At 35.6% G+C, this 58,165-nt stretch overlaps 4 protein-coding genes across 5 annotated transcripts; 2 read left to right on the top strand and 2 right to left on the bottom strand.

The window, feature by feature from the left end:
• The first annotated feature begins 4,367 nt into the window (after positions 1 to 4,367).
• Positions 4,368 to 5,511, top strand: LOC148547438 (uncharacterized). The gene is made up of 2 exons (XM_088495439.1): positions 4,368 to 4,457; positions 4,540 to 5,511. The coding sequence occupies exons 1-2, from the start codon at positions 4,368 to 4,370 to the stop codon at positions 5,509 to 5,511; spliced, it is 1,062 nt and encodes a 353-aa protein (XP_088351565.1).
• A 422-nt stretch (positions 5,512 to 5,933) lies between these two features.
• On the bottom strand, positions 5,934 to 7,097 carry LOC148547437 (uncharacterized). The gene has a single exon (XM_088495438.1). The coding sequence runs from the start codon at positions 7,095 to 7,097 to the stop codon at positions 5,934 to 5,936; it is 1,164 nt and encodes a 387-aa protein (XP_088351564.1).
• A 10,997-nt stretch (positions 7,098 to 18,094) lies between these two features.
• On the top strand, positions 18,095 to 26,715 carry LOC107613854 (myosin-2-like). 2 transcript variants are annotated; one of them, XM_088496641.1, is made up of 24 exons: positions 18,112 to 19,300; positions 19,434 to 19,535; positions 19,623 to 19,766; positions 19,846 to 19,996; positions 20,093 to 20,120; positions 20,238 to 20,406; positions 20,523 to 20,600; positions 20,820 to 20,904; positions 21,494 to 21,597; positions 21,709 to 21,847; positions 22,013 to 22,131; positions 22,394 to 22,546; positions 22,634 to 22,723; positions 23,144 to 23,221; positions 23,413 to 23,571; positions 23,697 to 23,891; positions 24,007 to 24,212; positions 24,288 to 24,423; positions 24,591 to 24,720; positions 24,844 to 24,954; positions 25,028 to 25,140; positions 25,473 to 25,688; positions 25,947 to 26,081; positions 26,168 to 26,715. In XM_088496641.1, the coding sequence occupies exons 1-24, from the start codon at positions 18,728 to 18,730 to the stop codon at positions 26,204 to 26,206; spliced, it is 3,453 nt and encodes a 1,150-aa protein (XP_088352767.1). In that variant the 5' UTR covers positions 18,112 to 18,727; the 3' UTR covers positions 26,207 to 26,715. The 2 variants fall into 2 exon arrangements, with proteins under 2 accessions (XP_088352766.1, XP_088352767.1); XM_088496640.1 differs by having other exon boundaries at positions 18,095 to 19,300; positions 25,947 to 26,715.
• A 181-nt stretch (positions 26,716 to 26,896) lies between these two features.
• LOC107613430 (chlorophyll a-b binding protein 13, chloroplastic) lies at positions 26,897 to 28,443 on the bottom strand. The gene is made up of 3 exons (XM_016315415.3): positions 28,182 to 28,443; positions 27,939 to 28,100; positions 26,897 to 27,601 (listed from the first exon to the last, which is right to left on the bottom strand). The coding sequence occupies exons 1-3, from the start codon at positions 28,299 to 28,301 to the stop codon at positions 27,092 to 27,094; spliced, it is 792 nt and encodes a 263-aa protein (XP_016170901.1). The 5' UTR covers positions 28,302 to 28,443; the 3' UTR covers positions 26,897 to 27,091.
• Positions 28,444 to 58,165: the final 29,722 nt, after the last annotated feature.

The raw sequence follows: 58,165 nt of genomic DNA, 5'->3' as shown, positions 1-58,165 counted from the left end.
GTCACTAGTACAAACCCCTAAAATTTATAAACCGAAGTATTGGACCTCGGGTCGTTCTCCCTAAGAATTACAATGAAGTGTCTTGTTATTGGTTATGAGTTATTTTGGGGTTTTGGATAAGGAGCATGAAAAGTAAATGGCAATGAAAATAAACTAAAAACTAAAAAAAGGCTCTTGGAAAGGTGTGAGAACTAGAAGTCCTATCCTAGTTATCCTTCTCAATTGTGATGAGAATTGTTCATTGCTACCACTTAATTAACCCTTAATAATTAAAGGAAAGTCAAGTGGATGAATTGACTTGAGCCACAAGTCCTAGCCAACTCCCAAGGAAAGACTAGCTTTAGTGCACTCCAAACCAATTAGCAATCTCTCCAATTATCAATCAACAAAGGAATTAGACAACTCAAGCGTCACTAATTACTCTACATAGCCAAGAGAAACAAAATCTATACTAAAATCCAACCAAGCATTTCATCAAACACTTAGAAGGCATAAAAGAAAAGCAAAGTAATTTGATAACAAAAATAGAATCTAACAACAATTATGGCAATGAATTAACAACAACAATCAAAAAGGAACACAATTATTATGAATTACCTCTAATTGAATTGAAAGAAAATAGAAGGAACAATACTAGATCTACAACAAAATATAAGAACAACATAAAGGAAATTACAACAAAGGAATAGAAGGAGATTGAATGTAGCAACTAAGAATTGAGAGATAGAAGTGGAAGAAAGCAAAGATTAAAACCTAGATCTAAGAACTAAACCTAATCCTAATCCTAATTCTAGAGAGAAGTGAGAGCTTCTCTCTCTAAAACTCTAAGCTAAAGTGATTAGTTAGTTAAAAGGTGATTCTTATCACAATGCTGATGCCTTCCCCTTAATCCTTCATCCTTTTATTCCTTTCCCTTAGCAATTTGGCGCCAAAAATGGGTTCAGAAACCCTCTCAAATCGCCAGGCACGTGTTGCATTAATGAGGTCATGTGCCATCATCGGCGCGTGCGCGCATGGTACGCGTGCGCGTCCCTGGTCGATTCTGCAATGTGCGCGTGAGCGCCTTGTGCGCGTGCGCGTGCATGGCTGACTTTGCTTCTTTGACTTTTTATGCTTCTCTCCACTTGTATGCTTCCTTCCTTACTTCCTTTGATCCATGCCTAACCTACTTCAATCCTGGAATCACTAGCAAACACCTCAAGGCATCTTATGGAATCAAAGAAGAACTAGAATTCATCAAAATAAGGCTTAGAAAGCATGTTTTTACACTTAAGCACGAATATGGGAGAGATAACAAAATCATGCTAATTCCTAGGCTAAATGTGACAAAAGGTTATCAAAATACTCTGAATTCAATGCAAAACAAACCGTCAAATTGGGGTTTGTCAATGACTTTCCTTAATGTTGGAATTATCGCTAATATAATCAAGCAAGTCGTTGTACCTTTAATGCTTTTAGCTGTTGGCATTGAATAAGAATCTATTCTAGGGGTTTACATGGGCCGGGCCACATCGGGTTTGTTGTAACCTAAATCTGAATCGAAATATATACTGGGCCTATTTTTTAGACCCTAACCTGGCCCTAAATCCTATGAAACCTACACACCTTCGGACAGAGTAAAAACTGAGTAAAAATCGAGTGAAAACCAGGCTTTAGCATGTGAAAATCTCAAAATCTCCAACCATTATTTCACAATTCACATAGTAAAATTCACTTAAAAAATTATAACAAGAATCAACCATTCTCTAAAATTAAAGCATAACCACAATCAATACTAATATTGTCTAATAACACTAAATAGTTAAGTCACATACAAATAACAAAATATTATGCAAGAGCAGCAAAATTTTCAGCTTCAATTTCTATTGTTACATTCTATTCGGTGATTGGTGGAGAAACACAATTATCTCTTCCTCCCATTGTTCGTATCCTAAACAAACAACATCAAGAACAAATTCAGCATTCAGCAATAATCAGCAACACATCAAAAGTTCAACAATAATTAGAATAAAACACTTAAACAGGAAGAACAAAGTTGCACCTAATCAGAAGTTTCAATAATCAAGAGTCGGAACAATAATCAAAATTCAGATCAGAACAATAAACATCTAATCAAAACAATAGTCAAATACTGAAAAAGGAAGAACAAAACAATAATCAAAATTCATAATTAGAAATTCCAATAATCAAATCCCTAATCGGACATTTTAATAATCAAAATTCCTAATAAGAAATTTCAATAATCAAATCCTTAATCATAAATTCCAATAATCAAAATCTCTAATAAGAAATTTCAATAATCAAAACCCTAATCATAAATTCCAACAATCAAAATCTCCAATCAGAAATTTTAATAATCAAATTCCTAATCAGAAATTCCAATAATTAAATCTTTAATCAGAAATTCAAAACATTAATTATTTACCTGAGCTTGAACAGGAGCCAGAGAAGAGAAGAAGAAGAAGACCAGCGGTAGAAGCAGTCATCGCTCGTCATCGTTCAGGTCTTGATGGTCAAAGAAGCTCCATCGCCGTTTGCAGTCATCGTCGAGAGACGTCGTCACCGGGAGGCGAGAAGCAGTGCACCACCATCGTGACTTCGAGGTTGGGGAGCGGTGATGGGCGTTGTCATGGTGGCTGGTGAGAGATAGAGAAAGGGCTGCGAGGGAAAGAGTGCAATGATTGGTGAAAGGCACAGAGAGGGCTGCGACGGGAAGGCTGGCGGCGGCGTTATGAGGGGAAGGGCTGAGGGGAAGGGCTGAGAGGGGACTGTGGCAGGGTACGTGGAAGAGGGATTGTGAGGCGTCACTGCGTGAGGCTAATGGCTCATGGTCGTGGTTGTATGAAACTATGAATGTGTGCCCTAGTTCATTGTTAATTATGATTCTCACATGGCCGTGTCCGGGTGACCCGAATTATGACCCGGTCCCAATTTCATCCCTCTCTCTGGTTTCATTCTTTTTTTCTGGGTCAGTCCCGGGCCCCTTTGGATCTGGGCTATCATGCCCTAAAATCTTTTGGACCTGGGTCGGGCATTCAGACTGGACCAGACTATGTACACCCTTAATCTATTCCGTGTTTAACTTGATAAAAATGCAGCAGCTATTCAATCTATATATGAACTGATTCTTGCTTATGAAGAATGAATCATGTGTTGTTTTTGGCTTTTTACTTAAATCATAGATTATTTATCGTGATCTTTGATTGCTAATTTATTAATATCTACAATGCTCATAAAAAAATAAATATATTAAAATATTATAAAGGGTAAAGTATATTTTTTGTCCCTAAAGTTTGACAAAAATTTTAAAAATACCCTTAAGTTTTATTTTGTTTCAATTTTGTCCCAAAAATTTTCAATTTGCATCAAATATACCCTTAAACGGCTAAATTTTCAAAAAAAATAAGACCAATCTAACAATAATGCATGAAAATTATGCTTGATTTGCTTGTGTTGAGGGTTGTTCTTATAAAATTGTTGTTGAATTGGTCTTAAATTTTTTGAAAACTTAGCCGTCTGGGGTATATTTGATGCAAATCGAAAACTTTTAGGACAACATTGAAATAAAATAAAACTTAGGGATATTTTTGAAACTTTTGTCAAACTTTAAGAACAAAAATATACTTTACCCTATTATTAATTATGTTTGTTATCCCAAGAAATCAAGTCAATTCTTGATTCAACAAAATGTACTCCAAACTAACACATTCTTCGAAAAACGAAGCACTCAAACAATTTAAAAATTTGGCTTTTGTATACCCTTCTCTTTTAGTCTTTTATATTTTTCAAAATATAAACTTATTTCTAGAGCCAAGAGAAGTAAGAGCATATACACAAGAAAAGGAAATGATGACTGAGTGTTTTAGATCAGATTCAATTTGAATTTTTGCCCTTTTCTTGTATGAATCTTTTATAAAATTTGATATCTTTTCATCAAATTGGAGAAGTGTGTTTTTCGTTGACTAGCCGTCGCACTCTTCAAAGCTCTCAATCTGATTTCCAATGAAAGCTTTCAATTTGAATTCCCAATCTTTTATTCTTGGAATGCATTAATAGCTGCCTTGATTTGCAACATCCTTCCTAATTTGATTTGGTCATCTTTGATTGATTTCTACGATGCTAATCATAAAGGTTAGTTATAATGAAAAATAATCAAATATGTTTATCATCATAAGGTACATCTTAAATCTTGACTCAACAATAATTAAATTACCCAACCAATAAAATATATCGGTAACAAAATTTACGTATTTTGGATAAAAAATTCTTGTTATAAGTAAAAATTTCTATGCTATATTAATAAAATTTTTGCTATGTACAAAAAATTTTATATTAATAAATTTTAGGGTAAAAAACAAAAATAAGCCATGGAGAGAAAGGAATTACGTGAATCAGCCAAAACGAAATCTGATTCACCAACCAACCAATGCACAAATATATGTAGTTCGAATCAAATCGTTTCAAACTTGGATTGAATGTAATTCGAATTGTGCTACTTCGAATTACATGCAAAGCTGAAACATACATAACGGCATCAAGGCCGCGCTGGAGGCTCCCGACGGAGGCTGGCTACCTCCATCTGCATTCCGGGCATTCTGCATTCGACATGTAGCAGCAAATTTTGCCCTAACCTTCAAGGGCAAAGACGCAAGGAGGCTTCTTGTCAATGCGGCGTACGCTAAGACCGAAGTAGAGTTCGATTACTGGTTTGATATTTTGCGGTCTGAAGACCCGGCAATGTGTGACTGGGCGAACCGAATTGAGTATTCCTTGTGGACACAGCATTGTGATGAGGGGTGGAGATTCGGGCACATGACAATGAATATCTCTGAGTGTGTGAACTCAATCCTCAAGGGTGTCAGAAACCTCCCTGCGTGCTCGCTGGTGAAGGCAACATACAGAAGGTTGGCCGAACTATTTGTTCGCAAGGGGAGGGAGGCTGAGGCCCAGCTGGGTACCGGACAACAATTCAGTCAGCACTTGGTGAAGTGTATCGAGGCCAACTTGAAGATAGCAAGGTGCTTCATGGTGACTTTGTACGACAGGGATAACTCGGAGTTTACCGTCGCAGAGACAACTCCGACTGGTTCGTTCTCACTGGGTAGCTACAGAGTCTCGCTTGCATCTCAGACTTGTGACTACGGATACTTCCAGGCACTTTATTTCCCGTGTCCGCACGCACTGGCATGCTGTGCCTACTCACGGATTACATGGCAGCCTTACATCCACCAGGTGTATCGTCTTAGCTCGGTGTTCAGTGTGTGTCGGATGGGATTCACACCTCCCATTCCGGAGGGCTTTTGGCCACCATATGACGGGGCGACAGTGATCCCAGACCCTAACAAGAGGCATGCGAGAGAGGGTCGTCCGAGGTCCACTAGGATACGGACCAATATAGACGAGGCAGATCCGAACCGGCCAAAGAGATGTGGCCTCTGTCGGCAGCCTGGATACACACGTCGGAGTTGCCCACAGGTCGGAGGACAAGAGCTTACAGGGGGACATGAGTAGCTGTATTGTTAGCTTTGGTACTTTGTTTGTTTCACTTTGGCATTTAGATTCCACTATTATAGGTTTCCTTACTTGTAGTTGATAAGTGATAGAATTTGTTAATGTTAATGCGATGAACTCTACATGGGATCTTAATTAATGAATATGTTCCGTTTCCGTAGTTTTGTACGAAATTTCTGTTTAATGCACAAGGCAATAAATAAATCTACAAATTAAATTAATACATGATGCGGAAAAGATGCTAGTAACTGAAAGAAACACTGAACAACCATTTTCAAAGTACAATATCATGATTTGGAACATCATACTGAAACATAAATAACCAAAATACATGTTGGAACGTCAAAGTACATCAAAGACATTAATAAACTTTGCTAGGATACAACAATGAACATAAACAAACAACATACAGGATATATGAATCATCTAAACAGATGCGAGCCGGTGAAGCAACGATGGGGTACCCGTGTCCTGTGGCCTCTCCGGATAAGCAGATCCTCGTCCTCGATCTCATCCTCCTCCTCATCCGGGGCAGGCTGTGCAGGTGGCCTAGGCTGGACGGGTGCCCCAGACAGCCCGGCAACTGAATGCGACGCAGTAGTATAGGCGGAAGTAGGAGTACCACCCAATGCAAAATGGTCAGCAGCAGGCGTCATAGGAGGCTCGTTCAGGTCGACATCTAAAGGTGCCTGCGTGCCGGAGCTCTGACCACGCCTACCTGCCGCATCATCCTTCTGCATGATGGCAGTAATCTCGTCTAGAAAGTGTGACCCGCCGAAGTCCGCATCAAGCCCATCACATTTCAGGAAGTCTGAAAACATCGTCCCCGGACTAACACATGGTGTACTCTCCTGAAGTGTCTGGTCATCGGCTGGGACACCAACGAAGTAATCTCCTAGCGGCCCAGACCCAAGTCCACCGTCACCATGGTCAGCACCGTCACCCATACCGGACCCGTACCACTCGCCTCCATGCCCGCCAACATGGGGACTAACACCACCAATTGCAGCATGCCCTGCAGCGACCCCCACGGGCCCGTGCTGATCGTCGTCGTCGTCGTCACCATGATCACCATGATCGTCCGCCGCAGCACGCCCTCTCCGTCTGCCTCCGTGCCCTCGTCGTCTTCCTCTACGTCGACCGTCCCCGTCAGCCTCGTCCATAGCCTGGTCCAGCCACCTCCACTCACGCTGGCTCCGTTGTGTCCCCACACGAGCTCTCCTCTCGACCCGACGCCTATCCGGCACATCGTCAACACGATCCATGTCAGGAACTCGCCCAGCACCCCTCTGTGACGCCTCCACAGGAATAGGAACGGCTCTCGGATCCCCCAAAAACATCTCTGGTGACAAGAACCTCTTTCCATGCTGACTCCACCACTCCAGGAAGTCATGTGAGGGTCCAGGGTCTGCAACAACATCGAACCGGAGAACGTAGTCCGCACGGATCTCCCAATGTAGATGCCAGAACTGAAGAGCTGACGGGAACCAACGATCACCGCCTCTCCTGTCCTTCGACATCAGAAAGTCGATGTTCAGGGCGGGCTGCGGACGGGGCTGGACTCCGCCTAACTGCGGTAAAACCATATCTATCTGATGCCACTCTATCACGGCAAACTATATCAGTGACGTCACAGACCGCCACATCGCCGTATGCCGAGGCTCCAACACCTCCGGATGCACAACCTGTAGTACCTCGGGGGAGCTATAGGGCAACCAGATAAACTGCAGAAAGATTCCAACATTGTCAGGCCAATTCATGATCCAAAGTCATAAAGTTTAATTAATTAAATAAACATAGCCGGTTAGTATACTCACATCCCTGGCCTGTAACATGTCTATTCTCAGTCTCCAGTTCTGCACTCTAAGTCCCTTCTCGCCACTGGAAGGGTTGTAACCTGACCACTTGCATCTCACATCGGTGTTATAGCTAATTAAAAGTGTGACAGATTTGTATAACATAAGAAGCGAACATGGAATCAACTATTTTAAATTGAAATAGAAAGGTCTGAGTAGGGTACCTCGAGGCCAACGGCCAGCTGTACGTATCATACCCAGCAGGCCTAAACCTAGGAAAGCGCCAGAAGATCCAGGACTGAAGTAACTGAAGTGGGCCCGCTAACTTTACCACATGTCTGTTTGCCACTCGGCACATGCACCGGTACAACCATGCTAGTGCTGCAGACCCCCAGCTGTATGTACCCATCTCCTCAAGCCTAGCTACGTAGGGAAGCCATCTGATGTGAATGCGGTTGCCGGACTTGTCGGCAAACAGCTGAGTACCCAACAACATCATGATATATGCACGAGCAAAGCGCCGCACAGTCTCCTCATCGGCTCCCGCGGGGCACTCCCCAAAAGTCTCCTGGAACCAAGTGCAGTTTACAGCAAACTTCTGAACTTGGCTCGGAGGAGGAATCACTCCAAGCAACTCCTGGAACCACACCCAGGCAGGACGGCCACCCTCGATGTATATCTGGAAATCTGTAAGGCAACCACTGACATAGCGCCCGTCCACTGGAAACCCCAACTGGTACGCCACATCCTGAAGTGTGATCGTGCACTCTCCAAACGGCATGTGGAAGGTGTGCGTCTCCGGACACCACCGCTCAACGAATGCACTAACAAGGGGCTCATCTAATCGGAACCATCTATCGTTCAGCCTCGCAAGATAGTATAATCCGGCCATCTGCAGGTACGAAACGTATCTCTCATCGAGGGGCATGCCCTGCTGCCGCCGCATGCTCGAGATGCAACGCTGGGGCTGCCAAAACAAGGACCGCATACAAAATCAATATAATAAACCACATACAAAAGCAATATAATAAACCACTACCAAAACCGCATGCGAATCCACTTACATAAACCGCATACAATACCGCTAACATAAACCGCATATAAAACCACTAAATAAACCACATGCAAGATCAGCAACATAAACCGCTAACATAAACCATCAACAAAACTTGTCTACAAAATCACTAAAATCAACCGCACACAATACCACTAACAAAAACCACTCACACAAACCGCCAACGTAAACCGCTAACATAAACCACATCGAAAGCCACTAACAATACAACATGCAAAACCACTAAACAAAAACCACTACCAATAACACATGCAAAGCCAGTAACGGAAACCGCTAAATTAAACCGCCTACCAAACCGCAAACAAAATCACTTCAATAAACCACATGCAATACCACCAACAAAAACCACTTTAATTTCCAAAATACGATTTTTTTTGGCATTTGGGCAAGTTCGCTTTACCCCGGACGAACTCTGTAAATTTTTTAAAACATGCATTTTTAATCTATATCATCGTCTAGAAAATAGTATATAGATCTACAAATAGTATATAGGAGTACACAAAATTAGACAGACAATAAGCATGACTTCTTCAAGGATTTTTTTTAATTATAAATTAAAAAAATAAGCCATATTTAATAATGGCAACCATACTTAACAATGATTTTTTAATTATAAATTAAAAAAATAACTATTTTCCAAAAATAATCCACTTCAAATATATCATATTGGAAAGTTAACAATGATAACCATTATCATCATCTCGAGTACATAAGAGTATACAAGAGTACACAGGAATAAGTCGTATTTTATTTTTGGGAAATAGTTATTTTTTTAATTTATAATAAAAAAATCCTTGTTAAATATGGCTTATTCCGGTGTACTTGTATATTTTTAAAGACGATAAAAATGGTTGACATTGTTAAATATGACTTATTTTTTTAATTTATAATTAAAAAATCCTTGAAGAAGCCATGCTTGTTGTTCGTGTATTTTTGTGTACTCCTATATACTGTTTGTAGATCTATATACTATTTTCTAGACGATGATATGGATTAAAAACGTGCATTTAAAAAAATTTGAGTGGAGTTCGCCCGGAGTAAGGCGAATTTGCCAATTTTTATAGAGTTCGCCGGACAAATGCCAAAAATAAAAAAAATCGTATTTAGAGAATTAAAGTCCAAAAATCATGTTTGGAAAAATAATAATTTTTTTATTTTATTATAGAAAAAAGTCCGTTTTCTATGCTCTTTAACAAAAAATTCTATGCTAAAAAAGTACGAAAAAGAAGAAGCAGTAACACATGTGCACATATTTTTTGTTAGACTTGTATCAACTTGATTATATTTGGTTATAAAAACTTTTGTACGTATAACATCACTCGTTAAAAAAAAAAATCATGTGGACTTTCACTATAAGAAAAATGCTGAATATCGTCAATTTAAGCATCGGACATTAGCGACATATTTATCGACGAATTTGGCAATAAATTTGTTGGATAAAAAAATTACCGTCGAATTTGGTTTTCTGACGGTAATTTTGTCGGTAATAATTGGAGGAAAAAATTGGTGCGATCATTACCGTCGGATTTATTGGCATATTTTAATCTGAATTAGTACAACGCTGCGTTTTGGTCATTCGCAAAGCGTTACCGTCGGATTTATCTGCTGATAAATACGACGATAATCTTGTCCTAAATTCGAATCGCGAACCCTCTCTCTCTATGTCTCTCCACAAACCACCTTTGACACCCCTCCACCAGCATTGACCACCACCAACAGCGTTCAAAGATTGTGTGGACTCTTTGCGTGGCGTTGGTCGCTCTATCGCTACCGTTTTCATCGCTCCTGCCTCTGCTGCCATTGCTGCCCCCTATATCGCCGGTCCTGCCTCCTTCCTCCCTCTAGGTATGTTGTCCTCCTCCTTTTTTCTGTTATTTTTTTCAATTTATTTAAAAAAATTCTAATACAACCCTGCTGGTTGGTCACCTTTGCCGCCATTTCGTTGTTTGTGCTACCACTACGGCAGAAAAGTTCTTTGTGTCGTCACTGTCTCCAAGTAACTCACTAATTAGTTTTGGGTAATTAAATCCTAAACCCTAATTTATCTAATTTTAATTTGTTATGTATTAAAAATTTTGCAATTAGGTGTTTGTATTAGAGATTTAACTATTTTTCAGATTTAGTTCGTATGTTAGTTTAGATTTAGGATTTTTTAATTCTATTTTAATGATTCTGTGTTTGAAATATGCATTATTCTTATTAGTTGATTGTTATTTGAATTTATAAGTGTAAGATCTCCAACTGCATTATTTTGATTTCTGTTCTCTAGTGTTGTTTGAGTTCATTATTTTCTGAATTAATTATTGATTTATTGTTATTGTTGTTAATTTTTTAGGTTTATTATTATATGAGTTATTTATTTTTTGAGTTAATTAGTTGATTGTTATTATTTGTCAGAATTAATTTTAACTTATTTAATTTTTGAGTTAATTATTAACTTATTAGTTATTGTTGTTAATTTTTTAAGTTTATTATTATCTAAGTTAATTGTTTAATTTTCTGAGTTAATTACTTGATTGTTGTTAATCGTCCTAGTTAATATTAACTTGTTTATTTTTTGAGTTAATTATTGACTTATTATTTATTGTTGTTAATTTTCTAAATTTATTATTATCTGAGTTTATTATTTTTTGAATTAATTAGTGTTGTATTTTTTATTTATTAGTTTAGAAATTATTGAATTTAAATATTTAAAATTATATATTACTTTTTAAACAAATTTTTTTAAAAAAAAATTTGAAATATAAATTTAACATTAAATGTACTATCGGTAAAATTCGTCAATAGTTATTAATTTAATTATTAATTAATAATATATTACCGTCAACTTTACTAAAATAAATTTGACGATAAAAATTATTAATAAAATTTTTTTATAATAATTAATGATAGACAAAAAAATTCATGAATAAATAATTACCGACAAAATTTATATGGTTAATTTATTTCAATAATAAATATATTACCGATGAATTTTTTTAATAAATCCATCGTTCGACGAAATTTTTGTAGTATTTACTCAATTTCACTTCAATAATTGATCCTAACTTAGAAGTTATAATCTAGTCTAATATAATGATGGAAACTTATCTTTTGTAATTCCATCATCATCAAGACTAAGATTATTTATAATTGGAATATAAAATGCTCATAAATAGATACAAATTTACGCAGACATGTTCAGTGCTATAGTGTCAGGGCTCTTTGGCCTGGAATGAGTACTTGAGAGTCTTCTGACTGTTGTATTCATGACACAACATATATGCAAGGACAAACACAACAGAAAGTTAAAGAAAACGAATTATCTCACTGACAACACAGACAATTCACAAAATTCACTCTCCAAGAATAATAGATATGCAATCATGAAGCCAACTCACCACATCATGATTTTTTTTTCTTTGGTTCTTTTGGTAGAAGGAAAAAATATGTTAAGTAGCTTATACAGAATTATATGGGTATTTATTGAGTTTTTATTTAAAATTTAAATCGTATAATTATTATATGGCAACTTATATGTTCATTATCAAACCAAAAAAAGTAGTCATTCTCATATATTGATAAAAAAGAAAAAAAAGTGTATCTTACCAATTATTGATATAACATTATGATTGATGAATCATATATACATGGATTATGAAACCTCTAACTCTAATTTAGATGAATGGTAAGAGACTAAGAGGAAAAGAACAAGCATTAAATCCAGAGCTGAGTCATTATGCATAAGCATGCAAGGTTGCTTATTGTTAAATCAAATCAAAGAAAAAGAGTAGAGGGATCCATTGCTTAGCTTGCTTACTTTGCATCGTCGTGTTCTTACTTGTTTCAATTGAGCTGAATTGATTAATGATGGGGTGTGGTTCCCTCCATTATTGCTTTATTATTTATTCACTTCATTCACATGTAAAAAAATATTGCTTCAATACTTTATAATTATATACTTATACTTACTTTATCGTTCTATATAATTAAGTTGACATAAATTTGTTGATCATGTAACATGATTCTTTTGATAAAACCCTAATATAATTGATTGTGTACTAAAAATATAAACCTTTTTTTTGTATATAATTATTTTTATAATAGCCTACAAACATGGTCAGAAAAGAGTTAAGTTCCTCCTAAAGGTATTGGGCTAAAAGGATGGAACCCAAAAGAACACCTTGAGGAGTTGAATTTCTCTTCAGTGGGAACTATATTGGTGGAAGTAGATTGGTTGGATTTGGAGTGTAAAGGTGTCATCTAATTGAAAGAAAACCAAACTAGATGTCCCTTCACTAATGTCACATGTCAGGAGTTTTAGTTTAACGTGTGGGAATCAACTTCCTACCCTTTTCAGTTGACAAGACTTGAGGTGATCCCAAATACCTAAAGATATTTTGGAAAGAGCAGTAAACCAAATGTCAGACTAAAACCATTGGCCAAGGGGTGTCCTCTTCATCATGGTTTTACACTATAAAAAGGACCTCAAGCCACCTCTGTAAATCATCTTTTACTTCACTTTTCATCCTTCATCCTTCATCTTCATCTTTTACTTCACTTTTCACCTTCACCTTCAACCAGACTCTCACTTTTCACTTTCACCTTCATCTTCTTCTTCACAGACCTTGAAACCCTTTTTCATCCTTTACTTTCACCTTCACCTTCATCCTCTTCTGAGAGCTTCTCTTCTCTGTAAACCATTCATGTCCACTTTAAACAAAGCTCATTCATCCTCTTGTGACATTAGTGGAGGTCTCAACACTTGTTCTCCACCTCTCTTCCTCACTATTAGTTCTTGTATTGCTTATTTGCTATTAATAGAAGTGTCTTCCTCACAAGTTTACTTACCCCTAATCTCTCATCTTAACTATTATTTTTCACTTAATCTATTTTTCACGAAACCACCCGAATCAACAATACTAATACTTTTTTTTTGAAAAAAAAAAGACTTTAAATCATATTAGATGTCAAAAAAAAGACTTTAAATCATATTATTATTATTATTATTATTATTATTATTATTATTATTATTATTATTTATTTATTTTAGGATATTGTTTTACAGATGATCACTATATTGTGGGACAAATTAAATAATATCATTATTAAAGCTTTGATTTGAATCATCACCTACATCACATGCGATATTGTAAATAATTTAATGAGATGGACAATTTTTCTCAAAATATATATATATGTATTCTTATTTTCTTTAATATAAACAAAGGAAGATATACTCTCGTATAGAATAAAAGAATACAAAGATTAAAAAAATTCATATATTTTCCGGGTTTGTTTCTTTTCTAATAAATATTACAATAAGATTCTATGTAGGATGTGAATATATATTGAATATAACTCTTAAACAATATGCACAACATGGAAATTTCTTATGGTGGCCACTAAAGATTAGTTTTTAAACTGCACTATCTAAAATAGCATAGATCGTTATTTGTATATTAAAAATGTTTTTGCCGTTAAGAAATTCGTCTAAGATATAATTCGTTGTAGAAGGTGAGGCATTGTCAATTTGTCATGTCTTTTTTATAAATAAAATATACACTGAGTTCTAAAAAATATTAAATGGAGTAAATATCTGTAAAAGATATTTCAATTTTCAAGTTAGTAATAATTTAAGGAAGAGAATAAAAATAATTTAAGTGAGTATTAAATTTTTATATGTATTCTACTTTTTATCTTGTTAGATTTATTTATAGAGAAATGAACATTTTAAAATATTTTTTTTTGGTTGTCCAAATATTAGTGGACAGGTACATGAGCTATAATACAATTATGTTTGAAGTACTAATGTCTGTTTGACTATTTTTTTTAAACTATTAAAGATTATGACGTGTGAAAGGTTATTTTTTTATTTTATTTGAATATATATATCTATTTGTTAAGCTGTTCTCCGAACTCTAATTAGTAATTACTGCATATAATACGAGACAGATTAAATTGTATTATAGATATGATGATCAAATTATTGGTATAAGGACGAATTATGCATAACAATGTAAATAGTGATTATTTACAAATCATCAAAATACTAACATTTTTTTATTTAATTTTTAAATTATAACTTATAACCGTTGAGTAATAGTAACCGCATCAAAAAAATAAGAGTAGTTAAAATTAAATTTACATTCAAATATATAAATGTAAACAAAAAATTATTTTTTTATGAAAATTACATTTGTGTATTGGCTCAATATTAAAAAGGGAGGTGTTTTACCGCGTTGTGTGTGTCAGTTTCAACACGTCACGGGAGTGGTGACAAGGCGTCAGAGGCGTGGCAGGTGTTGGAAACACGCATGGGGCGTGGTGAGGTGGCTTGCAGTGATGAGTGGTACAACCCTAACAACACGCAATAATCGGATTGCGGTACAATATTAATATACTGCTCACTCTCCTCAATATATTGTTCTCTATCAATGCTTTGACAGAGACCATTTCAAAACTCGATGAACGTCATGGTGCATGGAACCACAAACGAAAACGAATTTTGGCACACAAACTTTACTCTCTCATGAGTATTCTGTATAATCTCACCGTTGCAATACACTACCAAGTTTGCGGTACCCTCCATTACACTAGCAACACACTCAAAGAACAATCTTCCTCACAATGAAAATGGTACCGAGTTTTGCTTTATATAGACGAAGTACTCAGCACATCTTCCGTGTTGCATCACCAACCAATCAGCATTCGACACATGAAACACGCCTCTCCTCTGTGCTGATTCAACACGCTCCCCACATGTTGCAGTTTCATGCAATCAAACTTCGCCATGTGTTATTCATGCCCACCAACGTGCTACATACAATACGTCTCTTCACGTGTTGAAAATACCTTTTGACACCTCACTAATTTGTAAATACCATTGTTTTGAAAACCGAACCGGACTGGCCGGTTCAACCGGATTAACCGGGAATCGGTCATCTGGTCGGTTCGGTTTCACTGTAAAACCGTTCAGCAAAAAACCGGGCTAAGAATCGGCCAAACCGACGGTTAACCGGTGAACCGTCAGAACAGGTTGGATTTTTTCAGGGTTACCGGTTTTTTTTATAATATATATATAAAAAAAAAACCAACCCAACAATACCTAGCCCACCCCATCCCCACCCTTCCCCCTTCTCTCCCTTTCTGTCTCTGAGAAATCCTAAACCTAGCCACCATCACTCTTCCACCGTCGCACTCTTCTCACCCCACCCCACCCTCCCCTCCCCTTTCTCTCCGTCTATGAGAAACCCTAAACCCAGCCACCATCACTATCCCACCGTCGCACTCTTCTCATCGTTCTTCTCCTCGTCGCCGTCAGTTGGTTGTCGTCTCTTCGGATCGTTACTCTTCTTGTCGCCGTCGGCCGGTCATCGTCTCTTCGGCGATCTCTCTCTGTCGCTCTCTTCAAGGTCAACAACACCTATTATCGTCACCTCCCCTCGACGTCGAGTCTGAGCTGTTGGCATCACCGCTGCGAAGGGCTGCTCTGTCGTCGTCGCTGCTCGATTTGTTAGTGTCCGTCTCTCTCTTCGAGTTTTCTCTTTGTCTGAGGGTCAGAGCTCAATGTCCTTTCTCTCTGTCTCTCTCACGGCGATTTGTTATTTGTTTGCTGGATTCAAGATTTTGATTTATTTGTTATCTGTTCATGATTTATTTGTTTGCTGGATTCATGATTTTGATTTTTGATTTTCTAAGGTTATATGTTCATAATTTATTTGTTTGCTGCTTCATGATTTTGGTTGCTGAATTATTTATTTGTTCATGGTTTTCTGAGGTTACTTTTTGTTTTTGATTTTTCTATTTTTGAATTATAAGAAATTATTTTTGAAAATTTTCTTGTTTTATATTTTTGTTGCTGATTGATGAAGATGGCTGATTACTCTTGAGAATTCAGGGGAAAATAATGTTGTTGCTGCCTCTGTGTTAATTGGAGAACTTGACTTATTTGAACTTGTCACATGCTGGATTTGTGGGAAAATAATGTTGTTGCTGCCTCTGTGTTACATGCTTGGTTACTCTTGATCTTTCACTATCTTTCGACATGAATGGTTCAATGCTTTGTTGTTACTGCCTCACCTCCAAGAATTGACATTTTCTCCAGAGATCTTCCATATTGACATCCCAGTAACTCAAGACCTCCATGGTTTCTTTTTGGACTTTCCACTCAATGGATCTCTTCATACCATAATAGTAGGTCACACAAACTTCAGTGTGTTAAGTTTTTGGTTTCTATAATTGTTATGTAGTTGGAATAATTGTTGATGGTTGATTTCAGTGAATCTGGGATAATAGTGAATCTGGGATAATTTTATCATGCTGTTTTACTTCTCTTAAATTTTGATGGATGATAGTTGATGGTGTTTTGTTAAATTATCTGAAATAATTTTATTGATGATTGATGATTTTTTTTAATTTGAAATTATATATTTAATTTTTAATAATTTTATTTAATATTTAATTAAACCGGTTGAACTCCGATTGAACTTCGGTCGAACCATTAAACCAATGAACCAGTCATTCTACCGGTTTTTTGACCGGTCCCGTTCTCGCAACCTTGGTAAATACACACATTGCACCAATTTTCAACTAAACACCAAATTTAAACCTATAACCAAATTATTTAGCCAACGTAAACATAGTGGCTGAACTTTGACTCTTGTCAAAAGAAAATTATAGAAAATGAAGGAAACCAATGAATTAGGGAGAAAGAAAAAAGAGAGAGAGAGGAGAAAATGATAGGCATGTCTAGATTAAATAGAGGGAGTATATGTAAAGTGTTGTGGCCCTCAAAAATCTAAATAGAATAATTCAAAAGTGATGGTAGACAAGAGCTATATCCAATATCGGTCACATGTCCTTTACTATGACGCCAAGCGCATATAGTCATCCTTTGAAAAATTGTTAATCCACTTTAAGTTCTTCATATGACATAAAGTATAGATTATATTACCTAATTATTAACTATTTGGGATAAGGTCATGCAAATGTGATTATTTAATCTCATTTCAATGGTTGGAGGATCACATCCACATACATATATACCCAACAGCAATACAGCATGTCAAAATGTCTGTCAGTTTCTTTCTGCTTTGTCGTTGGCTATGGAACGCTATGAAAAGGAGACCAACATAACTGTTTTTGGTTTGGCATGCATGTTTCGTTATGATTGGTTATTTCTTTAAACTTTGTAGGCGATCTTAGTTATTTAGTATTTACAATATATTTAATATGCAATTTAGCTAAAGAGTGTTTAAAATATTAGTTAAATACGAGAATTTAAATAAAATATTTTGCTTCTATCATCTCAAGTTATTTATGTTTCTTTTTAGATTTTTTATATTATCTAACATATTAGACACGACTAATTAATGATATCTTTTAATATTACACGTAAAATAAAAATAATTAATATATATTCCTCAAGTTTATACTATACATTAATTTTCCATTATACATATATTAATAATAATACTTAATTAGTATGGAATAAAGGAATATTCTATAGATATTAAAAATTAATCATTATATATATATATTATTTTATAATTTTAATAAATAATCAATAGCTAGAATAATCAACTTTTTCAAAAACAACAAGAAAAATCAAACTTATCATAACAAAATATTTTTAATAATAATATAATCAATATTTTTCACTTTTTTCGAAATTTTTTAATTAAATTAATACATTTAATTTATAAAAAGATAAATTAATAAAAAAAAGGGAGAAGAAGAATGCAGTTACAGGAAGACATGAATCAAACTATCAAAGTGTCGCTGTTAGGATGCCATGCCAACTCCTTCAATCTTCAAAGTTTCTGGGCTCTTCTTCTATACGCCATTAACATTACATTCATTAAACTCTTGTGCGTTTCTTTAACACTAGCAACCCAAATATTCCCTTCTATCTTCCCGTTTCTATTTTCTTTTTTCCTCTGAGAGGAGGTTCGTTAGTTATTCGCAACAACTTTAACAACCTTAACCTCCTCTCTCCACTTCTTCAATCTCTTATCTTTCGCATTCAGTAAAATAGGAACCCGCCACCTTCCTCGATTTGGTAAATCCATATCTGGACTTCGGTTTTTGATATTCTGTTGCTAAAAATTTTTTATGGGTGATGCGAGTGGCACGTAAAACATATCATCATATATATAAAAGAGAAATAAAAACGTAACCCGTATTGCCCCATAACCATAATCCGTTCAGAATAAAAACTTTTCACCATTTTGCGTGTTCATTCTCAGAGGGAAAGGGGTGATGAGATTTCTGCATTGGGTATGAGAAATTGAATGTAAAGTTTTTAACTTTACTTGAATTCCTTTGTGCTGTGATTGTGTTGTTCTTTGGGGTGCAAGAAAAGATGATGACCCCAAGATCTCAGGCGAGGAGCTCGCTGGAGGAGATGCTTGAGTCTCTCCGGCGGAGGGATGAGGAGGAGAAGCCGAAGGACAAGCCGCCGGCATTGCCATCGCGGCCTCCCTCGAGGGCGAGGCTGCCATCGGTGAGAGTGCCTAATAGGTTCCTTTGCCATGGAGATGATGAGAAAGAGGATAGTGGTGTTCGTGGACGCCACAGGAGGAATGGTAGTTTTGGGGTCAAGAAGGTGAAGGTGGTTGTGGAATCACCTTACATTGTGAAATCAGAAGATAGCAACTTGAACTTGAGTGCTGAAGAATCACCACCACCAACAACAACATCGTCCCCTGTATCATCACAGGTTCAGGTTCCAAACTCTGCTGTTGCTGTTGAAACTGATACTCCTGCTGCTGCTGCTCCTGCTCCTTCTGATGCATCTGCTCCTGTTTCTTCTGAAGTTTCTACTTATGTTTCTGCTGTTGCTTCTACTGCTGCTTCTGCTGTACCTTCTATGGTTTCTTCTCCAACAGGAGAAGTGGATTTGGAGGATGATAATATTGCTTATTTCATCAGAAAGGTGTGTATTTTGATGAACTCTTTTTCAGTTATCTGTTAGCACTGACCTTTGGCATAGATTGAGAGTTGGTAATTTGTTAGTAGCACGTGTTTGTACATTAAACTTCCGTTTCTGATTTTGGTTGTTGCTACAGAAACTTCAAGTTTGGTGTAGGCAACAAAAGGGGAACTGGGAACTAGGAAAGATACAGTCAACTTCAGAAGAGGAAGCATGCGTTTCGCTTTCAAATGGAAATGTAAAATTCTAAGCATTTTTGTCATTTCGAAATAAAGTTTTCAGTTTTTGAGTTTTCAAGGTAACATGTTTGTGGTTGTTACTGCAGGTTATGAAAGTGTCCAGATTAGCACTCCTACCGGCTAATCCCGACATTTTAGAGGGTGTGGATGATCTTATACAGCTTAGTTACTTAAATGAACCCTCAGTTCTTTACAATCTTAAGAGTCGTTACACTCAAGATTTGATTTACGTACGTGTGCTCTTCTGGGTTGTACTTCTGCTTGGTTGTTCATCTATGTTCCCTCATATGGTATTTGTTCTGTATGCAGAGCAAGGCAGGGCCAGTTTTAATTGCACTCAATCCCTTCAAAGATGTCCAGATTTATGGAAGTGAATACGTAGAAGCTTATAAACAGAGATGTAATGATAATCCTCATGTTTATGCTGTGGCAGATGCAGCTTATAACGAGATGATAAGAGGTGAGCGAGATTCTCTCTTTCTTTGGAATCTCTGTTAAGCTGTAGTTTTACTATATATTCACAGAAAGATTTCTGTTCAAATTTTACACATTGCAGATGAAGTAAATCAATCCATTATCATAAGGTCAGCACTCAATACATTCCTCTTCATATATGTTGCTGAACTCTACGGCATTGAATTGCTGAAGAAGTCATAGATATGTACTTGTTAATAATCACCTTTTTACAAATCTGTTGATAGTGGTGAGAGTGGAGCAGGGAAGACAGAGACAGCGAAAATTGCTATGCAGTATTTAGCTGATCTAGGTGGTGGCAGTTGTGGGATAGAAAATGATGTTCTTCAGACAAATTTTGTACTAGAATCTTTTGGAAACGCAAAAACTTCTAGGAATGATAACTCTAGCAGATTTGTGAGTTTTGTTTTTCCTTTCATTATACTGGAACTCATTCCTTTCAATGTAGCACTTTGTGGATTGCATTTAATGGTTGAGAAGTTGAACTGGTATACACCTTTATTTGGGCTCAGGGGAAGTTGATTGAAATTCATTTCAGCGCACTGGGGAAAATTTGTGGGGCTAAAATTCAAACATGTAAGAATTTTCAAGTAAATATATTGCATAAAATTTACTCTTTCGTGCAATTGATTTTTCTTGACTTACTGACTTAAGTTCTCATGCCTTTGTGTTTCTCATGCCAATTCCATTTCACTGACTTGAGCAGTTTTGTTAGAAAAGGTAACTTGTGATACCCTGCCTAAACTTAAGTGTGTAACTGAAATGTATATCTATGTTCACTTCTGAAATAATCGCATCTCCTTTGGCAGTCAAGAGTTGTTCAACTAGCCAATGGTGAGAGGTCATACCACATATTTTATCAGCTTTGTGCTGGTGCTTCACCTGATCTTAGAGGTGCATTTTCTAATTATTTATCAAATTTGCTTGCATACTTACGTAATTTATGTCACAAGTTTTCAGCTTGTAGTATATGGCTTGTTTTATAGCCTGCCTTTATTTGGAATTACTACAGTTGCTTCGGCATCCTATGTGATACATTTTTAGATGCCTTAAATTTACTTGGTTAAGGCATCACAAAGTACCAAGTAAAAGAAACAAGCTTTATTATTATGTGGTATTGGTTATATGGACCAACTGATGTCACTAGGTCCTATCAAAATCCAAATCTCATTGAAATTATTCATACTTTGTTTCTCCTATCTAAGTTCAGGTTTCCACTACACCATTTAACTGAACTAACTTCCATTTCATAAAATATTTCTTGCCTGATTCTTTTGTTGATCTTTTCATATGACCAAAGCACTTTAGCCGAGCTTCTGTTATCTTATCCTCACTAACCATTGCTGCCACTTAGTACTATATGTAAATTCATTTGTAAACATATCCTCTTCCCTTTTAGTTGCCTCTGCAATGTGATTTCTTTATCAGCTCAATTGAAGTTGTAAGTATTTACTCACACAGCATTACTTTTTCTCCGTTGCAGATAGGCTGAAGCTTAGAATGGCCAGTGAATATAGATATCTTAATCAGAGTGACTGCATGATAATTGATGGTGTTAATGATGATAAAAAGTTTCAAGGGCTAGTGGTATATCATCTGCCGGTTCATTTGTTAGCACTATATTCTTTTAGCTAATTTATGGCCTTTTATGTTCTCATGGAATGTTTCCCTGTCGTTGTTATCTGCGTTTTACCCCAGAAAGCGTTGGATGTTATTCGAATGTCCAAACAGGATCAAGAAAGGGTTTTCAAGTTGCTAGCTGCAATATTATGGCTGGGAAATATTACATTCCATGAAACTGACAATGAAAATCACATTGAGGTGGTTGATGATGACGGTAAGAATAAGATTCTTAAAAGCAAATATAATGTTTTAAATTGTGCGGGAAAGGATTGTATAATGGTTTATCTTAAAGGTGACCAAAATAGTAACATATGAATGAATACATTAAATTTTTTGTTACACCTTGAAAGTGACATTGTGCATATAATTCTCTTGGCAGCTGCAACCATTGCTGCCACACTGATGCAATGCAGTTTGAAGGAGCTAATGGTAACATTGTCTACCCATAAAATTAAAGCTGGCAAGGATACTATTACCAAAAAATTGACGTTGCGACAGGTTTGTCTATTATTACCTAAACAATTCTTGCAATCTATTATTGTACAAATCCTAAATGTCTTTGCTAGAAGGAAATGACGTTTGAAAATTTGAATTGTGTTATTGAATTGGGAATTCTTTGAAATAAGCCAAGAACCCTGAATGAATTACACTAATTTGAGGAAGAGTTAGGGATCGTCTACTCTCTAATCAGTTACAAATGATCAATCACACCTAACTAATCCGTTCTGTTTATTTACATAATTTTTCATTTTTTCTTTAGGCCATTGATACAAGAGATGCATTAGCAAAATTTATGTATGCAAACTTGTTTGACTGGCTTGTAGAACAAGTCAACAAGGCGCTTGAAGTGGGTAAACGACGTACTGGGAGATCCATAAGTATCCTTGACATTTACGGTTTTGAGTCATTCCAGGTATGCAAATTATGTTGATGAGTTTGCTATTGTTTCATGCACTATTTTATGTGTTCTAATGGGTTGATATTCTTTTTCCCTCTCTAGAAAAACAGCTTTGAACAGTTTTGTATAAATTATGCCAATGAAAGGCTTCAGCAACATTTCAATCGGCATCTGTTTAAACTTGAGCAGGAGGTCAGAAATTATGTTAAATCTTTAATTTGAATGCAATAGTATGTTGCTACAGTTACATAAATTTTATTTGTGAATTCAACTTTATGGTTGCTGGACAATTTGAAGCCAAGTATATTTCTGATAGTGTGAATGCGAAACAAGCCAAGAATCTAATTTATATGCATCATTTGAAAAGCTTTGGTACTTCTACTATCTTTTGGGAAGAGCATAATCAATCAAGAGTTCCAAATTTTTGGCCAATATATACAAGTTAATGTATTTGGAACAAGAGTAATTAAATAACTAAAAGCTATGAAGTATAATTTCATAAAACAGTTTAGTTCCAAATGATCTTAATTAGTGTATTGTTTGTTCCTGTAAGTTGTCTGACACTATGTTCTTATTCTATAAATTTATTGCAATTTGCTTCTCTTTTTTCAGGACTATGAATTAGATGGTGTAGATTGGACAAAAGTGGAATTTGAGGATAATCAAGTTTGTTTGGATCTCTTTGAGAAGGTATTTACTATTTATGAGGTTTAACCTATTTAATATTTTTGAGTTTCCCCTCTTGGCGGCATTGATTATTGCATTCTATTCTTGAATTATGCTCTTATAAAAAAAATTGTGTATAGGTCCTAATATTAGGTGTTTTTCACAAAGTTTTCTGATTGATGTTGTCATTATATACATTGTTGTAAATTTTGCAGAAGCCTCTGGGGCTGCTCTCTCTGTTGGATGAGGAATCAAATTTCCCAAGGGCCACTGATCTGACACTTGCTACTAAACTCAAGCAGCACCTGAGTTCCAATCCTTGTTTTAAAGGAGAAAGTGGCAAGGCTTTCAGCGTTCGGCATTATGCAGGGGAGGTTAGTAGCTACTAAGTTCAAATTGATTATTCGGGTATAAGTATCTCTTGAAATTTCCTGAGCCTTAAGGTGTGTTTTCAATTTTGATTGTGTTTGTGATTATACTAACAAGTTCTCTCAATTAGGTCACATATGATACAAATGGGTTTCTGGAGAAGAACAGAGATCCACTGCCATCTGATTCCATTAAATTGTTGTCATCGTGCAGTTGCGAACTGCTGCAGTCATTCTCCCAAGTTCTTGACCCGTCTCAACAAACAAATTCCTCACACTTAGGTGCTATGGAGTCAAAAAGGCAGAGTGTTGGCACAAAGTTCAAGGTAACCTTGTATCATCGCATGAATGCTCATGGAAACTATGCTATGTAATAGCATAGTAGAAATCTGAGGTGTATACTGATAGTAGTAAGTTACTGAATTTCTTTCTTTCTTTCAGGGTCAGCTGTTTAAGTTGATGCATCAGATGGAGAGCACCACACCCCACTTTATTCGCTGTATAAAGCCCAATGCTAAGCAAGTTCCTGGCATATATGATGAAGACCTTGTCCTGCAACAGCTCAAATGTTGCGGAGTTTTGGAGGTTGTAAGGATTTCGAGGGCTGGATATCCTACTCGAATGACGCATCAAGAGTTTGCCAAACGGTAGTTCAGAAATCTCTTATAGTTTTTCAATTATCATGAATAGTGGATTAATTTGTGTTTCTGCATATATTTTAGGTATGGATTATTGCTTTCTGAGGCGCACACATCTTTAGATCCACTGAGTATCTCTATTGCTATTTTGCAACAATTTAATATCCCTCCAGAAATGTACCAAGTTGGCTACACCAAACTGTATCTTCGATCAGGACAGGTACGTAGGTAATTTCTAATGCCGTCGAGCCATGATAGTGAGCTGTTGTGGTTTACTTGACATGCGAGTTGCCATGTCGCAAGTTATCACGGTTCGGCTTGATTTTATATTAATGCATCTAGTGGTTTCTTTCACTTCATTATTCCAGTGCTTTGTTTCTTGTTTAGGTTGGTGTACTGGAGGATAGGAGAAAACATATTTTATGGGGAATACTTAGTGTTCAGAGAAGTTTTCGTGGTTATCAAGTCCGCAGTACTTTCCGTGAACTTAAGAATCGTGCAACAACTTTACAATCATGTAAGGATGCCTATCAAATTAGTTTCGCTTGGATCAAAAGTTCTCTGCTGATTATTGCCTCCATGTGCATCTTGCTTGGGATGTTTGTATCTAAATCTTAGTTTCTATTTGGTTATATTACAGTTATTCGTGGAGAAATTGCGAGAAAGAAATATGGTGTTATGATGGAGTCCTCTATAATCATTTCTTCTGAACATGATCAGCAGATTGAGGCAGCCATAGTAATACAATCTGGTTAGTGTGTGGGGTTACATTTGAGAGGGACATTAAATATGATTTGGTTCTTAAAAATTTCCTTTTTATGTAGTAATTCGTGGGTGGTTGGTTCGGAGGCATGCTAGTAGCCTTTATAGGCCGAAGAAACATCATGAAAATCCGAGACATAGACGAAGATCACGTCCAAAGTTTCCAGAAATACAGGTAATTTTTGCATTTTCTAGTTAGAAAAACCCACTATATTACCAGCCCTACGTGTAATGATGGGGATGTTTGTTATGCCAAAACATATTTCTAGGTTCTTGAATGGCTTAGAATACCAGAAGTTAAGGCCCTTTATTCGGACCTTCGAAAATTCTTCAAAAATCTTAGGATATGCTCTGGTTGGAAGTTGGAGGCAGATTTAAGTCTGCATACCAATTGAATGATTCTTTATATAAGATTTTGTACAAATTCCCAACCATTCTAGATCTTAATCGCCTCTTTTCTTTTCTCCTTTTTATTACTAATTTTCATTCCTGGTTTATGTTTATCAGGATGTGTTGTCCAGAGAGCTGGCTCAGAACCTGCCTTCAGCTTTAGCAGAACTCCAAAAGCGGGTCGTCAAGGCTGAAGTAACTATAGAGCAAAGAGAAGTCGAAAATTCTCAATTGAGGGATCAACTAAAACAGTTTGAGAGAAGGTGGATCGAATACGAGAATAAGATGAAATCAATGGAGGAGATGTGGCAAAGACAAATGGTGTCTCTGCAAGTAAGTTTTCAGCTTAGTAATCTAAACTAACTTTCCCGCTTATACATTCAACTTTTGACATCCTCAAGATTTGATGATGTTATTGCAATGAATGTGATGTTGTTCAAATGTTCAAAACCACACCTTTGATTAGCTCATTTTTACACACCATAAGGAATGTTTTGTTTTAACATTAGTTTCTTGCAACCTTAATGCATAAGGGTTTGAAGTTTAACCTGAAATTCAACTGAAGACTCGACTTGCAATTTCAATTTACAGATGAGTCTTGCTGCTGCTAGAAAGAGCCTTGCCTCTGCCAGTGGTCAACATGCAAAACATGATGTCGTGGCGCAATTTGGCTCCGATTCTGAAGATACCGCTTCCATGGAATCTAGAACACCTCGAACACCTGGAGTGAGTACACCCTTGAAGTATTCTTGTAGTCTTTCTGAACTCGGAGCAGTAAGAGAAGTTAATGGTTGCGCAAATTCTGTGAGCAGTCTGACAAGGGAATTCGAGCAGCAGAGACACGTCTTTGATGAAGAGGCCAAAGCTATGCTCGAGGGTCAAAACGGTAACATGAAATGTTATGCTGAATATAAGAAACTTAAACGTAGGTTTGAGGGGTGGAAGAAAGAATACAAGATTAGATTGAAGGAGATAAAAGCAAAACTTCATAGGAATCCAGAAATGGATAGAGGGCGGCGAAAATGGTGGGGGAAATTGAGTTCAAAAGCACATAGTCTTGGTAGGGAATGAGCAAAAATGGCAATAGTGGTTGGTGTTGGTGAAGGGTTGAGTAACTGTATATCTACCAATTTTGTTACAGAGTGAAAGTTGTGCATAGTTGTAGACTTGTAGGTTGCATAGTAGTAATGGATAGTCTAGTTTGTTCATGTATATGTGAAACTTAGCTCGCAAAAGTATTAGTAGTCAGTGTTGATATCTGTACATCATATTGCTGTGCTGGATTGATGCAAGTTCATTTCACCAATGATAAATAATGTTTTAACTTTTAAGCATCAAGTTTTTATGCTGCTTGGAAAAAGGCCATGTATATACAGGAAATCAATTATTAAATCAATCATTATGTATGTGTATAGATATATGTATTGTTTAATTTATTTTTAATATATATTTTATATGAGTGACTAAGTTGGTAATTGGTAGTTGATTTTTTTGTGTATATATAATATTTTTTATATGATTATATTTAGAAATAATATAGATTCACCATGAAAATCCCCTTGATTGACAAAAACCTTAGTAGTCCTTAATAAGTAAAAACAATAAGTGCACTAACACTACTAATCCACAACTTTAATGATAACAACCTACACATAAATCATCGTCTCTTTATTCACAATAAAAGCAAAGTGCGAGGGTAAAAGAAAAGAAGGAAAAAGAAAAGGTGTTATCTTGTTCTAAGAACCAGGCACAAACTTGGTGGCATAAACCCAAGCATTGTTAGCCACAGGGTTGTCAAGGTGGTCCAAAAGGTTCTCCAATGGGCCTTTACCAGTTACAATGGCCTGAACAAAGAACCCAAACATGGAAAACATGGCAAGCCTTCCATTCTTGATCTCCTTGACCTTGAGCTCAGCAAAAGTAACTGGGTCATCGGCAAGGCCCAATGGGTCAAAGTACTGCCCACCAGGATAGAGGTTGTTCCCTTCTCCAACACCAGGAAGCCCATTAATGCGGAACCCTTCAACAAGGCCCATTAGGACTACTTGGAAGCCCAGGACTGCAAGGATGCTTTGTGCATGAACAAGGTTTGGGTTTCCAAGGTAGTCAAGCCCACCTTCTGAGAAGATTTGGGCCCCAGCTTTGAACCAAACAGGCTCCTTGAAGTCAACTCTGACCCACTTCTCAAGAATTTCTGGGGTGATGCAACCTAATGCTCCAAGCATAGCCCAACGCCCATGGATCACCTAATTATTATTCCACAAAAACGTTTAATTTCATTCACAAAACGTTCAATGACTCACCACTAAGGCTTAAAGATCTTATTTATCTTAAAATATTTTTATAATATTTTTTCAAAAAACATAAAAAATATAAATTCTAAAAGAAATAAAAATTTTAATAATTTGTCATATATACTTTTGACAAAATTAAACTCTATTTAAAACCTTAAAAGAGATTTTTCTATTAAAACTTTTGACAACCTAAAGATGCCCAAAAAAACACTTTACTGAGAGTTACTGATTTATGATTTGTAAAAATCTGGCCTTAACAGAGAAATTAGATATGAATTGAAGAAGATACCTCAAGAGCCCTATTCCTGGCAAAAGCTTCAGGGTCAGCAGATAAACCAGCAGTGTCCCAACCATAATCTCCAGGGAACTCTCCAGTCAAATATGAAGGTGTTTGAGCAGAAAAGGGTCCCAAGTATTTCACTCTATCTGGCCCATACCACAATTCATTCCCCTAAAACACAACCATACACAACACTTCAAAACTGTTGCTAAAACAAGGGGTGTCTCAAAAGTGCAACAACAATATACATACCATGGTGTATTTCCCAGTTCCCATGGAGACAACATCTCTCAGAGTGTTGTTGTTGGTTCCCCTTCCTTGTCCAAGGAAAGGTGTTGGCTTCACAACAGTGCTAGACAATGTTGATGCCATGATTTCTTGCAAGATTTCTTAATTGCTTTAATGTGTAGTGTGTAACATGATATGTAGCGAGAGAGAGAATCATATAGGTGTGTGTTTGTGGTTGGCAACACACACGAGTGTTGCTGTTGTTACTTGTTAGTGGTGGGGAAGATGTGTGGTTTTGGATCAACCAATGAGAAGGCTTTAAAGGATTTTATGTATCTCCAACTCATATCTTTTTATCCACATTTTATCTTTGATCCAATAACATAGTATTACACACTTCTTTTTTATTTCATTTTGTCTCTATACCTATCCATCAATATCCATCGTTTTCTTTTTCCCTTTGTTTTCAACAATATATATTCGCATCGCTTTTTTTATTAATTCTTAAAGTTTTTCTTAATAACATAAAAAAAATTTCGTTTTCAATACGCTAAACATTTCAATTTCAATCAAGTTCTATAAAAAAAAAATTGAAACAAGTGCTAAAATAAATATATAAAATTTTAAAAGTACTATTTGTACACCAAAATCAGTCACTAAAATTAGCTACCAATATATTTTAATAAAAATATATGTGTAATTTAATTTAGGAATAAGGAACAAAATTACACCTGAAAGGTCATACGCTGGACACAAATACACATAAATCGTTTAATGAGTCACGCGTGCACAATAATTATACATTCCGCCAGACACAATCACCATTCCGGTCATCAGCGTGTGGTGTGGTTAGTTTGAGTGAACACGTGTCTCTATTCACTCCTTGCTGACACGTTCAGATTGAGTGAGCTGGCCATTTAGTGCCAAATCAGAAATTACAATTTATTTTAATGATTAATTAAAATAAACCCTTCCTTTTCTTTTATCTTCAGAAAGAAGATGCTATGTGTTGAAACCCTAACACCTTAACCAATAACTAAGAATATGGGTTCATTCCAGAAAAAATCGAGCTCTTTATCCCTAAATTGTAGCAGCGCTGTTGGTAGCGGATCTTCGTTGTTGAAGAACAAGAAGAAGAAGAAGTTTGAGTACAACAATGGCAAGTATTTGCACGGAATTGAAGTTGTGGTACTCAAGTCTGGAACAGAGTGAAATCCAGACAGATCGTTGTGAGTATTTTATTTGGCTGGACGAAATAGAAGGAAAAACAAGAAATGTGGGGACAGAGGTTATATCTGAAGAAAGACCATTGAAATAATCATATCAGAAGATGAATAAGCTTACAGAGTGTGCCACCAAATTGAAAGAATATGTGCAACAGTTACAAAAGACAATTAATATGATTAAGGGTAAAATAAAGTGTATTAAGAATATGGTTGTGGACATTTGTTTGGGGTTGAATTTTTGGACATTATTGATCACCTAACCTTGCATTGAAGTTTATATCAATCAGAACATTTGCTGATTTAATATCTCTGTGGATCACAGGTGGTGTTGATGAATGAAGAGTATCAATTTCCTTTGAAGTTTGCAATGCCAAACGAACCCTTCTTTCCTAATTTGGAAGCTTGCTGTTATTGCTCTGGATTTTGGACAAGATATCAATCTCGTTATCAACCTCGTTGTTGCTGATGATAAACTCTGGTGCAGATGCAAAGGAAGAAGAAGAAGAAACCATTGTAGCTTTATAGACATAACCATGGCTTCCTTTGCCGAGGAGCTTGCGCTCTGAGAAGCCATTGGTGGCAGCTTCAAGGTCACTGTAATGGAAGTGTTGGATCTTGATGGGTTTTTCTTTTTCTTTGTTGTTCTGTTTCTTTGAAGTGGTGGTGGTGGAAGAAGAAGAAAAAGAAGGTGATGGTGTGAGAGAATTGGAGGTTGAAACTGCGGATTCAGCTCTGCAAGAGATACTAAGGTACCCCATCAATCAAAGTTTCAAGCTTTTGGTGTGAATCAATAAAGGGGTGGAAGAGAAAGAAGATGATACAACACAGCACAACACAACAATGGATTCGCTTTGGGCTGCGTGTTAAGGATGTCTTTTTATTCTTTTTTCTTTTTAAAATAAATTGTAATTTCTGAGTTGGCACTAAATGGCCAGCTCACTCAATCTGAACATGCCAGCAAGGAGTGAATAGAGGCACGTGTCCACTCAAACTAACCACGCCACACGTTGATGGCCGGAATGGTGATTGTGTCTGCTGGAGTGTATAATTACTGTGCACGCGTGATTCATTAAATAATTTATGTGTATTTGTGTCCAGCGTATGAATTTTCAGGTGTAATTTTGTCCCTTCTTCCTTTAATTTATTTTTAATGTGTATTTATATTTCAGTATATATTTTATATTAGTAGTTAATTTTGGTGTACACATAGCATAATTTTTAATATTTATGTATTATTATTTCAATTTAAAATTGCATTCCGAATATACCTTTCAAAAATTTGATTAAGATTATCGTTAATGTATATTTTTGAATTTTACCTCAATAAATACATTGCAAATAGATTGAAAATTTTAACTATTCCATCTTTTCGATAAAAGCTTAGAATCTTTTTATCAAGCAGCTTAACTTAGTGCTATAAAGTATATACTAAAATGAATGTTCACTCTGAATTCGAATTTTAATTTAGTTTTTTAAATTTTAATTTTTTTTTCAATCTGCAAATTTTACAAACGCGATCAAATTAGTTTTTGAGATAAATTTTAGAATAAAGATATTAATAAAGTGATAAGATAGACAATCAGATTTCAAAACATGTAAAACGACCAAATTAAATAGAAAAAGTATGAGAAACCAATATATATAATGTACAATGTATACAATAAATTAAAATTAAAATCAAATTTTGGTCAATTAATTAATTTTGAATATTTGCTAATTTAAAATTTGAAACAAATTAGAATTGTCGTCACTTATACAAACACAAAAACCCATCATATGAAAAAAATCTATTCTCCTATTTAGTACCCAATTCCTCTCCCTCGAATCCTAATCCCTCTTCGTCAAACCCTCAACGTTGTGCCAGCCTACTCCTAACAACCCGACCACCACAGCCACCGCCATTAACGTAGGAGGGGGCGCGAAGGGTAGCAACATGCCGTCACGCTGCCGCGCCATTGCTTCTTCTCTACCCAACCCTCCCATCGGCGACGCCCACTCCCTCACCAGCAGCACACGTTGCCGTCGAGCATCTCCAGCCCGTCTCCTTTATCCCGCACCCGTTTCTGTCCGTGTTGTGCCACCGCCCACCACGGTTGCCACGGACCCAGCGGCAGCAACACCACCAAGCAAGCCACACGTCATAGGCACCTAAACACCGTTGTTCACCACTAACTGCAGCAAACGGCGCTGACATAGTATCACGCATCTTCCTCAACAACCTCATTTGACTACAATAGGTTAGTGATAGCTAGGGTTTTAATTTTTAAATGGATGCTCATGCAATGTAATATGTTTCAATAAATAGTTACGTTGATTAAAAGATATTCTGTGATTTGGTTAAGATTATTGAATTTTTCTTCCTTGCGGAATATTTTTTATTTTTGAATTGTTGGACTAAATTGGAAAAAACATGTGACTGTTGATGTTAATGTAATGTATTAGACTTCAAAAAATAGTTATTTTAGTTAAACGATGTACTGTGATTTGGTTGGATTATTGGATTTTTTTTTATCTTGCAGAGTATATTTTATTTTTGAAATATTGCACTCAATTGAAAAAAATCATGTGTTGTTGCTAATTTGTATAGTTTCTTTTTTTTTCACTACTACATGCTTCTCTATTTCGATTAGTTAACCTAGAATTCTGGTAATATGTATGGATGCAAAATTACTTTACTTGTTGGGAATAAGACGGTTGTTTAGTTTGCAATGTTTAGAGATAGTTTGTTCTCATCTATGAATTGATGTTTGTTTTTGTTTCCGTAATTGGTTATTTGCTTGATTTTGTATCTGGTATGTGAGTTAATTAAATAATTGGTTAAAAATTATTTTGGTTGTGCTTGAACGAAGCTAATTAAATTTGGCCCAATAGTGATCTAAATGAGATGTGTTTTGATTGGTTGAATTAGTTGATTCCCTCTTTTCTTGTAAACCATTTTTTCAAAAAAGGGTTCAATGTTGATAAGTTGTTGGGGTTCTTTTTTTTTTCTCAATTCTACATGTTTCTCGAGTTAGTTTGGGAGTGTTTTTAAAAATAAAAGGAAAAGTACAACTCAGTTCGGTATTTGTTGAAGTGATATTGCTTGTGAATCTAGAACTCAGGGAGTATGCACGCATGCCGATTGTGATGATATTTTGATTTGTTGAACCACTGGATCTTTGTTCTTCTTTTAGAATACTTTATATGGCGGATGCAATATTACGTTACTTGCTTGGAAGAACACGGATGTTTAGTTCACTATGTATAGGAATGGTTGGTTTTTTTAATAAATGGATGTTTGAAAAGGGACAGCTCCGCATGGCATTTGTTTATTTGAATTGGATTGCTGGCTTTGGCGTTCAAATACTCTGCATGCTTATTTTGTTACGTTCTGTGGATTTGATTTAGTTGAGTCATACTCGAATAAAAATTGGAATTGATTTGTGTCATTTAAACCAGGTGCACGGGAGATATTTTGGTCAATGAGCTAGTTGTTACAGAAGCAACAAGGATGATGTTCAATTTACCTTGTACATGGACTTTGATTAAACAGTTAGCATAGAATTAGTGTAATTGTTGCTGACTTGACATAATTGGCTTAGCTTCAGTAGTATGCATCCATTATAGTTTAATTGTTGCTGACTTGACATGTCTTTTGCTTGATTTGCTGGATTCTGCATGTACATGCTCTACATGTTTCTTTTGTTATGTAGTTTGGATTAGATTAAGTTTAATTTTGCTTGAATTGAAGTTGAATTTTTGTTAAGCCGTTTAATCATGGTGCCCGAGTGGTATTTTGGTAAATTTGTTAGTTGTTTATTATCAATTAAAGTGGATATTCATTTTACGATGTATGTGATGGTACTTTCATATGAAAACTGGATGTTTATTTGGGTTATATTATTAGTCTTTTGCTTGATTTGCTAGATTCTACATGCACATGTTCTGCAGGTTTCTTTTGCTTTCACATTTTCTGCAGGAAGATTTGGAATATTTAAACCCAAAGAGGATGTATAACGCCAACTCTTCAGCTTATAATCAGAAGCAAAAGTTTTTTGAAATTCAAGATGAACAATAACTCGCAATATTTATATCCATGAATTAATTAAAATGTTATATTGGCAAAAGTGGAAAGTGTTTATTAGTTTCATTGCTTATTGTAAATGAAAAGTATTTTTTAACACAATATGTCCATTACTTCTGTTTTTTTGTATTTATTCATTGGCCCCATAAATGATCATAAGCCAATATGATATAAGAGTAAATACCTCTAGAGGCCTGTAAAATCCAGCAATCTTAATATTTAAAAAATAAGTATAAAGGATAAACTAAAAAGATAATGGTTAAGAACTTCATTAGTTGGGCTAAGTAACAAAGAATTATTGGTTTTTGTTTAGAATTTGAGTTAGCTAGTTGGAAAAAGAATATGAAAATTGCTAAAGTAAAAGTTCTAGTTGTATTATGTTTACAAAGAATCCAAAGTATATATCTTTTTTTACCAATTAGCTAAAAATAGAAAAAAAGTAAAGAATAGTTGTATTGAGAAAGATAACCAGACAACACTCTTTTTAGCCAAAAAGTTAAGAGCCAAAAAGTTAAGATTTATTATTACACGGTAAATTTGCTCAAATAAGACACATAAAAATACATTATAGTTAAACAATAGTATAGTTCATGAGGCAATTGACAACATGTATGACAAAGTTTTGAAGAACTTCAACAATTAATTATCTTATTCTTGCAAGTTAAACTGGAGGGAGCTTTCTGACTTTAGTTGCTTGTTCAAATCCATATGCAATATCAATTAGCTTTGATTTTGATCCTTTCAAACTACCAAAATTTATTCCAAATAGGACACCCTTAGTATCATACCCTGCAGGCAAATTTATTCCTGGGAATCCTCCAATAGCAAGCACAGGTGCAACACTTGAACCAGGTGTTACCAATGCATCAGGTGTATAATCATCCATCAAGCCGTTGGTTTAGGATGAAAATAACCATCCACATACCTAGTAAAATGAACATCTAGTAAATTTCATTGTATCTACTTAAATCCAGTCTAAATTAAATAAACATCTACTTTGTTATGAAGAAAATCATTCACATACCCAGTAAAATGAACATCCAGCAAACGAATTGATAATGAAAATCAAGATCGACTAGTTCAGGAATGCAATGCAATATACATATTATAACTAAAGCCTATTCATAAGTAGATATATATACTTCCAATAAATCAATTAAACAGAAAATATGCATATGGTTGATCAAATATAAAATATAGCCAACTCAACTTATAAAAGAACTGAAGCATCAGAGAACTTTAACTGGAAGTTGAATTATTTATCCTTGTTACCAATTGCTAGAGAGAGAAGAAAACTATTGGGAAGAGATAACAAGGGCAAGAACTGGTGTATTAGTTAACTTTCACAGGGGGTTAATTCGATCAAATTACTGCTCTATCTGAGTTCCTAACATTACAGCATGGCAAATTGCCTCATGATCTTTTACCAAGAATCATGCAATCCTGTTTATATAAATATAAAATCCTCCAATTTCATAAATTATTGTGAAATTGACATGTCTAATGATTCGGAAATAATTAAGCAAAATGGATGGTTAGTAACAAGAAACTAATTTATTTTAAAACAATTTTTAGCCCACCAAAACCAATCAAATAGACAAAAATAGACTATATAGGGATGAGTTATGCCATAATTTCATCATATTACTTTAATATATCCAACTCCAAGAGAAAGTGATATTTTCTTAAATGGGACCTAAAATTCGAACATGACAAGTGCAGTAGTGGTCCAAGGTCTAATTACAAATGGTAGGCATCGATTGGATAGTATAGTACAAGGAGGTACTTGCACCTACACAGAATACACAAAGGAAGCAAGTGGCATAAAAGATCAGTAAATAGCTCAACTCATAATGCTTTCAGCTACCACAACTAAAATATGTGACTTAGGCTAGCATGTTTTACTGTAGCTTCTGATTAGAATTAGATCCCGCATTATGAATACACTGAGAATAATGATAATAAGAACTAAAATCCAGTAGTTCAGGGTTGAAGTTCTTTTAGCTCAACGCCCTCACACTCCTCTATGAATCAAGGGATAAGGTCAATGTAAATATGACAAATCAAGGGATACCGTGTGTAATATATCACCTAATCTCATTGGATGTTGGTGTAATTTACTATGAGAAGTTAGAATCTTGTTATAGCCATAAAATTATTTCAAATTTGGCAATGGATACAACATAATATGAGTGCCTTTGATAATGAATTCTCAAATTTTAATTTAATTCCAACAGAGATGCAAATGACAAGTGTGTCATGGCAGTCTCAGAAAAAGTGTTAGGACTGCTAATTATGGAATTCACTTTCAAATCAAGAAGTAGCTCTGCAGATTTTTAGGACTGTTAAATATTTGAAAGGTCAGACAAATAACTTTATAAAACCTAGTTTTGATGATTAAATATAGTACCTATATAACACTAAGCATGTTCATTGGATGATCACCAGCAAAAGGAAAACCATTTTGTTTAAAATAAGCTAGTTTGTTACAAAACCTGACATGAAAAACGTACCTGAAGTAAAGTTTGTTGCAAAGTTTTAAAGTTTATTTCTACTGTGTAGGCACATTTATTCCTGGAAATCCTCCAATAGCAAGCACAGATGCAACACTTGAACTAGGTGTTGCCAATGCATTAGGTTTATAATCATCCATAAAGCTGTTAGTTTAGAATGAAAATAACTATCTACATACCTAGTATAATGAACATCCAATGAAAATCAACCATTCGTATACGTAGTAAAGTAATCATCCAATGAAAATAATCATCTACATGTTGAATCATTATTGTACTAACTAAGCCAAAATTTGACAAAATTTTGAATGCTGAAATAGAAAAACCAAGTAAACCAGCAACAGCAACAATGGAGTTCTTCGATATGAAAAATCAAACAACTAAGTAGATTGATTGCATGTACAACTAACAGCAACATAAACATTATTCATTGCATTATAAAATCTACCCACTAACCTCCCGTAGATCCTTGGCGACGCAAGGTTCTTGTGGGTCGCAACAACAACGTCGTTGACGTAAAGGGGTTTGGACGGAGGATGGAGGACGCAGGGCACGCACACAGGGTTCTCGGTTCTGGCGCCTAGTCGATCAGCGACCTAGCCTTGTGCGATGTGCAATCCAGTCGACGTTGAGGCCCACCAGTTTAGTGCACTCGATTATCGCAACAGAAGCACCGGGGGGCCATCGAACCTGCTGCTGCCGGCGAGGGAAGTTGTGCGCGTAGAGGGGTGAGCAATCGCGGGCAGATAGGTGTTGAGGGAGATGCAGATTCAGTTGGCGCCGTTGCGGTGGAATGGTTGTCGGAGGTCGCGAGGGTGGGGGTGAGAGGTGTGCCATCTGTTCACAAAGAATGCATAGGGTAAAGGTTGAAATAAGGATTGGATGGTTAAAATTAATGTGAAACCAAAGGGTTTTGTGACATTAGGGTAAAAAATGGATCCATTTTTAATTTTAATTTAAATTGTGCCAAATAAATAATCCATTGTAGACATTGTAAAGATATTTCATTAGCTTCCTAGTGGGATTCAATTAAACATTATATTATCTAATAAATTATAGATATGTATTTATTGCTAGTTGACAGCAATTAACTGTATTTTTATTAATTACCTAACAAAATTATTTTCACTTTCCTCTCGCTTTCATTCCCAGGAAATATCCCTTGTGTCTTTCTTTTTCGTAAGTTTTAATTTTTGTAATGCATGTCCCTAATTAGGGTTTCTCTCGTGAGTTGACCTACCCCTACCATATTCCCATTGAAACCTTTTGACTCATTATTTTTTTCCCTTTTTTTCTCCTTTTCTTATCATTGAATACCTCATCTCGTGGGTGTTTCTTGCTTACTATCCTCTCATTATTGTTGTTGTGGGGTTAGTTCAATTAGTGTGGTTTTCGGCGATTGAATAAGAGATCAAGAACAACTATATTCTTTAATAATCGTGTGCAAGTTTTATTATTGGGTTAGCTCATATTATTCAACCCTATTGAATCTTGTTAGAAATAAGAGACTAAACTGGAGAAAGGATTTGTGTATTATTGAGTGTATTCAAGTTGTCTGGAATGATACAATATAAAAGGGTATTTATATGTGCTATGAGAATCGTAATAATAAAGACATAATATTCTATAATAAATATTCAGATATACTAAATAATTCTAATGAATGCTAATTGATCCTAATATATTCTGACACCCCCCTCAAACTCAAGTGACAACTTGAGTTTGAAACTTATTTAAAACAACGAAATAAAAAAAATGAATAAACTGATAGAACAGGTGTAGACGAAACTGTAGGAAAAAAGTGCAGATGGAACTGCCGCTGTCTGAAGGAAGTGTTGACAGAACTGTCGAAAGGAAGCACAGATGGAACTGCCGCTATCTGAAGAAAGGGCAGTCGAAACTGCCACAAGAAAACACAGATGGAACTACTGGAAGAGTGGCCAACTACCGAAAAACTGTTGAAAAGATGGCGAACTGCCAAAAAACTGCTGAAAAAGTGACAAAGTGTAAAGAGATGGCAAACTATCGGAAGGTGACGAAAAATATATGGTTTCTCTATGAGAATAAGTAAGTAGTGAACGAGCTAATCAGTTAGGTGAGAAAGCATCAAACCATTGACAAAAGAGAAGGAAAAAAATAGCACGAAAGAGAAATATGAAAAATACGGTGATTTCACCAGAAGAAAAATAACATTGTTAGAAACAATAGACTAAATTGGAGAAGGAATTTGTGTATTATTGAGTTGTATTGAAAAGTACAATGTACAAGGGGTATATATAGCTGCTAGAAGAATCAAAATAATAAAAGTATAGAATCCTACAATTAATATACAGATATGCATTATAAACATAAATAATACTAATTGATCTAAATTGATTCTAATGATTCTCTAACATCCTCCCTCAAACTCAAGTGGGAGCTAAGGATACCATCTTGAATTCGGATAACAGAGTCCAAAAATGAGTCGGATGATGAGCTTTTGTGAAGATACCAGCTGTCTAATCCAGTGTTCCAACAGCGATGAGACGAACAACATTAATAAGGATATATTGCCGAACAAAGTGACAATCAATCTCAATGTGTTTGGTGCGTTCATGAAATACGTCATTATGGGCAATCTGAATAGCACTATGGTTGTTAAAAAACATCAGTAGGGGACGACTGAGGAGCACCTAAATCTTCAAGAAGCCAATAAATCGAGACAACCTTAGCAGTGGTGTCAGTGAGAGCACGGTATTCAGCTTCTGTGCTTGATCGAGTAGTGAACATTTGCTTCTTAGCACACTAAGAAATGAGAGCGTCGCCAAGAAATAAACAGTAACCAGTAGTAGAACGACAATCAATGGGATCACCAACCCAATCAGTATCTAAGTATGCCTGAAGGAACAAAGATGAATGGGCAGGAAAATAAAGGCCATGAAATAGGGTGCCTTTGATGTAGCGAAGAACTGCCGCATAGTGAGTAGTACGAGGAGCTGACAAGAACTGGCTAAGTACATGAACGGGATAGGCGATGTCTGGTTGGGTGACAGTCAAGTAGACGAGACCTCTAACTAACTGTTGATAGATAGTAGGATTATCCAAAACAATGCCATCCATAGGGGTAAATCGAACATTAGGCTCAAGGAGAGTAGACTAAGTGCGACTATCTGTAATCCCGGTGCGAGCAAGAAGATCTGAAGCATACTTAGCTTGAGAGAGATAGACGCCATCATCTGTGGATATGACCTCGAGACCAAGAAAATAACTGAGAGAGCCAAGATCTTTCATCTCAAAGGTACGGTGAAGGGAGGCTTTGAGATCAGAGATACCATCAACATCATCTCCAGTAATGATCATGTCATCAACATACAAAAGCAGAAGAACAACTCCACGTTCACTTTTATGAATAAAAAGCACATTCTCATGAGGGCTGCAAGTGAAACCGAGATTGCAGATAGTGGTACTGAACTTTTAAAACCATTCACGAGGAGCTTGCTTAAGACCATAAAGTGCCTTGTGAAGGATATAGACTTTGCTAGAATGACAAGGATAACCTGGAGGTGGTTTCATATAGACCTTCTTTTTCAAATCTCCATTAAGAAATGCATTCTTCACGTCCATCTGACTGATAGACCTTTTTTTACCGCAGTAATGGCAAGAAAATCTTGAACAGATGTGAGATGAGCAACAGGAGCAAAAGTCTCATCATAATCAATACCATACTCTTGTGTACAACCTTAAGCAACTAAGCATGCCTTATAATGGTCAATAGAGCCATCAGAGTGATTCTTGATCTTGTATACCCATCTACTGCCCACAACTTCCTGATTAGAAGGAAGATCAACCAAATCCCAAGTGTGTATTTTTTCAAGTGCCTGTATTTCTTTCTACATTGCTAGTTGCCAATTTAGATTTGTGGAGGCTTCTTTGAATGACTTAGGTTTATGTTGATGAAGAATAGTAAAAAAATAATGATAATCAAGAAGATGAGGAGGTGGATCTCTTACCCTAGAAGAACGAATGGAAGGAGGAGGCATGACGGTAGGAGTAGGATTGTCGTCTAGTCTGGAATCATCGGGAGACAGAGAAGGCAGAGGAGTAGGAGGCTGTAGAGAGTAACCGAGATAGAACCTGTAGAATCATCACTAGGAAAAAAGTCAACATTGGGGTTAGTGAAGAAAGGTGACTGGGTAGGAGGAATGGACTCAAAGGAGCAAAATCGAGAAAACATGTAATGTTCCCAAAAGACAACATGACTAGATATACGAATACTTTTAGAGAGAGGATCTCAACAATGATAACCCTTGTGTTCAGTGCCATAACCAAGGAAACAACACATGCGGGCTCGAGGTTCAAGTTTACTATGTTCATGAGGCTGAAGAAGAACGAAACAGACACAACCGAAAACTCGAAGAGAACTATAATCTGGAGAGGTATGATAAAGATGCTCAAAGGGAGTATCATTACCAAGAACAGAAGAAGGAAGTCTATTGATAACATGAACAGCAGTAAGAACAGCTTCACCCCAAGTACGCCCAGGACATGACGAAGAAAGAAGCATTGCACGAACAGACTCAATAATGTGACGGTGTTTGCGTTCAGCTCGGCCATTTTGTTGAGAGGTACCATGGCAAGAAAACTCAGACAAAGTACCCTGTTCTGCAAGAAAGGCTAAAAGTTTGGAATCACGGTATTCCATAGCATTATCGTATCGAAAAACCTTAATGACTTTGGAAAACTGAGTTTTAATCATAGTGGCAAAGTTAATATAAATCTGAGGTAACTCATGGCGATTACTCATCAAATAAACCCAAGTAAAGTGTGAATAATCATCAACAAACACTACAACAATTCCAGCATTTTACGGCAGTTTCTGGATCCATTTTGCGGCGGTCAAACCAAACGCTGGAAGATAGGGTGCGGGTAAACAGTTAGTGGTGGTTTTTGCTAACTGCTGGAATAACCGCCGCGTAATAAAAATGGTATTGCGGCGGTTACAAACCACCACTAAATGGCAATGAGCTGAAAATGACGTTTGTTTTGTGACGGTTGAAAACCGCTGCTAAATGCCAGGAAACACACAATATGTTTTTTATTCTTTTGCCTCTTTTAAAATAGTATGTTTATTCGACTTTAATTTATTAGTTACCGATTAATTTAAAGAACTTCCAACTAAATAAAACAAGCAAATAACATAACAAACTAAATTATATATATGCAAACATAACTTATATAAAGAGATTGTCATAAGTGAAAGATTCAATATAAAGTAAAATTTGACAATTTAAAGAAAATAAACATAAAACACTAAACCAACTTAAATTCAATAGTCTCTAATAATATTGATTGAAAGTCAATTTTTTTGTTGTGCATGACAAGGTCGGTGTACTGTCCAAATCATCCAGTGCTGTAGCAATGTCAGCTGGCAAATTGCCTCCTTGCTGTTGGATTATATATCCCAAAACCCTCCCCATCGACTATCTCTTCGCCTACTCTTCTTCTATCTTAGCAGTTAATTCTGCAATCCTCCTCTCATACTATTCATTTTGCGCACCAGAACTCGACAATTGTCCAGCAGCGTTACCAAATACTTGGGTGGGACATGGTCCAGCACCTAAGGCACGAACTCATCTTGCGTGCTCTTTTCCAAGAACTTGTGCTAGTGAATCATTTTGTGAAAGGTGTTTAGAGGATTCATCCTGCCTCTCAACATTCGCAATTGCTTCCTACAAATATATAAGAAATTGGAAAGGCATGATTTAACATTAGCACGATATATACAGTAATCTAATTTCAAAAATTTCAGACGTTACTTACACTGACAACACGCGCATCGGGATGGATATACGAGCCATTTTTTTCTTATGAGTGATGATAAATAACTCTCCTCTACCAATGGGCCTTTCTTGTTCTTTCTCCTATATCATTGATATCGACACAATTTTGTAAATAACAACACCATATTCAGGAAGATTAATCAAAAGCTCAATACAAATAATTACTTATTACCACTTCGTCTTTTTTTCTTGCCAATGTTTTGGATCTCCCAGTATGTGTGTAAAGTTGCTTGCTCTGATTTAAAGTGTTTTATTTACACTTTTTCTATGAACAAATTACAGAACAAATATAAATGAGAAAGGGATATTGAATATAAAATGTAAGGGGTATAATATGTATACACATGTATGTTTTTGTGGAAATAATAAAAAATACTAAGGCTTACCTTTGTTTCTTCCTTCTGGCGATATTCAAAGAACCCTTTCCATTCATTTTCTTCTATTCCCGACGGGCGATGCTCAAGATTTTGCTCAAAAGTCCTTGTTTCTTTGTAACACTTATGATACAAGTTGTGTCTTGTATCCTTCCAGAGCTTTCCTATCCTTTGCATAATTCCGCGCTTTATTTTTCTTCTGGCATTGTTCTCAAAGTGAAAGACCCTCTACAATTAGTTGCCATTATCATTAACCAAAACCAACTAACAAGCATAAGACTCATAATTTGAAGAATATCCACAACCATTACAGACTACTTTAAACTGAAAAAATATAACACTCAAATCCAGTACAAGAAGTCGCAGTTACGTATAATATAGAAATGCTGATATAAACATGTGAAAAATAAAATATGAAAACTTAACCAGCAATTTCATTTACCCAAGCAAAAGTTCTTACACAAAAAACAAAATTGAATACTAAATTTGCTTAATATGTTAATGCTTAAAGATGTACCTTAACGATGTCATATGCATGTTCCTTCTTGGCTTTGTTCACGTGCTTCTAACTCTCTTCACATATGGGAAAGTTTGAATAATCAGCACCCAAACTCCCTAAGAAACCACTGAATAGTCCAGCTGCTTGACCAATTGGTTACAACTCTTTATTAAATGGGAGTATTATCTTTGTAGTGGGAGGAGGTGCTATAGGCTCCTTAACGCTCAGCCTAGCCCCTTTTCTCACGCCATCCTCTAAGAAGTGTATGGAAAAAAAAATTACTATCTAATAATTGCACAAAAGGTAAATAGAAGTAAATGACTTCGAAATAACTATTGACAAAAACAGAAGAAAAAAAATATACCGATAATAGTAACATTCCAGTAATGTGTATCTTTGCGTTTCTCATCGTTGTTCGGACCTTCGCCTTCTTGGGCAGCAAACAAGTCGTCAATGTGGTCCTCAAACGACGGAACTTCATTCGCCTCTGGGTTGTAATCCTCATTCTCTAATTCATGATCAGCCACTTCATCGCGATGCCGCGTCTCTGTGCGTTCTGTGGAATTTTGAGGGTCATCAGCTATAGTTGACGGCGCAAGCCTTTTATCATTGCACGGTGCACGAAATGGTTCATTGATACGGGAAGCTGGAGCTCTATTAGATGAAGACGAAAATGGTGGAGCTCTATCACGTGGTTGGCCACGGGATATTTGAGCTCCTCTAGTCATGGATCCAACCTTAAGGCAATATGAAATCATTTAGAATTATATTGAACAAAAAGATTTAAAACGGTAACTGACCCTACGGTACATATAGCAGCGGTTCTAGTAAAACTGCCGCTAAATGCCAGGCTGATTGCAGCTCCAACCCCTAAACGCCGTGATATGCGCCGTAGGTTGTCATTTTGTAGCGGTTTTATAGAACCGCTACAAAATTTCCGTCACTATCTGCCGAAATTGTCGTATTGAAAAATGATGAAGTATCGAGCTTCTTCCATAGAAGCGGTGGGAGCGTAGCCCCAAACATCAAAGCGGAAAAGATCAAAAGGAGAACATGCAAGAGAGGAATTATTGTAAAACGATAAAGCCAGTTGTTTGGCAGTTTGACAAGAAACACAATCAAAAGACAAATTATGAACCTGACCCAAAATACCCTGAGATATAAGAGGACGCAATTTACCCAAGGAGATGTGGGCAAGACATTGATGCCATAAGTGAAGGATAGATGGAGAAGAAACAGCACAGAGATTTGGCACAAAAAGAATATGAAGATTCTCGAGTTTAGACAACCTTCCGACCTTACGTCCAGTCCCGATGATTTGTCCTGTTCGACGATCCTGTACACGACAACCAGAAATAGAAAAATTGACATCAAAACTGAGATCAACAAGTTGACTAACAAAAATAAGATTAAAGTTCAATTTGGGAATATAATAAATATCAGGAATATTAAGATTTGACTGGGAAATAGAACCCTTGTGGGTTGCGTGCAAGAGGGAACCATTAGCAATATTGACAGAAGGTGCATTTGTAGTTGGTAGACAAAGATGAGAAAAGATAACGCAAAGAAAACATATGATTAAAGCAACCGGAGTCAAAATACCATTTAGAATTACCTGGAGGAGTCGAAAAAGCAGCAGGAGTATTACCAAAAAGGGTGAGAAGATGCTTAAGAAGAGATGCAATATCAGATAGAGAGATAGGAGTAGAGGTGGTAGATGCAGTAGTAGTAGCAACGGGAGAAGTAGACACATTCTTGGAGAAGTTGGGATGAGAATGATACTTAAATTGATTAGGACGTGGTGGGCAAGTAGGATAGGTGGTAATCAAATGTCTCGAGAGCTTGTAGTAGTGGTAGAATAGTTGTGGACAATTGTAACAAATGTGACTTTTCTGTTGACATGTGCAACATTCAACAGAAGGACAGTTTTAGAAGAGGTGCCCAGAACGGTTATAGTTACAACAGAATTGACTCTTTCTATCTATGGTAGCAAAAACATCTGAGTTTTCCATAATAGTAGATACAAAGATCAAAGAAGGGAGAGAAAACTACGAATTCGGAGCTGAAAATGAAAAAACAGACGGCAAAATCATAAAGAGCACACCAAAAAACCTTAGGGAGGACCCTATTGTCTGACATGTCAGTTGCCACGTCAGATTCCATGTCACCAGCTACGCTAGTAGGAAAGGTGACACGTGGCGACATCTTAGTAGAGAAGGAAAGCCATGCCAACGCTAAAGGTGGCTGGAGGTGTGGATTCTGCGACACGTGGTGCGCTCTGGACCGTTTGATCTTTGCTGAAGATCGAACGGTACCGAGGGCGCGGCCTAGTTGAGGCGTTGCTTCGGCGACACGTGGGATGTAAATCCCGTTAAATTAGTAAATAATTAGTCAATAAATTAAATTTTAATAAATAAAATTATAAATGTGAATATTATATTAAATTAGGATAGAGCTCATCAAAACGAGAATTTTAACACTAATTTCAAAGAATTCGGCCCAAGATTGGACCAAATAGGCCAGACCGGTTGAACCAGGCCCAAACCAGGTCTGTGGGCCCAACTGGCCTAACACTTAAATGAAACGAGGCTCTTCTTTCTCCCCACTTCAGCAAAGAGCTCACTGAAAGCACAAATAAGGGAGAGAAGAAAACCAAATTCCCTAACCCTTACGTTACTTCAAATTACCGTATCTCCTCCATCCGAGCTTCGATCGCCGCACCGTTTGTGGCCACGTGACCACCGTGTCGAGCTCTACGATTCTACCAGAACAATTTCATAGGTAAGCCACTTTATTACTCTTAGCCTCTCCTTCCCCTAATTTTCAAAAATTATGTAGTGGTGTTGAATTTCTTTGCTTTTTGATGTATTAGGATCCAATTAGCTTGAGGAAACATTCACTCTTGCTTATACGAAGCTTGGGTAAGGTGAGGATACCATAACTCTATCTAGTTTCTGAATTTGTGCATTGGATATTGAGTTTGGGTGTATATGTGTTGTATATTTGTATTAGGTGGTGTGTATGTAATTGGAACTTGAAATTGTGGACATTGGAGGCTTTGGATTGGTGCCAAGGCTTGGTGATTTTGGATAAGTAAAGCTGTATGTGTGTCTTTGGTGTTTTGCTTTGATCAATACATGGAAATCGGCTAAGGTATGGTTTAGGTTTCACATATTTAATATATAATATTCTGTGAAAACTTATGCTAGAGAACCATAGGATAGGTTGGAATGATTGTGTATGTTGGATACTTAGTATTAATAACATTGATTGGTAATATAAATTATGTATGTGTTGGTGATATTGTTGGTAAGTTGGTGGTAATGATTGTATATGTATGTATGGCAAAATAGTGGTGATTTTGTTGTTGGAAGTATGGAATTTTGTTAATTGGTGATAATGATTGTTTATGGATAGCAGAGTGATTTGGAGATGTTGTAAGTTGTGGCTGTGCTGGGTGTAGGCAAAGGAAGTGGATATTGAAATTTGTTTAAAGAAAATTGAGGTTTTTGAAGTGTAATGAAAATTGGCTTTTGGCTGGATTTCAACAAGCTATAACTTGACCTCTGGACCCCCAAATGGTTCAAACTTATTTTGATGAAAATTTGGGTTCGTGAAGTTTATACCGTTCAAAGAACGGATGAAAAACGATTTAAAATGATTAAGTTATGCCCGTCGGAAGTTTTGGTTTGGAATAGAAAAATTCTGCAACTTTCTAACTTAATCAGATTTTTGGGAAAACGTACGCCCACGCGTACGCGTGGCCCACGCATACACATGGCATGGAATTTTTGAATGACTTCTTTATATGCGTATGCGAGTAGACGTATGCGTACGCGTGATGGACCAGCATGCACGTCTACGCGTACGCGTACGCATGATGAGGGATGCACGCGCGAGCTGCCTTTTTATACTCCCACGCGTATGCGTGAGCCGCACATACGCGTGGCTTCTATTCCAGCATATATGATTTTTCTGAGTTTTAAACCTAATTTTAAAATTCTAAACCTCTATTTTCACTCTTCCAGTCACAAATGATAGTAACAAGCCTAGTAACTAGATGAAGTTAGGAAATAGAGATAACTTGGAGGTAAAGTAAAGTTGAAAAGGTAATGAATTGAATATGAAATGTTATAAATGATTATGTATAATACTTCGCTTAAGCAATCAAATGAGCTGAGATACAAGGTTTCCTGGGTAATGTACCATGGCTTGCCACCACGAGTACTAGGTCGAAACTCGATACTCTGTTGACTCTACGTCGTAAGGGTGACCGGGCACGTATAAATCCCCAAGAATGGTACCCTCATTGAGAAATTGATATTTATATATGAGAAAAAGCTATGCATAGACTCTTGGGGATGCGTGACGAGGGACAGTCCAAGGTTTTAGCAAACCGAACTTGTCGGGTTGGCTTGATAACCGACAGATGAGACTCATCAGCCATAGGACAGGCATACATCATGTGCATATTACTTGAATTTACTTGTTTGTGCATTAATTGGGTGTGACTAAATGTATTTCTATGCTAATTATATATCTGTTATCTGCAGTAATTGTACCTTTTTGTGCTTGCTTTCATATGCTTATTTGTCCGTGATATGTTGTCGGAAATGGAGGTATGGAGGAAAGGAGGTAAAACCTAGAGTTAAGATTAAGTTAAGTTAGATTTAATTACTCTTAGAAGACCACCTTTTATGGCTTTTGTTTAATACTTTAAGCTTTATGGTCTTGCATTCCCAGGACCTTATATCTTATATGCATGGCACTTTTACCATGCTGAGAACCTTTGGTTCTCACCCTATACTGTGTTGTTATTTTTTAGATGCAGGTCGAGAGGCACCTCGTCACTACAAGAAAAAAGGCCTATGGCCATGCTTTTTTCTTGCTACGCTTTAAAAGCGTCGCCAAAAGTGGTCAATGGCCACGATTTTTTTAGGGTGGCGATTAAATAGAGATTTGGCTATATTTTTTCTTGCTACGCTTTAAAAGCGTGGCAAAAGGTGTCAATGACCACGCTTTTATGAGGGTGGCAACTGATTCGAGATTTGACCACGATTTTTTTGCCACGCTTAAAAAGTGTAGCCATAGAGAAAAACAGGCACGCTTTTAAAGCGTGGCAACAGAATTTTGTTATTGGGACGTTTTAAAAGCGTGGCCGTTTCTTACTACTATTTTAGCACGCTTCAAAAGCGTGGCAAAAAATATTCAACTAAAAAGAAAATTACAAACTTGTCCCTTAGCTTGCTTCGAAATTCTAAGTTACAATAATTTACACATTACTCTTCCAGACTTGGTCTTCATTGTTACAATTGCCCTAGCTCAATTCAGAAAGCCCTCCATGAAGATGAACACCCATGATTAACCCTAACACTGTCTTCATTGTGCCTCACCGTACCATAACCCTCTCTTCATTGTGCCTCACGAAGAACCCCTAACCACGACGAAGAACCCCAATCGAAGAACCCCTAACCGCGACGAAGAACCCCTAACAGCACTCTGTGAAGAACGTCGTCAGTCGTCGGTGCTCGCAATGCCTTCGTCGAAGAACCCTTAACCCTCAAGCTCACCGAGTCTCACCCTTCGTCGTCAGTCTTCTCTCTTTTCTTGCCACTCTCACCCTCAAGTTCACTGAGTCTCACCTCTCACGGCTGGTCTCGCCGTCGACCTCTCTCTATCTCTCTGGTATATCACTTTTCTTGCGGGTGTTTCAAACTCAAGTTTATCGCACTCTGCCACCGTCGCTGCTCTATCGCAAGCTCTGCTTCAGCCATCACTACTTCCTTCGCTGTAAGTTGGTCCCTGGGCAGGTGGTGGTAGGAATTTCAAGGTCCTTATGTAAGTGTCTTTTGCGCATTTATGCTTACAATTTATTAGTAAGAAAATAATTTGAATCTCTTACATGAAATTCTGATTAGGAGGTGCTATAATGTTACTATGAGTTTCTCATTACTTAACCCGTTTTCATAGCCATTAATAAAATCTGAAAGATAGCCTTAATGAGTGTTGTCTTCTGCATTTAGTGTTGTCTTCTATTTGGGTGCTGATTGTACTTTTCTGTATTGGTGGCATTGAGGTAATGTGAAATCATCCTCCTTTGGCATCCTGGACAAATGCAATGCAAAGATAAAGTCATTCACATTATATTATGATGATAGCAATTGAGTCACTGATGTAACAATTAACCGAAATCAGACCTCAAAAGCATGCAACCTTTTGTGTATAAAGCAACAGAGTAAAAACAAAAACAATTTAAATTCAAATTGACTTGGGTAACATGGTTAAGAGAATCACTGAATCAATAATCTATATCTTTAATACATTTTGTAAGGTCTTGTACTATAAATGCTGTTCTAGCCTTGTAGGTATAGTAAAAATTTCTCTGTCAATTTTATATATTCTTCTTGGTATAGCTTTAATGTAACTTGCACTTGAATGTTGTCCAGATTGCTATTATCAAATACAATCCAAGTAGAAAGTAATAAAGGAAATATTTAAGGAGAAAATAAAAAAAATCATCTTTTATGCCTCCAATTTTTACAAATAAAGGGTAATGCAATTGGAAACGAAGTTACCTTGCTTTCCCTTTTCTTTCCCTTCTTGGATGTTACTTTTATTTCTTTCTTTCTTTCTTTATTAGCTATCCTTTTAGTTGGAAATAATGTCTTAATTCTGTGTTTGACAATGAAAAGTCATTATACACTCATAAAATTAATTTAGGTTTTAAGTTAATTTAAGTTAATTTAGGTTTGAATAGAGTAGTAACTCGTAAATAATGAGAATAATGTAATTTTACATTGCAAGTGAGTTTGAATGGTTCTGGAGTTGTGGCTTCATCAGTTCCCAGTTCATCAGAATTTATTTGTATAATTATACTATCCATATATGTATTAGCAGCTGGAACTTTGAGGTATGTCCTATTTTCTAATTCTGGAAGGCATAAATTCTACTCTTTGAATTTTTGGTAAAGCTGAGCTGAGATTGTGGAAAATAGTATAATACTTACTCTGGAACTGATTGTTAATTAGTTCTTATTTATTCTCGTTCTATCTAACAGTGAATGTTTTTGGTTTAATTTTGGATATCCGTAATAGAGGAACTGGCTATCTACTTTGGTTCAATCATCTTATTGACATGAAGCAATTTAATCAAAGGGGTCAAGACTTTTTCATCAAAGTCCTTAGCTCAGAGTTAGGTTGCTGTTTTTTCATCCTTCATCTCTTTTTCCATTTTGATTTCTTGTGAAATATGTAAATTAGCTAGTTAGGATTTATCCTCGCTGCCTCGAGAAGTTTTTAGCTTTTCAAATTCGTTATTAAAAAGAAAGGTAAGTTATTAGTAAAGTAGGTTATAAGGGGATTTACAGAATTTCAGTAATGTAAAGTTTTTTGAATATGAGCAGCAAGAGAATTGAACAAAATTGAATGGAACTTTTGCTACTGAATAATATTGAAGTATATTGAAGGTCAATGTTTATATAGCCTCTGAATTATTAAAATTTGAATTGTTGTGTTATATCTGAATAAACCTAACTTTATAATTGCATAAATTTCTAGTAATTTTGAATTGGTGCCATTAGAATGCTTTTTGTAAGTAGAAGTAGTGTTACTTATATGAAAAACTCTTACACTTATCTTAAATCACATACAGTATTAGCTAAATCCAAATTGTTATTATTTACTTTTAAAATACCTAATAAGTTCTCTTCAACACATATTCATCATATATATATGCATTAAATTGCGCTATTGCGTGTTGACGGTTGAGTGCATATTATGTTCATATATAGTATTGTGAATTAATTTTGATGCTTTGATTAATTACTAGGTCAATGTACTAGGCTTTATGAAAAGAGAATTGATTATTAGGACAATTATATATGCCTAGGTAATTTATATCATGCCGAGTGTTTTTTGCATGTTTTGTTAGAATATAGTTATGCTCAGCTCATTCGTTAATGTGCAATCGAAGGATTGAACTCAAATTTTGGTGCAATATTCAGATTTATATATTTAACTAAATTATAATCTAATCATTTTTAATTATTAATTTTACAAATAAAATTCTATTTTCAATATTTCGATTACCGGAAAGGAATACAACTTTAACGAAGTGATGCTAAATTGAATGCAGCATTATTTTTTTCTTTTCTTGATCAAAATGGATGATCAATAATCATGAAGTTTCATATTTGAAATTGTCATGACTTTGATTTTTGGTTTGTTGTTAGAGTATGTGATCAAACACTTTTTTTTTGTGACAAGTTTATGAAGTAAGGATTAGTTGATTTAAAATTAGTAGTCATCCTTTATATTTTAAAATTATCTATGATTTTGTAAGGTATTTATTAAAAAAGAGTGCTAATAGGTTATTGAACTAACTTATAGCCACGCTTTAAAAGAGTGTCAATATTGTACAGTACCAATCAACAACCACGTTTTACAAGCGTAACCGTATGTCTCCCTATTGGCACGCTTTAAAAGCATAGCCGTATCTCCCTCTATTGGCACGCTTTTATAGCGTAGCCGTTTCTCACCCTATTGGCACGCTTTTAAAGTTTGGCCATAATGTATAGTAGGCATCAACAGTGACGCTTTCAAAGCGTAGCTGTATCCCACGCTATTGACACGCTTTTAAAGCGTAGCCATATGTGTCGATATTGGCACGCTTTAAAAGCGTAGCCATAGCTGGCACATATGGCCACGCTTTTAAAGCGTGGTAATATTTTAAAGCGTGGCAAAAAAAGCGTGGCGATAGGGCAACCGGCACCCTTACAAGTGTGACCCTTTCAAAAGCATCCCAATAGCTCAAAAAGCATGGCGAAAAGCTATCGCTACGCTTTTTTCATCTTTTTGCCACGCTTTAAAAGTGTAGCAAAAAATATGTTTTCTTGTAGTGCGTTAGGCGTCTGGACTTCTGAAGTGAAGTGGTTATCGGGTTACTTTTTGTTGGATAGTTATGTATATATATGTACTTAGTTTTCTCTCCATATGACTTGTTCCTTTTGACCCTCTTAGAGGCTTATGGAGAGACAGGGTTTTGTTTATGTATGTTTGGATTTAGAATCTGTATATATATGTATAAATGTTCTTCGGCCAGCCTTGACTTCGCAGGCTAAGTTAGGAGCTTGTTATTTTGTATCTTTGACCCTTTATTCCTGGTTTTGTTATCTTGTACTCGTTGACTATAGCTTTCTTAGCACGCAAGTTAACTCGTTTTCTGAGCAATGCGCTTTTTATTTCGCGACTTTTACTTCACCTGTTCTTCAAAGATCCTAGTTTACTGTTCTCTTTCTACTATTATATGCATGTATATTTTATTTTAGAGATTGTAATACCTCACCACCTCTGTTTTTCGACATAAGCGTAAAGCTTTGTGTGGTAGGGTGTTACATGGGACAATCCTGGGCGTTGATTCTGGGCTGAAATTGGATGGTCCTGGAAGCGTCTGGAAGAAGGAAGAGAAACAAACGAACGGCGACCTTCAGACGGCGCGTGCGGTGGTTTCCGGCGACAAGATTGGACTTGTTGAACTCGCAACGACGAGACGAAGACAGTGGTAAAGGAGGTGACGAACCAAAGCCTCGGAAAAGGGTCGAAAAATGAGGCCAAAGAACACTGTCGGAAGAGAAAAAAACAACGGGGCTATGAACAAATTTTCATGGAAAAAAAAGAACCTATGCTCTTGATACCATGTTAGAAACAATAGACTAAATTGGTGAAGAAATTTGTGTATTATTGAGTTGTATTGAAAAGTACAATGTACAAAGGGTATATATAGCTGCTAGAAGAATCAAAATAATAAAAGCATAGAATCCTACAATTAATATACAGATATGCTATATAAATATAAATGATACTAATTGATCTAAATTAATTCTAATGATTCTCTAACAAACATATCCTCGTCAAGGAAGATACCATGGCTCTGATATCATGTTAGAAACAAGAGACTAAACTGGAGAAAGAATTTGTGTATTATTGAGTGTATTCAAGTTGTCTAGAATGATACAATATAAAAGAGTATTTATAGGTGTTAAGAGAATCGTAATCATAAATACATAATAATTTATAATAAATATTCAGATATACTAAATAATTCTAATGAATGCTAATTGATCATAATATATTCTGACAAATCTAAAATGTTAATGGAAGAACCAGTTGCTTGTTGGTTAGAGTCACAATATGCTTTGCCCCTTGGCGACGTTATTCTAAAACAAAGGTTCCTTTTCTTCTTATTATTATTTTATTTTGATGTTGGCAAAATAGCCAGGTAAAGAAATTTAATTTCAACATTATTATTAAGCTTTTCAAAAAATCTTTAAATCAAGGTTTTAGATTTTAGCATATCTAGTGTCAGTGCAATTACTCATGTTTGATGTCTGAGTTAATTGTGGAAAAAGGTAAGAATCAGCTGCTTATGCTAGAAACTTTAGGGATTATTCATTTTTTTGCTAGTGCCTTTTGGTTATTTTTTAGGTATTTTTAATTCTTATCATAATCGGAAAGTTACTTGATAATATTTGAAGGATGAATAAAAGAAGAGACTATTAGGAAGTCATCTGAAATTATTGTTATTGTCTATTACTTAGTTATTAATTCAATTTTTTTAGTCTAGTTCTTTTAGTTTAGTTAATCCAATAATATACTTTATCCTATACTTTTAAATATTGATGGCTAAAAACAATAAATTTTGATGACCCTCTAACATTTCTCATAAAAAAATAAACTTTTAGACAACGATTTTTATAGTGTTGCTGTTGAAGTTCAATTTTTCATTATGTTATGGCAACAAAATAAAATTATTCTCTTTGACTATTTTAAAGAACGATTTTATAACCGTTACGATTTTTTTTATCAAGCAACGATTTTCTAATGTTGTTTAAATAATTATACAAAAGATACGCATAAAAATCGTTCTCTAAGAATACCTAAGTTATAGTACACATAAAAACCGTTCTCTAAAAATACTTAACCATAATACACATAAAAATTATTCCTTCCAAATATAATATTTACTTTCAAGTTTTGACAAAATAATTGTGAAAAATATCTAAATCATATTATTATTCAAAATAATTATCAAAAAATTTAATTATATAATATTTATTTTTAACCATAAAAAATATAATTATAAAAATATCTAAATTATATTAATATTCAAAATAATTATCCAATAAAAAACCTAATTATAACATTATTTAATCAATCCCGCTACGTTACCAACAGCATTTCTGCCAACTTCTGCCAACTCTTATTTATAACGGTGTTTAATGGAAGTGTCTTTGTGGATGTGTCTAGTAAAAATATCTTTTTTATGGCTGTGTTTAATAGAAGTGTCTTTACAGATATATTTTCTAGATGTGTCTCTTTATATATGTGTTTAAAATATAATAATTAATTATTGTTGGCAATAAATTGGCAGATAATATGTTGGTATCCTATACTTTTTCTTATTTAATATATTATTATTATTAAAAGTTCTTTACTAATAAAATAATTTTAGTGAATTACATTTAATTTTAAATATGACTCTATCCTCTATTTTTATAAAAATATCTATACTATCCTTATCATTTTTTAAAAACACTAATCCTAATTTTGTTAACACAGTCTGATCCTTCACCATTTCTCAGTCGCACACAATATACTTCACCCATACTAGCACACACACGTGGTACAGAGGAGAAGAAAGAAAAGAAGACTTAGGGGTCAGCTTCGTGGCCGTCCAGTTTATCGTCGTCCAAAGAAGGGTCATATTCGTTGTCGTCCAGAAGAGAGTCATTTTCATCTTCTGTTTTGCACTATCTCTTCTCTAAGACGTCAAAATTGCTCAAGTAGCACCTTGACATCGCGATGACGACGCTACTCCAGCCGCACCTCTAATCCGTGACGAATCTGCACTGCTTCTACTCTCCGACGAGGAATCTGCTACGCCGCCGGCCACCTCCTCCATTGCTAGTAAGTTGGCCGTTTCTACCATTAGATTTTCTGAAATTAATATTTGAATTTTGCTATGAAATTGGTTTAACATATGTTTTAATTTCAAATTGATGAAATTGCTGTGAAATTGGGATTTAGGGTTTAAATTCTTTTATTGTGAAATTTGGATTTAGGGTTTGGTATTGATCAATGTGAAATTGGGTTTAAGGTTTGAATTTTGTTACTTTAGGATTTTGTTACTTTATTAGCTTTCTTATGCCCTAGCTTTCATTCATCTTATTGATGATTGAAATGGTTTCTGTATAATTAGTGCTTACTGCAGATAACATTGTTTCTACAATCTAATTTGATTATTCTTTTTAACCACGTTCCAAGTTTTAGAGTATTGGACTGGTAGGAGCATGTTGTAGATTTTATATGTCTTCACACTTGTGTGACGATTGTGTTTTGATGCCTAGTTCCCATTACTTTATAAGTTAGCTTTGGTTAAGTTCTGTTTATTTTGTGTATGCAGTGTTGCAGTTATGACAAGGGCTTTCCTTGACCATTTTGGGGAGCGAAGGGATCTTGTTCTTTTTCAGAGCGTAGCGAGTTATTTCCTTCTTGCCTATGGTCTGATAGAGAAGAAATTATTTTAGATGTTGGAGTCAATTGGTGCTACCGATGAAGCTGTAACCAACTTGAGTAAATTATTTTAAAGGTTGTTACAACTACCAACTTGAGCAAATTACTTTAGAGATTGATATGACACTCATATTATGTGATTTTAAAATAGTTTAATTTGCTTAATCTTTAAGACCTCTTTTATAGGTAATGTGCTATAGATCTCATAAAATATTGTATAAATTAAATTTAATGGGCCATGCATTATTGCTTAATCTATAGACCTCTTTTACATCGAATCTTAATGGTTATGTTTTATTAGTTTCTAATAGTAATTTGATTTATATAGTTAAGATTGTTTATTTGGTATTAAATTAAGAAAAATAGTTTGAAATTCAAAGCAACAATATGAGAAAATCGTTGGGAATAAAGAAACATATGTATAAAAGTCATTGTCAAAAACTATAAAACAAAAACAATGATGTTAAAACCGTTGTCAAAATTAATACAAAGGCAATAGTGTGAAAACCGTTATCAAAATTAGCAACACAAAGACAATAGTGTAAAACCATTGTCTAATCAATTACAGTTCTAAACCGTTGCATAATGATAGATAACGGTAAAAATCATTCTTTAAAATATATTGTGAAATGTATTGTCTATTACGGTAACAAAGGCAATGGTTTTCTTCGTTGTCGTTACTTTAGGTAAAAAACCGTTGTTTATTAGCATTAATAACGGCTGCCATATACCATAGTTCAAAAACCGTTATCAAAGCGTTGCCTAAAGTTTTAGAAACGATTTTTCAATCTATGAAAATGGTTTTTGGCCGTTGCGAAAGCCCTTATTTATTGTAGTGCCAGACATATTTTGTGGTAGGAGTTTGATGTATGTCGATCCATGAACAAAGTTCTAACTTGAGAAGAACTAATGACAAGAAGGTGAGTAGCATTGTACTTACAAGGGCTAATATTTTCAAGCATGATCGCAAGGTGATTTTGTTTTAGAAATGGCAATGTGAGGTGGAGTTCATGTTCTTAGTTACTCATATCCAAAGTCTATTCATGGCATGAAAAGTATGTGGTTAAAATAGTATTAAATACTTAGCTTTAATATGCTTTAGATACTTGTAGTTTCTATTTCTATTACCAATTAAATTTCCTATAGAAACAAATTTAGGATTAAAATGTTTTAAGGAGTATATTAATGTAGTCGTGTTACTGATTTTTCTTGGATATAGTTGAATTAGTTAATTGTTAAGTACTGTTTTAACCAAATATGATATGTGTTATGTTATGTATTTATATAATAGAATACAAGTTATAACTATTGTTGTTACTTAATATACACTAGAGAGTAGAGAATAATTCTTCTAATTTTAGATACATCATCCTAAATTAGGGTTGTTTTATGAATGAGTTAAAACTTCTAACAAATTAAATTAATATAAAAGGACAAATCAAATTAAAAACAACATGCAAATTTAACAAAATGTTACTTCTAATCTTTAATTTTCTACTTAATTTGTGCAGAAAAAAGTTAATAGCTCATTACAGATTAGATATGCTAAAAAAATATATTTTAGGCTTAGTGTAATATCTAAATTTATAATAATGATATACCAATTTATATGGACATGGTATCCTTTTTCCTAAGCTTTTTCAATCAATTTTGCTCAAAATTATGCCAGACAATTTCATGAAAGCTATATCAACATATATGTAAGAAAGATATCTTAATCTTATAATAAAGGTTATAATCAAAGCACAATAACTTCAAGCCCCTTTTAAATAAAGAGCACCAAAAACACTATCTAAGGCTTAGTAAAATTATATGTAGCAAGAATCATAATAACTATTATAATCAATAAAATTAAATGAGAAGTAAATTTGACAATAATTTTTAAATGTATTAAAGATTTCAAATATCCAGACATATACTACAATTTAAAATAAGTAAATAACTATCTATTATACATATCAAAAGTGTCCTAGAGCTACTCTAAAATTTGTATTTTGGTACTCTAGTTTAATATTACAGTTCTATGTATTTATTAAAAACTGAAAAAAGCACAATTATGTTAAATAATGATATAATCATTATGAGGATGATATCTTCTACCAGTATAATATCCATGGCTTATTCGGCCACGCGTCACTCCCTTAATAAATTGCAATAAAAAATTGATACAATGAATAACCTAAAAGCCTTTCATTCTTCCCCTTATCTTCTCTCGCTATTCTCTATCTTTCAATTCAAGTCGTCCCCTCCTCTCTCTATCTTGCTCAAAAACCCTAAATCCCATCTTCCCCTTCCCCTTCCCCTTCGTTCTCTTCTCGATAGCTCACTCCCTCCTTCTGGCCTATGTCATATCCGTCGATGTTGTGATCCCGATCCATCCAACTCCTCTGTGTGACCTCCCATTCTCTCCCCTTTTCTCGCTCTGTCTCTCAAAGTGTCGTAGTCACTCTCAAACTCTAGCACTTCAACCCCGATTTTTCCCCTTCCAGATCGTGTTTCTCGAGCCTTTCTTGCATTATATCATCCTGTGCTTGAGACTCTCTCTTGCTCTCTCTCGCTCGGTGTATCTTTCGATCCAAAACCCTAGACCTTCTTTCCTGATGTCCTCCTTCTAGTTCGGGATTTTCTCTCTGGGTAAATTTTTTATCTCGATGGACGAATGCTGTAAGCGACTGCAGTAACACCGACGACATCTATGAAGAGGAAGAAAGGGTTTATTCGATTACTCAAAACACTAGTATATGCTAAGCAGAATCGAGAGCTGGTCTAGTCGAAGCACGATGGTTGGTGATAGAAGCCCTGAAGGCAAAGGTTAGCATCATATTTTCTTGGATTTAACAAAACCAGCAATGGTGAGTGTCTCTGTGAGCTTCAAATTCCACTGACGGCTGGTTTGCTTTAATCCGTACAACGACTTTTGTAGCTTACAAATAGAGGATGAATCC

This window comes from Arachis ipaensis, chromosome B8 (assembly GCF_059453495.1).
Source record: "Arachis ipaensis isolate K30076 ecotype BB chromosome B8, ASM5945349v1, whole genome shotgun sequence".
NCBI lineage: Eukaryota > Viridiplantae > Streptophyta > Magnoliopsida > Fabales > Fabaceae > Arachis > Arachis ipaensis.
Note: the sequence above shows the minus strand (reverse complement) of the source record. Positions and strands in the feature narration are given on the sequence as shown.

Bases quoted from the DNA above. Each gene is read 5' to 3' on its own strand.
- LOC148547437 (XM_088495438.1), bottom strand. From the start codon at position 7,097: ATGGTTTTACCGCAGTTAGGCGGAGTCCAGCCCCGTCCGCAGCCCGCC.
- LOC148547438 (XM_088495439.1), top strand. From the start codon at position 4,368: ATGGAGAGAAAGGAATTACGTGAATCAGCCAAAACGAAATCTGATTCA. The intron at 4,458-4,539 runs GTTTCAAACTTG...AACGGCATCAAG, and splicing joins TATGTAGTTCGAATCAAATC to GCCGCGCTGGAGGCTCCCGA.
- LOC107613854 (XM_088496640.1), top strand. From the start codon at position 18,728: ATGATGACCCCAAGATCTCAGGCGAGGAGCTCGCTGGAGGAGATGCTT. The intron at 19,997-20,092 runs GTGAGCGAGATT...TACACATTGCAG, and splicing joins TTATAACGAGATGATAAGAG to ATGAAGTAAATCAATCCATT. The intron at 21,848-22,012 runs GTAAGAATAAGA...TTCTCTTGGCAG, and splicing joins TGAGGTGGTTGATGATGACG to CTGCAACCATTGCTGCCACA.
- LOC107613430 (XM_016315415.3), bottom strand. From the start codon at position 28,301: ATGGCATCAACATTGTCTAGCACTGTTGTGAAGCCAACACCTTTCCTT. The intron at 28,101-28,181 runs GTATGTATATTG...GTTGTGTTTTAG, and splicing joins GAACTGGGAAATACACCATG to GGGAATGAATTGTGGTATGG. The intron at 27,602-27,938 runs GTATCTTCTTCA...AATAATAATTAG, and splicing joins CCAGGAATAGGGCTCTTGAG to GTGATCCATGGGCGTTGGGC.